Source organism: Salmo salar, chromosome ssa07 (genome assembly GCF_905237065.1).
Source record: "Salmo salar chromosome ssa07, Ssal_v3.1, whole genome shotgun sequence".
NCBI lineage: Eukaryota > Metazoa > Chordata > Actinopteri > Salmoniformes > Salmonidae > Salmo > Salmo salar.
In genome coordinates this window covers 18370517-18442605 of record NC_059448.1, presented here as the reverse complement: position 1 = coordinate 18442605, position 72089 = coordinate 18370517, and positions in this window count along the sequence as shown.

Genomic DNA, 72089 nt, shown 5'->3' with positions numbered 1-72089 from the left:
GCAAACAAATCTGTAATAAAAACTCAATTTTGGAATTTCTGCATGTCCTTGACAATTGCTAATCAATATCCAAAAAAACCACCAAAAAAATTCTGCAAACCTGCACATCATCATCTTTCTTTTGTGCTACCAATGTGAGGGTTTATGGCAGGTGTAACGGCAGTCATATAGAGGGGACCAAGGCGCGGCGTGTTGAGTGCTCATGATTATTATTTAATGAAAAAATGAAACACTTTACAAAGGAACAAAAACGACAGCAAACAGTTCCGTCAGGAAACAACCACAAAACGGAAAACAACTACCCACAAAACACCATAGAAAAACCCCAACTTAAATATGATCTCCAATTAGAGGTAATGAGGACCAGCTGCCTCCAATTGGAGATCAACCCAAAAAACAACAACATAGAAATAGAAAAACTAGAACTTAAACATAGAAATAGAAAACATAGAAAAACACAAAACACCCCCTATCACGCCCTGACCTACTCTACCATAGAAAATCACATATTACTATGGTCAGGACGTGACAGCAGGGGAAACGGTGTTGCAGTAGTCTGTGTGGTACGGGAATAATGACAAGTGAACCTGGGGATCGTTGTGTTCACATTGTCCTAAAAAAGGGAACTGAACTGCGGAATTCAAGCTAGACAAACTCGGACCACCTCTCGAGATGGTCTCAGTTCGGTTCACTTCAGGGGCTGTTTTGAAGGTTCTGAGTTCGTTTGGAGTGTTCACACTGCACCACAAATTCAGCAAACTGCACTGAGCTCACAAAAATTGTCTGAAAGGGACCAAGTGTGAAAACACAGTAAAATATCACCCATAATATTTGTTTTGGATAGAAATACTCAACATTTTTTAAATGACTTTTTCTCTCATGGCTAACTACCAGGAAGTTTTAAAAGGCAAGCTTAGTAGGCAGGGAGCTTAAATATTTGAAGATGTCCACTCAAGAGGAAGAGACCATCTCGAGAGGTGGTCTGAGTTTGGTTCGTTTGAATTCCTTGGTCCAGTTCCCTTTTGTTGCATTAAAATCATCTCAAATAAATGTGGTGATACACAAAGCAACTTAAACAACATTTAAATTGCATCAATTATGTAAAAAATGGTTTATACATTTCCCGTTTCTTGTGATGCAGTTCACACTAGCACTGATGGATGTCTTGACTTTTCAACTGCATCAGAGTTTTGAACAACCCCCCCCCCCCCTTTTTCCATGCTGCCTGAAGACCTAGATAGCCAGTAACTAGCTAACACCAGACATAGATGAAAGGGGAAACATATAAGTATATTTGCCATAGATGAATACGGTAAACTTTTAATTATAATTGCTGACACCATACAGTAACATTTTGGCACCAGTAGAGTAGCCATCTAGCTAAATAAACCACGCCCCTCTGCAAACACGCATTCTCTGATGTTGGTTACAAGGCGGTACTTATTTAAATTAGGTAATAGAATATCATGTTACCATTGGTGTATTAAAATAAGAGAGTTAGGGTGATGTCACCCTATCCCCTTAATAATCCCGCCTCCTGAATCCAATTGTTTGACACTGGGGGAGGGGACAAGTAACTTTATACATAAACTTTATCAATGTAGAAGCAACAGTCATGTTTCATACTTTGGCCATCATACTTTGATCTGGTTTCATCCAAATATGATAAAATTTCATGAAAAACAGGATTTTGACTGTTCCTGACCTTAAACACCCAAAGAATATTAAGACCTAACACATAGAGATTGGGGCCGTTCTAGGAGTCGTACAGTCCCTTGGAGTCAGTTAGCTCTGTGATGCGTATTGATCTTGTTGTGTTGAAGCAGTAAAGGTTAATGTGCTAGCTATCGATTTTAATAAAGCCTTTTACTTAACTCCACCTACACTCCTTCTGGGCACATTTGACACCTTTGGCCTGATTCAGTGTCAACCACTCCTCCTCAACGTCCATGAGCTAGCGTAAGAGAATGCTAATGCTAGCTGCAAGCTATACATTCCATTGCATTGCATGTACACACAAGGTCTCGTTTGGATAGGTCAGGAAAACATCATAAGGTACTCTCCTAAAGTAAAGTAAGCAAAATACATCTAAAAATATCAACATACTGTATGTTTGGTCATTTTCATTGTGTACCCTGCCAAATGTTGGCAGCTGTATTCAAAGCCATGGTAGATGAAGCAGAGGCAGAGCGACGTCAACAAACACATCTTATGTGTTTGCTTATTTTGGGATTTGAATTGACTCAATACTGATTCGCAAACCCAAAACAAAGACAGACTTATGCAGAATAGAGTTTGACGCACAATCAACTACAATGTACTACGTCATGTCAGGAATTTGTTTACATTTAATCTCAATTGTATTATCTTCGCTCTGCGTCCCAGGAACTTCAATGTCAACCAAATACTATTCCTACTGCTTCATCTGAAAATACACACTTACCGAAGGAGAGCAAATGTGATGCTTCACTGATAGGCAGTGGTGCTTAAAAACATCCTAATGTTTACCATTGCAGTCTGCCATTGCAGCCAACAGAAGGGAATTCATTTCCCAATGTATGTTTTATGACTCCTGCCAAAATCTGAGGTTTTATAGCAAGCAGCAGGCTCTGATCTCTGTGCTCGCTCTCATAAGGAGTTCATGGAGGGGGTTCCCGTTTTAATGTATTGTACAGTATGTGCCTGGAAAATGATTCTGCAATTGAATAAGGAATATGACTAGCTACGAATGCATGAACCTAGGGTTGCAAAATTCCTGGAACATTTCCTGTTTTTTCAGAAATCCCAGTTGGATGATTCTACAATTTAGGATGGAATAAATTAGAAATCCAGAATCCTTCAACAAGGATTTCTAGAAACCCTGAGAATTTTGCAACCCTGTATGTACCTGTACAAGAGGCTTGTGGTGGTAATGACTGTTTGAGGAGATGATTGGAGAATTTGTGTTTATTTTTTTAACTAGGCAAGTCAGTTAAGAAGAAATTCTTATTTACAGTGACGGCCTACCCCGGCCAAACCTTAACCCAGACGATGCTGGGCCAATTGTGCACCACCCTATGGGACTCCCAATCACAGCCAGTTGTGACACAGCCTGGAATCAAACCAGGGTCTGTAGTGATGCCTCTAGCACTGAGATGCATTGCCTTAATCCGCTGCGCCACTCAGGAGCCCTGGAATCCTTAGAGCAACTTGACCCATCATAAATGTAAGGAACATTTTTAAATTGTCACACGTTACAAGACTTGCGCTTCTTGATATCTGCCATTGCTGTTCTTTTTCATAATTGCCCCACACGCACTTATTGTGCAGCCCATTGGTTAGAGAGCAGACTATTCTCATTGAGGAAGGTCACATGTTTACATCCCCTGGTGGACAATCGGTGCTCAGATGACTCGTGTGCCCCTCCCAAGCCATGCGTGTTCGCTAAGCCCAGAGCGGCGGCTGCATACTGCGGTAATTACTGTGAGAAAAGGAAGGCTGTGTCCCAAATGACACCCTGTTCCCTATTGGGTGCAATTCTTTTCCCCACAAAGTAGTGTGCACTATGTAGAACATATGGTGCCATTTGGGATGCAGTTGCAGAGAGCAGAGACTATTGTACAGCTAGCTGCGTGTGAGAGTAATCTACTGGGCTCCTATTTTCACTGGGGAAAAGGAGGTGTGGCATGACAGAAAAGGATGTAGAGAGGAAAAGGCAAGGATAGATTGGGAGAAACAGTAAATGCCGAAGAAGGGAGAGAGAAGGTGAGGGATGGTATAGATGGGGAGAGTCACTAAGTAAAAGGCTGTCATCTGCTTTTGTTGCCAGTGCAGTCAGGCATTTCAAAAGGGGGAAAAAGGAAGAGAAATGTGGTGATGAAACGGAGGAAGGATTTAGAAATGGTAAAAGGAAGATGGAGGCAGTGAGAGTGAACATGAAGTTTAGTACCAAGGCAGGGAAGCTGATCTTGATCCCGCGACCCGTAGATTAACTGAGTAACCCCACTACATGGCTTTATTTGCGGTCAACCAAAACTAAATGCTGCCTTATGGTGTGAGCGGTTGAACCGGCGATGTCCTGGACAGCCCCCATAGCTACCGAGTGCAAAGACCATCTTAGAATATTCTCCTGTCCTTTGAAGCTTTGGATTCTTTCCAGCTGTTATCCCCAATGCATCTGCCTAGAGAGCCAAGGACACAATTTGAGTCCACTTATCTGTTCATATTTGAGTCTGGTTGAACCGCAAAGGACAAAAGATTATTCTTATCTGAGAGAGGGCCCATTGTGTGCAGTTGAATGGCAGGCACAGCTCAGAGAAGATGGACTGCGCTGCTGCATTTCCTTTATCATACTCTAGTCATTGTATCGCATCACTCGTAATAACTTTCCTTGGGACTAGAAATACACACACTCACTAAAGTCATCCCAGCATTTACTTCCTGCAGACTTTCTCCAGTAGCTAATTAAGTACAAACAGATCACCAAGGTGAAGGCACAGTATTTATTTTTATACAATTCTATGGTGTGAGCACATCTTGTGTGACTAGCGTCATGCATCAGAGGGCCTTTTAGTTTACACACACACACGCACACACACACACACACACACACACACACACACACACACACACACACACACACACACACACACACACACACACACACACACACACACACACACACACACACACACACACACACACACAGTTCACCTTTAATGGAAGTTTACGCCACATAGAGCCTTATGCTCAGATGAACGCCAACCCATCTCTCCACTTTCTGTGTTAGGAACAATCTGGACATTTCACCGCATCAGTTAGTTTCACACTTTCACGCTTGGTACCTCGTGACGTAAAGAAACACAAAATGATGGCAGCCATATTGTCTATGACTTAAACTGTCAAACATATTGATGTTTAAAAATGATGAACAGCCAAATGCCTTGCCAAAGAACAGGTGAATTGGGTTTTTGAAATGACAATGTAAGATATTTGAAGAGGTATTGATGATGGTGGTTGTAACAGTCTTGCAAACCAGTGCCCATGATTTTCTGTCAGGATGCTAACTGATGAGAAGTAAGCTGTTCTATACTGTCAGCTACAAATGGTTCATACTTTCAGGGTGAAATGCTTTGACTACCAAACTGCTTTACTGATTGACAAATTATTCCATTGGAGGAAATAGAGCTCTGACTGAATGGTGTGACAGGTCATTGCAAAAGTAACTGGTTCAGAATGGCCACAACTTCTTTATAGTCTTCAACTCTGCAATGACTATGATCATTTTTAGCCCAAAGTTCAGTAACTCTGTATTGAAAGCACACTGCAGCATGGGCGCAATTACCTTCTAGAATGTTAGTCCAATGGAATTGTCTGATCGAACTGTTATGGGTGGCTAAACAATTGATATGCTTGAGAACATAATCCACATGTTAACAATGGCAGATTGATATGTTTTCATTGCCACATTTAAATGGCCAAAAACCAATTACTAGTGATATGAGTTGCATATTTCAGATCAAAAGGCGTTTTATGTTTGCCAAAGGATTACCCCGACCATAGCACCAATTGACCTTGTCTGAAAAAGATATCTCGTCCAAAGGGGAGAGAAGAAAATTGGTCGCTATGCTGGCGACTGAAAAACTAAAAAGGACAGTGTGGTGGACAAAGAAAGTCATCACAGGCAACTTATTTGGCATATTCGAAAAGGTAATTTACCTTTCAGCTTTGTATGTGTGTCTGAATGGGAAAAGCAACTGGGGGTGGATTTTGGGATGAATGGATGTTAATTAACATGATATTGGGATGTTTTGACAGGATATGGTCCATGTTGATTTTTCACAAGGCTAATTTCCCATGTTGTTGCATGGAACACACTGTATGTAAAATGTGCCCCCTGGGCTTGCAGCCAGTGTGGTCTTTGGGAGTAAAGGGGTAATAGTGATACTCAACCAAATCTTACTGTTTGAGTTTTTGAGGTGCCTTTTCCAAATTTCCATGGAATCACAGTATTGTGGAAGATCAATGCATAGGAGCGTACCTGTAAGTTATCAATTTACTTAGCCTTTCACACACCCTAAATTGGGGTTGCCAACTCGGAGACCAAGCTTCTTCCAAGAGATTAGAAAAGTCTTTAAACATTGTTTAGGACACTATTAAAGGGATAGTTCACCCAAATGACAAAAATACATACGTTTCCTTACCCTGTAACTATCCCTCGAAATTGTGAACCAGCCCTTGAATTTTATCTGGTCACAAAGACAATCTCTGGCATACAGGTAACTACCAAAATAAAGGAAACCCCAACAAAAAGTGTCTTAATAGGGCATTGGGCCACAACGAGCAGCCAGAACAGCTTCAATGCACGTTGGCATAGATTCTACAAGTGTCTAGAACTCTATTGGAAGGATGTGACACCATCTTCCACAATAAAAAAAAAATGATGTATTTAACTAGGCAAGTCAGTAAGAACAAATTCTTATTTACAATGACAGCCTAGAAACCTTGGGTTAACTGCCTTGTTCAGGGGTAGAACAACAAGTTTTACCTTGTCAGCTCAGGGATTTGATCTAACAACCTTTTGGTTACTGGCCCAAACACGCTAACAACTAGGCTACCTGCCACAATAAATTCCCACACAATAACTTCCATAATTTGTTGATGGTGGGGGAAAACGCTGTCTCAGGCGCCACTCCAGAATCTCCCATAAGTGTTCCATTGGGTTGAGATCTGGTGACTGAGACGGCCATGTCATATGGCTTAAATTGTTTCACGCTCAGCAAACCATTCAGTGACCATTTGTGCCCTATTGATGGTGACATTGTTATCCTATTGGAGAATAGCCATGGTAATGGCCTGCCCAGCATTCTCATACATGTGAACTCAGAAACCACACCTGTGTGGAAGCACCTGCTTTAAATATACTTTGTATTCCTCATTTAATCAAGTGTTTACTTTTTTTTGCAGTTACTTATAGTTTCACAGCTCATTTTTAGGCCAAACCGGGAAGGTTGGCAACCCTAACCTGATTGTGTACCACAGCTAAACCTAAAGTACTGTGATCCAATGTATGAAGAGTATTCGAGGGACTCTCTCCCCATCGAAGCACAAACATGAGAGAGAACTCATGGAGATCAATGAGATTCCATTACCCTCATATCTCATTTCCCATCACTGGGTTGAAAATGGATTTGAGATGGATTGAGTCATTACCATTTGCTGCAGATCCCACGGACAGACTGTAAAGAATATTGTGTGTGTGTGTGAGAGACAGAGAGAGACACCGATATTATATGTCCTATCTGCACCCAATTCAAACGAATAGAGCTTTAGTGACAAGAAGGAAAGGTGAACACGTCCCAAGAGAGCTCAAAACCCTATATACAGAGGCAGGGCTGCCAATTCCAATGATGTCTGAAAATGTAAATTTCCTCTTTTGAACTAATGTGTCGACAAAATGTTTCAAATTTAAACCATAGGAGTGCAATTCAAATTACGGCATGTCAAATGATTGTTTCATCAAAGCAATCTGAAATGACCACAACCCCTGGCCGCCAGCATGCAGTCAAAAACAGGTACAGGACAAATATCTCTTCCACTCTGTCTAATGTCTTTAACTTACTTATTCAAACATGTTGCATTTCAATAAACCCTCCCTGCCAAATATTATACTTAACCACCTACAAGCATCCCACCGAGCAGCCGTATTAAAAAAAACTATCTTTCAAGCTCTAAGTAACAGACGGATAAGAATAGAATCCCCCTATTCACTTGGGGCTACGTTAATAATTGAGTAGGAGCCTTTTATTATTGCAGACCATACTCTATCCTTGGGAAAAGCAGTCTCTATCCTCTCTCATCCCCTTCTATGTTCCAGTAAGTGGTATCTTCTGAGGCCACCCTGTCTGACTATTAGTTAGCAGTGGTGCTGTCAATTGATCTGAAGGCTATAGTATATTTTAAAGAGTTGAAACTTACGCCACATGTACCCAACTCGGTTTCGAACCTGGGGAATTTGCATGTCTCGACTGTAGCCCACTTGAGCCCACTGAGCTTAAGCATATAAGCCTTGAAAGCTCACCAGTAATTCCCAAAACCACTGCCTTGCGATCTGAGGTTGCATGGATTCAGTTCATCCAACAACAAAGGCAGAGGCAATGCATAACTTAAGACTGCATCAAAACCCCCTTGATGGTAAACCAACATATCTAAACCCAGTCAGCTGTGTACATTGGGCAGGCAGACAATCTCCGGAGGAAGATGTCAAAACAAACACTCCCGCCTCCAATTCCACCAGGAGCTGAAGTCATGGACAACAACCCTTGCTTGTGTCACTATCCTCATCCCCACGCCTAACCCCTTCTCCACATGACAATAAGCTGGCTGGAAGTGGCTCTGACAGTTTTGGCATGGGAGTCGACACCGTCCGGACCATGGCTCTCTGTGCTTGTAACAGCAGCAGAGCCAGAGACTGAACTGGTAGCGTTTGGATGCTTTGACAGTTGGGAGGGAAAAATGCAGGCGTGATTAATTTTAGCTCTCTTTAGCAGAGCAGGCTTGTAATGTTGATGTGCTGCGTTAGCAAGCTAGCGTGTTTGAGCCAGCCGACCGTGTTAAACAGGAACGGGCTTTGAGCCTGGCCTCTGATCGTGCAGTGTGATGTGATTGATAGCTTGGTAATGTTGCTCTCACTTCCGAGAACTCCAAAGCACCAGCAAGATAAGTACATTATAGATGTTGACTACTAACAATTTGCAAAATGCTAACGTTGTAATGAAAAGCTACTCGACAACAAAGCTGCATCAGCTCCCATAAAGTGACAGGCTAGCTTTGGACAACTTGAGCAGTAGAACAAACTGATGATGTGGCCAATGCCATTGTTGGTTCCGTAAATACTTGAAGTACAGAACACTGTATAGTGAAGTACAAGACGATGCAGGTAGCCTAGTGGTTAGAGTGTTGGACTAGTAACCGAAAGGTTGCAAGATCAAATCTCTGAGCTGACAAGGTAAAAATCTGTTGTTCTGCCCCTGAACAAGGCAGTTAACCCACTGTGCCAAGGCTGTCATTGAAAATAAGATTTTTTTCTTAACTGACTTGCCTAGTAAAATAAAAACAGTCTTGACAAACTTTTCAAGAACACCTTTTTGGTTTTGAAGTGTCAGATTGAGTCTTCAGTCAAATTTGAGTGCTAATCTGTAATTTCTTTCATAGCTCCCCAAACATTTTTGGAAATCAGATTTTTTCATAGCTAGTCACTGCTCACTTGAAAATGTGTTAGGTTGGCAGAGAGATCTGGCAATTAAGCCGAATCAAGCATCATTAGACATCATTGACTCCCAGTGATTACCATCTAGCATTAGGAAGATTTAACGGCATGAGTTGAGGCTGAAATTATTCTGGGTCGGCCTAGGTGGGATGTGGCCTCATCTTATGTCAAAATCTTCATAGCGTAATGATGATGACATGCTAATTAATTGTGTATTTCATGCTAATGAGGGGGAAGGACTGACATAGTTGACCAACTTTTTGGTGGAAACTTATACATTTATTTCTAGAGCAATTTTGCTAATATGTTGGAGCAGATTTGCAAAATAACTGAATGCTCCATGTTATACTAGCCTCAGCTCAAGGCTTTGCTCACCTTGTTCTCCAAAGAACGTTGTTCTCCACGTTGTTCTCCAATATTGTTCACTTTCATACCGAAGGTGAGGTGAAAAACCTGCGCCAAAGGCTAATGTTATACTATTCCTCTGCAGCGTTGTCAACTCAATGTTGCAGCTGAGACCCGGCTTTACCTTTTTATATTAGTGTGAAGTTTGCGGAGATACAGACATATCCATCAAAAACTACTACAGTTGTAAACACACACACACACTGTCATGGCTGTCAAAAGGATCGGACCAAAATGCAGCATGGTTGTGGTTCCACATATTTATTTATTCTGTGAAACGTTGCGATACACAAATAACAAAAACAACAAACCGTGACGCAGAGAGAAATAAACACTACTCAAAAGATAATCACCTACATAACCCAGGAAGAAAAACCCTTACTTAAATATGATCTCCAATCAGAGGTAACGAGGACCAGCTGCCTCCAATTGGAGATCAACCCCCCAAAAAACAACATAGAAAATCACATCTTACTATGGTCAGGACGTGACAGTCCCCCCCCCGTCCCCCCGTCCCCCCCCCCAAAAGGTGCAGACTCCAAATGCCCCTAAAACAAAAGAAACCACAAAACAAAAGGAAGGGTGACAATTGTCTATGGCGGCTCAAATGCAGTCCACATAACCTTAACCTCCAGCATAGGAGGCGGCTCCGGTTCGGGGCTGATCCTTCTGCTTTATTACCACCTGACCGTGGATCGTCGTCAAAAGAAACGGACTGTAGATAATTGCTGGACACTCTGCGCTGCAGGCCGCCGCTGGAGACTCTGGGCTGCAGGCCGTCTCAGGAGGTTCCGGACTGCAGGCCGTCGCTGGAGGCTCCGGACTGGGGAGCGTCACTGGAGGTCTGATGCGTGGGACTGGCATAGGTGGCGCCAGACTGGTAACACGCACCTCAGGTCGAGTGCGGGGAGGAGGCACAGGACGTACTGGGCTGTGGAGGCGCACTGGAGGCCTGATGCGTGGGACCGGTATAGGTGACACCGGACTGCTGACAAGCACCTCAGGGTGAGTGCAGAGAGGAGGCACAGGACGTACTGGGCTGTGGAAGCGCACTGGAGGGAGAGTGCGAGGAGCAGGCACAGGACGTACTGGGCTGCGGAGGCGCACTGGAGGTCTGAAGCTTATGGCTGGCACAACCCGTCTTTGCTGGATGCTCAACCCAGCTTGACAACTGCAAGGCGTGGGCACAGATCGTACCGGCCTGTGAGTACGCCCTGACGACACTGCGCATCACCGCATAACACGGTGCTTGCCCCGTCACTCACTCCCCACGGTAAGCATGGGGAGTTGGCTCAGGTCTCCACCCTGACTCTAGCAAACTCCCCGTGTGCCCCCCCCCCCCCCATTTTTTTGGGGGGGTGCCTCTCGGGCTTCCGTCGTTGGGCTAGCTCCTCATAGCATCGCCGTTCCGCTTGCGCCGTTTCCACCTGCTTCCATGGCAGGGTCTTGTCCCCTGCCATCACCTCCTCCCAGGTTCAGGACGTCCTCCATTCTCTCTTCTCCCGAGCCCAGGATCCCTACTCCTCCTGGGCACGCTGCTGGATCCTTTTGTGGTGGGTGATTCTGTCATGGCTGTCAAAAGGATCGGACCAAAATGCAGCATGGTTGTAGTTCCACATATTTATTCCGTGAAACGTTGCGATACACAAATAACTAGAATAACAAAAACAACAAACCGTGACGCAGAGAGAAATAAACACTACTCAAAAGATAATCACCCACAAAACCCAGGAAGAAAAAACCCTACTTAAATATGATCTCCAATCAGAGGTAAAGAGGACCAGCTGAACTTAAACATAGAAATAGAAAACATAGAAAAACACAAAACACCCCCTGTCACGCCCTGACCTACTCTACCATAGAAAATTACATCTTACTATGGTCAGGACGTGACACCACACACACACACACACACACACACACACACACACACACACACACACACACACACACACACACACACACACACACACACACACACACACACACACACACACACACACACACACACCAGGTCAACCTAATCTGACCCCCGCCACAAAATGAGATGGCCCGGGAAAAAATCATCAGATCTGAAGGTTTTAGCAGGAAAGCCCCTGAGGGATTATGAAATAGTATTTGTGTTTTCATCATCCGTGAGGTACAGAGAAAATCTCGTTTTCCTTGTCTGCTTTGATTAAATACCAGCCACAAACCATTTTAATGGGAGGGGTGAATAACCCTTACCTGTCTGGAAAATAATTGCTCCAGTTACTTCAGGGGGATACTAAATGCAGGGGCCTCATTGTACAAGCATCAATTCTGAGATGTTTCACTGGTTGTACAGATACATGAAGACAGACATGTGCACACACACACACACACACACACACACACACACACACACACACACACACACACACACACACACACACACACACACACACACACACACACACACACAGAGGGAGTAGAGAAGAGAAGAGAAGAACAGAAAACATACAGCTGTACTGTCTGTTAGCAATGCATAGGAAGTGGAGTTTGGAAAGGAGGAGAAGAAGAAGACCAGATTAAACAAACCACCGTCAGTGGTACTTTGATGAGCGGAGCTGCCCATATTTATGATAAAAAATCGGGTGCCTCTCTTTCTGCCTAAACCCTTATCTATACTGCATACGCCTAAGTCTGATAGGGCCCTAGCCATGGGGAAAGATAACAAAAAATAATTAGTTAACATTCAGCTTTGAGCAGACAGAATTATTTTCCCGGAATATAAAAATTGGAGTAGGAAGACAGAAAGAGCTCAAATGCCTACTCACAGAAAATATTTATACATTTTAACTCCAGTACATAAAATGAAATGTGTCAGTGTGTGCATGTGTGTTCGTCTAGAAGGGCACATTTTCCCACCAGGCAAGTGCAGACTTTAGCTTTGAGATAAGTCCATATTGAAAATACACACTTTTCACCTAGCTTACTCTCAGAAGTAAATGTTCAAGGATCTCAAGGAAGGCAGGAGTCCCCACATATAAACTGAGATTAGTGATACTAGTGTTTCATCTTTCCCACCCCAATTTATGTCACATACAGCCTTTACATAATATTGAAACCAGGTTAAATGTGCACCTGTACCTTGGTGCTGTATTCTATTGACTTTTCGGTTTATGTTGACAGATAGGGACACAATTCAGGTGCCATTGGGATGTCACTCATGATAGAATACCTCACTCCTGGGGCTCTGGTCAAAAGTAGTGCTCTATGTGGGGAATAGGGTGCCTTTTAGGGTGCCCTGCTCACAATGTTCCTATCAAGTCAGTAACCTCCTGAACCAGCCACCCTTGCAAAAACATATATATATTTTTTTTATCCAATCAAACACCAGTACATTAAAAGTATAGAATATTAATGATTTTCCTGTGAAATGGCTTAACTGTCTAGCCTGGTTGTTATTATAAGCCTGTGTCAACATTGAAAATGAAATCCTCTTTGTGAAGTTGAAGAAATAAACAAGGTTGGAAATGGATGCTCAGTTATGTGCTCAATAAATTACACATTCTTGCAGCAAAAATAGTGTTGTCCTTCATTTTTTTACAATTTTCTATTGACATGTCACAGTTATGCGTCTTTTAGACATTTACCATCCGTTTCTGTCTTTCTCAAGTCTAACATCATGATGTGAGACTTGGGTGGCAGTCAGATCTGGGCACGCCTCGCAATGAGTTCTGACTCCCCCTGGCATGATTTCAGCAAATCCCAAACGTCACCGCACATTACTCCTCTTTAAGCTTTCCATCTGCGACTCCCCACGGAGCACTCCCTGAGTAAAAAAATAACAAAACTCACAGAATTCCTGTTACTTTACTTTAAAGACCCAGACTGGATTACCTCCCAACTACATTCCTGAGCTCTTATCTCTAGCTACACCTTCTCGCTGTCTGTATTCCCGGGATTCCAGACTAATTCCCTGTGCCCCCGCGTAAGGCAGGGAAACGTGCAGAGATACTGCTGGTTTGATCCTCCGTTGAATGATCTCGGGGTGGTGTCAGATGTTAGCCTGTGTTAACCTTTCCATGTGCCACCTGAGGGATCCTCTCTTCTCAGCTCAGGCTGACGTGCTGCATGACAATCACAATGACTTCTGACCTCTAGCTCTGTTATATCGATGTTACAACATTTTCAACAAATTACAACTGTTTGGAGTGCTGTTGTATGTATAGCACACATCCCTAACCCTCCGAGTTGACAAAGAGGATGGTGACATCTTGATGGTAGCCATACACTAGTCGTTCGTCTCTGTCCCCTCCCTGTTGTAAGTCGCTGAGACCAATGCTCTCTGATGGAGGATAGCCATAGAGCATGTTAGCTCAAGTCAAAAGACTATGTGGCTTTTTTACATATACACTAAACACCACCTTCTGACTTGATATCCCGGAGCTCCCTCTACTTATTTATTTGAATTGTTGTTAATTGTTGAGTTGAAACTTTCCAGGAACACCATGCTGATGATCGCTGCAGGGAATATGAGGGAAGCTTTCATTATCTGATGTTAGTCAAATAGAAACGGAAAGTTATAACCTTAGCAATGCTTTAAACATTTAATTCAGCCTGTCTGGGGTGCCAGATGGGTGGAGTTTGCACTTTTGGGAGTATTCCATTGGTTCCATTGGTAAGATGTCCCATTAAGCATCCTGATATAGTGCACCTGGTACCCTCGGAGGCTGTTGTCACTACTACCCCTGTGCCAGGACTAGATTATCTGCTTGAGTTACAGCAGCACGGAAGGTGAACGGAGGACTTCCACCATGATGAAAGCAATTAGGCAGCAGGGAGAGGCGCTGTCTATCGTATCAAGGAAAAAGGGTTGTAAATTGACAATGGATCTTTTCTGTTGACAGATGGAGTTTTGGGCTGACCAAGGGTGAAGGGCAATACAGAAAAAGGTGTAAAAAAGTTGGAGTTGAAGAAACCCTCAATTTAAACCTGTACCCCCTCACCCCAGTAAAATGAAATAACTCTCCAAGACACAGCAGGGTAATGATGTAGCATTAAATAGAGTCACAGAGAGTCAGTGATAAGACAACTCTTCATTCACTTGTGGCCCTAGTAAAGGTTCAGAGATGACATTTACTTATAATCTTTCTGTTATATATACATGTCATCTGGGGTTGTAGGTCTTTTTGCGTGATGCTGGGAAAGAAATGTTGGGTGATACTGGGAAAAACAGTTAGGCAACTGGATATTAAAATAAGTATATGGATTTATCTGATATTTGTCGAGATAATACAGGAGGATTAATGCTTTTAAATCTCCCCTCACAACCCTGATCCTTCTATCAACTTCATGACACCTGCCCTGACTGTGTACAAGACCTTGATTGACCTGAACCAAACGCAATGCTTTTTAATCTGTGCCTTTGTCAATAATGATGCCTATAAAAATGAGAGAAATGTTAATGGCATTAGTGTACATAGTATCAAACATTGACTGCAGGATTTGTTTTAAATCATTTCAACTTGTATTTCTATATTTATTTATAGGTAGACTGTCTGAACAATGACATCATCAGCCTGAAAGCCGGAATTTAATTATCTCTGAATTCAAAGACTGACCTGGAATTTGAAATTAATTAAATTAAATTTACAGTGAGAGAGATTTATCCCCAAACCTGACCTCAACAAACCGACATGTCCAACATCAGTCATAGGCCTTTACCTCTCTCTGTCCCTCTCTCTCTCTCTCTCTCTGTCCCTCTGTCCCTCTCTCTGTCCCTCTCTCTCTCTGTCCCTCTGTCCCTCTCTCTCTCTCTCTCTCTCTGTCCCTCTGTCCCTCTCTCTCTCTCTCTCTGTCCCTCTCTCTCTCTCTCTCTCTCTGTCCCTCTGTCCCTCTGTCCCTCTCTCTCTCTCTGTATCTCTCTCTCTCTCTGTATCTCTCTCTCTCTCTCTGTATCTCTCTCTCTCTCTCTGTATCTCTCTCTCTCTCTCTGTATCTCTCTCTCTCTCTCTGTATCTCTCTCTCTCTCTCTGTATCTCTCTCTCTCTCTGTATCTCTCTCTCTCTCTCTCTCTCTCTCTCTCTCTCTCTCTCTCTCTCTCTCTCTCTCTCTCCCTCCCTCCCTCCCTCCCTCCCTCCCTCCCTCTCGTAGATTTTGTCTACCCAGATAACGATCAAAAGCAATACCAAATTTTGCATTATCGCTTTGACGGGAAGAAGTCTTTCATTGGCATTATCTCAATGATCTTACAGCAAGCACCACTCACGATGATATCCTCTCACGAAGCTAGATTGAAATGATGTCTCTCAAACGCTCAGTCACATTGGAACCAATTGTCTGATGTTTTGCTTTATCCCCTCCGAGGTTATTCTCATTAAGAGGAGACTTCAGTCTTTTCTACTGTCGAAGTAAAAAGGAGGAGGAGAAGTTAATAGTATGACTGCAGAGATGATAAACAAGCCACAGAGAAAGAGTAGAGAGTTTATTCTGAACCAATCGTCTCTCATCTTTCTGCTTAGCACCAAACTAGGACAGACATATTATGTGGAAATCCGATGGGTTTGACATCCAATGGGCCAATTGCTTAGCCTCAGTACAACGGGGCCTTGACCGGTATGCTCCGTGCTTTAATAGGGTCAAGCGACAAGCCCTGGGGTTTGCCTCAGAGGCATACAGTCTGTGGCTTAACGTCCGAGGAAAGTTCCAGAGAAACTATTTCACCCAGGGCCCAAAGTGTGTGATCCAACTTGCTTTGAAGAAAAGATGAAAATGTATCCCAGGGCTTAGCTCGGTGCTAACCCGAGACTTGTGACTAGGAGGGGGGATGACTTTGCTAGATGCTATACATGACAGTTCTTATGGCAGCTTCCAACCCAAGCTGACTCGGTGTGTGCTGTTCTCGCTGTTGTGTCCTCACCTTTGTTTACATTTACAATTAGGTTAAATAGATTGCAGTACTGGAAAGTCACATTTTAAAGTACCCTTTTGAAGTGGCACTCGTCATTGTCACCTTAAGCGATCATATCTTATTCAAATATTACAAAGGATAGTCACAGAAACTTCAAAGACTCACTCAGCACTTTGAAGTGCCTTACGAACACCACAATATGTTGTTCTTCCCAGTATGGTTGGAAGCCCCTGGCAGCTGGAGCTTGGCAACTACATCTCAATAGTCTAATACAGCTTCCTCTCCGCACCTCATCTTGGCCATTTGCACTGATCTAGAAATACTGAGAAACATCTGACAAATGCCAAGAACTGCGGCGTCTGAAACCAAGACAAACCATCAAACTGTGGCTTTCCATGACAGTTTTCCAGCCATATCTTGAGCATGACTGCCTTCCCGGGTCTATTTTTGGGACAGCGGTTACAGGAACCCTTACAGGAACCTCCTGTTGAACAACATGGAGTGTGACCCTTGAGGACTCAGGCCTGTTTGTCCTCTCCAATTGAGCTCAAGCCTGTCAATTTGCATCTCTATGCCAGAAGATGTCAGCAGCACTGACAACATGATCTTATCTGACAGGCAGATTGCAGAGCACTTGCTCATATTTAGAATCCAAACTTTTTCCATTATTTGGGTGCCATATGAGTAACTAATGAGTTACAGAGAAGACGGAAAAAATGCTTGACATTCTGCCATTTTCGATTACTGTTGTGGACTCTTGGATTATACAGACGTAGCCTGAAATTGCGATTGAGGTCAATTACTAGGCATAGCAGATGATATTGTGGGAAAACTAGACAAGCTGCATGAACAGACGTAGGTATGACAAAGTTAACCTCTAAAATCTGATGCATCCACACTTGAACATTTGTCATGTAATGTTTGGCGAGTCAGATCATCCTCTCAAGGTATCATATTGGTTAGCCAACAAAATATGAAGCATAAGAACACAGACTGGCACTGACTGTTGTTAAACCAACCTCTGCGCTTGTGGAGTACATTGGGTCGAGTTTCAATGACAGTGACATTGCAAGCCCTAGTGCCCTCATTCTCTGATTTCTAGAAAAAACAAACTCTGTATATAATATGACTCATTGGAGACTGCAGACTAATTAGGATGTGATGCATGTCCTGTCTAAATTCTTCCACCACAGGACTTTTACTGAGTCTTGTACTTGAAGTTACACTGCGTTTTCTTTTTTTCAATCTTACGACAAAAAAAACGCTATTTTGTATTAAAATAATATCCATAGATTAGTGCACCCCAGGTGACATTTCTGATGCCAAGTCCAGACAAAATGCACATCCAATTGTATTAGCCATGATTCCCATAGTCACAGTTACATGTTCCACAGCGGTTGTCCAGCTTCCATAGATTGCAATCCTTTATATTTATTTTCATTTGATTTGTTCTCCCACATTTAGGAAGGAGAGGAGGGATACAAAAACAACAATATCCACATCAAAATTGATTTCAAGAGATATGACTCAAGCACAGTATGACTGTAAATTGGATTAGGAGACAAGCTACTATAGAAAGAAAGGGACGAGACGGAGTAAGGAGCTTTTGCTACTCGTTCTGTGTTGTGTGGAAGAGATGATAATGACTGATCAAGGCTGGCACGTTTTAAGTGCTGCCGATGGAAATGAATCTCTTCTAAGTAGTGGCGTTTTTTCCAATGTCGAAGCTGTTTGAAATGAATGGTGATTCCTCACCACCTCTTTCTTCCTACATGCTTTTGTCATACGAGACAGGTCTAATTGAAATATTAGCGGAATTAAAGGCTCTGAAATGTTTGTGAGCAATAATACCTAGCTTTAATTTAGGCAATTTAGCAGTACAAATAACAATTTAAATCACACATTTCTCATTATTCATAAGTTCAATTTGAATTGTAATATCTAGAGCAGGGGTAATCAACACACCCTACAGTATGGTTTTCTGTTTTACCTGATACTTAATTGCATCCACCTGGTGTCCCAGGTCTAAATCTGTCCCTGATTAGAGGGCAACAATGAAAAAAAAGGAGTGGCGCTGGCTTCAAGGTCCAGAGTTGAGTTTAAGGGATCTAGAGGGACCAAGACAAGAAAATGAAGGATGGTTAAGGCATCATCATATAGAGATTGTGTCTACACTTCCTCAAGGTCAGAAGTGTCATAATTCACATCCAGGGGGCTAAAACAATAACCCAGCAGAGGGTGTTAAGTACGGCAGGGAATACTCAGGTCCAGACTCATTAGATGACTGCCATGATACTTTCCCTCCTCTCTGGAGTGCACTTAAAAACCTTGCCTATGGTAGTATCTAGAGAGGTTCCCATTTTATATCTCTACTATGAAAATGGCCTGCAATACTTCAATGGCTCTCTGGCTAGATATTCCCCCACTCAAACAAAAATCAAATCAAAATGTAATCAAATCAAATTGTATTAATCACATGCGCCAAATACAACAGGACCTTACAGTGAAATGCTTACTTATGAGGCCCTAACTGACAGCACAGTTCCAAAGAATATGGCTAAGAATAAGAGACAAAAGTAACAAGTAATTAAAGAGGAGCAGTAAAAATAACAATATATACAGGGGGGTGCCGGTACAGAGTCAATGTGCGGGGGCACTGGTTAGTTGAGGTAGTATGTACATGTAGGTAGAGTTAATTAACGTGACTATGCATAGATGACAACAGAGAGTGGCAGTGGTGTGGAGAGGGGAGGGGGCAATATGAATAGTCTGGGTAGCTATTTGACTAGATGTTCAGGAGTCTTATGGCTTGGGGGTAGAAGCTGTTTAGAAGCCTCTTAGACCTAGACTTGGAGCTCAGGTACTGCTTGCCGTGTGGTAGCAGAGAGAACAGTCTATGACTAGGGTGGCTGGAGTCTTTGACAATTTTCAGGGCCATCTTCTGACACTGCCTGGTATAGAGGTTCTGGATGATAGGAAGCTTGGTCTCAGTGATGTACTGGGCCGTTCGCACTACCCTCTGTAGTGCCTTGCAGTCGGAGGCCGAGCAGTTGCCATAACAGGCAGTGATGCAACCAGTCAGGATGCTCTCGATGGTGCAGCTGTAGAACCTTTTGAGGATCTGAGGACCCATGACAAATCTTTTCAGTCTCCTGAGGGGGAATGGGTTTTGTTGTGCCCACTTCACGACTGGCATGGTATGCTTGGACCATGTTAGTTTGTTGGTGATGTGGACACCAAGGAACTTGAAGCTCTCAACCTGCTCCACTACAGCCCCGTCGATGAGAATGGGGGCATGCTCGGCCCTCTTTTTCCTGTAGTCCACAATCATCTTCTTTGTCTTGATCACGTTGAGGGAGAGGTTGTTGTCCTGGCACCACACGGGCAGGTCTCTGACCTCCTCCCTATAGGCTGTCTCATTGTTGTCGGTGATCAGGCCTACCACTGTTTTGTCATCGGCAAATTGAATGATGGTGTTGGAGTCGTGCTTGGCCATGCAGTCATGAGTAAACAGGGAGTACAGAGGGGGCTGAGCACGCACCCCTGAGGGGCCCCTGTGTTGAGGATCAGCGTGGCGGATGTGTTGTTACCTACCCTTACAACCTGGGGGCGGCCCGTCAGGATGTCCAGGATCCAGTTGCAGAGGGAGGTGTTTAGTCCCAGGGTCCTTAGCTTTTTGATTAGCTTCGAGGGCACTATGGTGTTGTATGCTGACCTCTAGTCAATGAGTAGCATTCTCACATAGGTGTTCCTTCTGTCCAGGTGGGAAAAGGCAGTGTGGAGTGCAATAGAGACTGCATCATCTGTGGATCTGTTGGGGCGGTATGCAAATTGGAGTGGGTCCAGGGTTTCTGGGATGATTGTGTTGATGTGACCCATGACCAGCCTTTCAAAGCACTTCATGGCTACAGACGTGAGTGCTACGGGTCGATAATCATTTAGGCAGGTTACCCTTTTATGGCTAGGGGTTCCGTTAGCGGAACGTTTCGACAACATCCGGTGAAATGGCAGAGCGCGAAATTCCCAAAAATTATTAGAAATATTTAACTTTCTTACATTCACAAGTGCAATACACCAAATTAAAGCTTAACTCTTGTTAACCTCTCTCGGGTATGTGGGACAAAATCGTCCCACCTAGTCAACAGCCAGTGGAATCGAGTGGCGCGATATTCAAAAACCTTAAAAATGCTATTACTTCAATTTCTCAAACATATGACTATTTTACACCATTTTAAAGACAAGACTCTCGTTAATCTAACCACATTGTCCGATTTCAAAAAGGCTTTACAACGAAAACAAAACATTAGATTATGTCAGGAGAGTACCCAGCCAGAAATAATCACACAACCATTTTCCAAGCTAGCATATAATGTCACAAAAACCAAAACCACAGCTAAATGCAGCACTAACCTTTGATGATCTTCATCAGATGACACTCCTAGGACATTATGTTATACAATACATGATGATCTTCATCAGATGACACTCCTAGGACATTATGTTATACAATACATGCATGTTTTGTTAAATCAAGTTCATATTTATATCAAAAAACTGCTTTTTACATTAGCATGTGACGATCAGAACTAGCAAACATACCGAAAACTTCCGGTGAATTTACTAAATTACTCACGATAAACGTTCACAAAAAACATAACAATTATTTTAAGAAGTATAGATACAGAACTCCTTTATGCAATCGCGGTGTCAGATTTTAAAATAGCTTTTCGGCAAAAGCACAGCTAATTTGACACCCACCAAGTTTAGCGTTCACTAAACTCAGAATTACTATAAGAAAAATTGGATTACCTTTGCTGTTCTTCGTCAGAATGCACTCCCAGGACTTCTACTTCATCCACAAATGTTGTTTTGGTTCAAAATAATCCATAGTTATGTTAAAATATCCTCTGTTTTGTTCTTGCATTCAAGACACTATCCGAACGGTGACGCACGGACGCATGTCGTGACAAAAAAAAATAAAAAATCCATTACCGTACTTCGAAGCATGTCAAAAGCTGTTTAAAATCAATTTTTATGCGATTTTTCTCGTAAAATAGCGATAATATTCTGACCGGGAGACGTCGTTTTCGTTCAAAGACTGAAAGAAGAAAATGGACTCTTCACATGCACGCACGCACCCGTGTCATTGTTCTCAGATCGACCACTATCCAAATGCGCTACTGTTTTTCAGCCAGGGACTGCAGAGTCATCATTCAACGTTCTGGCGCCTTCTGAGAGCCTATGGGAGCCTTAGAAAATGTCACGTTACAGCAGAGATCCTCTGTTTTCGATAAAGAGGCTATAGAAGGCCAAGAAATGGTCAGAGAGGGCACTTCCTGTACAGAATCTTCTCAGGTTTTGGCCTGCCATATGAGTTCTGTTACACTCACAGACACCATTCAAACAGTTTTAGAAACTTTAGGGTGTTTTCTATCCAAATCAAACAATTATATGCATATTCTAGTTTCTGGGCAGGAGTAATAACCAGATTAAATCGGGTACGTTTTTTATCCGGATGTGAAAATACTGCCCCCTACCCTAGAGAGGTTAATCTAGCCACCGTGTCAGATTTCAAAAAGACTTTACGGCGAAAGCAAACCATGCTATTATCTGAGGACAGCACCCCATCAAACAAACACATGACAATCATAATTCAACCCACCAGGCGTGACACAAAAGTCAGAAATAACGATATAATTCATGCCTTACCTTTGAAGATCTTCCTCTGATCGCACTCCAATATGTCCAATAAACATCATAAATGGTCCTTTTGTTCGATAAATTCCATCGTTATATGTCCAAAATGTCCATTTATTTAGCACATTTGACAAAAAAAAACACCGGTTCCAACTCGCGCAATATGACTACAAAATATCTAATAAGTTACCTGTAATCTTGATCCAAACATTTCAAACAACTTTACTAATACAACTTTAGGTATTTTTTTACGTAAATAATTGATACAATTTAAGACGGGATAAATTGTGTTCAATACAGTACGAAAACAAAGTGGAGCGAGCTTTCAGGTCGCGCGCCCCTAACAAACAGTACACCAGACTCGACCCTCGTTCTGAACAGGGCTACTTCTTCATTTCTCAATGGAAAAACATCAACCAATTTCTAAAGACTGTTGACATCCAGTGGAAGCGATAGGAACTGCAAGCAAGTGCCTTACAAATCTAGATCCCCATAGAAAACCCATTGAAAACACTGTCACCTCAAAAACAAATGATCCTGGATGGTTTGCCCTCAGGATTTTGCCTGCCAAATAAGTTCTGTTATACTCACAGACATCATTTTAACAGTTTTAGAAACTTTAGAGTGTTTTCTATCCAAATCTACCAATTAAATGCATATCCTAGCTTCTGGGCCTGAGTAGCAGGCAGTTTACTTTGGGCATACTTTTCATCCGGACGTGAAGTGTTCTAGGGCACAGGCAATATGGTGGTCTACTTAAAACATGTTGGTATTACAGACTCGGGTAGGGAGAGGTTGTAAATGTCAGCGAAGACACTTGCTAATTGGTCAGCGCAAGCTCGCAGTACACGTCCTGGTAATCCGTCTGGCCTTGCGGCCTTGTGAATGTTGACCTGTCTTTAGGTCTCACTCACATCGGCTGTGGAGAGTGTGATAACACAGTCTTCCGGTACAGCTGGTGCTCTCATGCATGTTTCAGTGTTATTTGCCTTGAATCGACTATTGAAGTAGTTTAGCTTGTCCGGTAAGCTTGTGTCACTGGGCAGCTCTCGGTTGTGCTTCCCTTTGTAGTCTGTAATGGTTTGCAGGCCCTGCCACATCCGACGAGCATCAGAGCCGGTGTAGTACGACTCGATCTTAGTCCTGTTTTGATGCTTTACCTGTTTGATGGTTCGTCGGAGGGCATAGCAGGATTTCTTATAAGCTTCCGGGTTAGAGTCCCGCTCCTTGAAAGCGGAAGCTCTAGCCTTTAGCTCAGTGCGGATGCTGCCTGTAATCCATGGTTTCTGGTTGGGGTATGTACGTATGGTCACTGTGGGGACGACGTCATCGATGCTGACTGTGGTGGTATGTAAACAGCAACAAAGAATATAGATGAGAACTCTCTCGGTAGCCACCTTATCATGAGAAACTCTACCTCAGGCGAGCAAAGGCTCGAGACATCCTTAGATATCATTCACCAGCTGTTGTTTACAATTACATAGACCTCCGCCCTTGTCTTACCAGATGCTGCTTTTCTATCATATAACCAGACAGCTTGTATGTTGATATTGTCGTTGTTCAGCCACAACTCCGTGAAGCATAGTATGTTACAGTTTTTAATGTCCCGACGGTAGTTTAATCTTCCCGATAACGCGTCCATTTTAATTTCCAAAGATTGCATGTTTGCGAGCAGAATTGAGGGGAGTGGGGGATAATTCGATCGCCACCTACTCCTCAGAAGGCAGCCCGCCCTCCGGCCTCTCTTTCTCCGACCGCCTCTTCATGCAGATCACTGGGGTCGGGGCCTGTTCCCGAGTGAGCCGTATATCCTCGGCTCATTAAAGTCGTGAAAGAAGAAAAAGGATTCTGCTACTCCGTGGTGAGTAATCGCAGTCCTGATGTCTAGAAGCTATTTTCAGTCATATGAGACGGTAGTGGCAACATTATGTACAAAAATAGTAAAAGAAAAAGTTATAAACGATCAAAAAAACACAATCGGTTGGCACATAAAACGTCTGCCTTCTGCTCCAGCGCCATTTTGCAGAGGGACCAGTCTTTTGTTCCCACATACACATATTTAGCAGATGTTATTTTGGGTGTTGCAAAATTATTGTGTTCTTAGCTCCAACAGTGCAGTAATATCTAAAAATTCAGAACAATACACACAAATCTAAAATTAAATCATGGAATTGAGAAATATATAAATATTAGGATGAGCAATGTCGGAGTGGCATTGACTAAAATACAGTAGAATAGAATACAGTATATACGTATGAAATTAGTAAAGCAGTATGTAAACATTATTAAAGTGACTAGTGTTCCATTATTAAAGAGTCCATTGATTCCATGTCTATATGTATAGGGCAGCAGCCTCTAAGGTGCAGGGTTGAGTAACCGGGTGGTAGCCGGCTAGTGATGGCTATTTAACAGTCTGTTGGCCCTGAGATAGAAGCTTTTTTTCAGTCTCTCATTCCCAGCTTTGATGCACCTGTACTGACCGCACCTTCTGGATGATAGCGGGGTGAACTGGCTGCAGTGCTGTAGGTGTCCTGGAGAGCAGGCAGTGTGCCCCCGGTGATGCGTTGGGCAGACCGCACCACCCTCTGGAGAGCCCTGAGGTTGCGGGCGGTGCAGTTGCCGTACCAGGCCGTGATACAGCCCGACAGGATGCTCTCAATTGTGCATCTGTAAAAGTTTGTCAGGGTCTTAGTGGCCAAGCCAAATTTCTTCAGCCTCCTGAGGTTGAAGAGGCGCTGTTGCACCTTCTTCACCACACTGTCTGTGTGGATGGACCCTTTCAGATCGTCCATGATGTGTATGCCGAGGAACTTGAAGCTTTCCACCTTTCCACCTTCTCCCGTCAATGTGGATAGGGTTGTACTCACTCTGCCTTTTACTGAAGTCCACAATCAGCTCCTTCATTTTGTTGACGTTGATTGAGAGGTTATTTTCCTGGCACCACTCTGCCAGGGCCCTCACCTCCTCCCTGTAGGCTGTCTCATCATTGTTGGTAATCAGGCCTACTATGGTTGTGTTGTCTGCAAACTTGATTATTGAGTTGGAGGTGTGCATGGCCACGCAGTCATAGGTGAACAGGGAGTACTGGAGGGGTTTGAGCACGCACCCTGGTAGGGCCCTTGTGTTTAGGATCAGTGAAGTGGAGGTGTTGTTTCCTACCTTCACCACTTGGGGGCGGCCCGTCAGGAAGTCCAAGACCCAGTTGCACTGGGCAGGGTTCAGACCCAGGGCCCCGAGCTTGAAGATAAGCTTGAAGATAAGGTTGAAGGCTGAGCTATAGTCAATGAGCCACATTCTTATATAGGTATTCCTCCTGTCCAGGTGGGATAGCGCAGTGTGAAGTGCAATGGCGATTGCATCGTCTGTGGATCTATTGGGGCGGTAAGCAAATTGAAGTGGGTCTAGGATGCCAGATAAGGTAGTGGTAATATGATCCTTAACTAGCCTCTCAAAGCACTTCATGATGACAGAAGAACAGAGGAGAGATCCTTGACTGAAAGACAGAGATAGGATGACGACAATGAGAAGAGTGAAGGCTTTCTTTGGGTAATTTACTTAGGCTTTTAGACGGCTTGGCACAGCTTCCCATGAACGTCTTCCAGACTTCCTCATGTTTGTTTTCTGCTGCATAGAAGTACAACATATAGAGTGTAACAATATTTAAATGATTTGATAAACCCACAGTTTGGGCACAATTGCTATATACAGTCAGTAATGTCGTGGTTAAAAAAATTGGTGGGTACACTATGATCGTCGTTCGCTGCGAAAAAGTAAATACTTCCTGTTCTTATAATGTATTCTTTCACAAAAGGTGGGTGAACTGTTCAAGTTTTCTTAGTCATATGTACGGGATACGCATGGTATACATCATCCAACGAAATGCTTACTTGTTGGTTCCTTCTCGACAATGCAAGCAACAATACGAAATAATAAAATGAGAATGCAAACAAAGTAAATGGCAGTGGAATATAGTAAACATCTTAGCATAAGTATAATACAGGAAGGCACAATTTATAGTCCAATATTTACAAGTGCATTAGGATGGGGGGATAGGGGGCAAGTGTATAATAAGAGTAGCAGCAGTTGTGATGTGTGTGTAGCATGAATGTGTGTGTCTGTGGGTGAGTGCATGAGTGAGTGCATGTGTGCTAAGGTGTGGAGAATCAGAGCAGGTGGTCAGTCCAGTTCAAGTTTTCAGCAGTCTGATGGCTTGTAGATAGAAACTGTCTCTGAGCCTGATGGTGTCAGACCTCATGCTCCGATACTGTCTCACGAGGGTAAAGGAGAGAACAGCTCGTGGCTGGGGTGTGTGGGGTCCTTGATGATGCTGCGTACCTTCCTCAGGCACCGTTTCGAGTAGATGTCCTGGATGGGAGCACTGGGCCGTCTTCACCACCCGCTGGAGGGCCTCCCAAACCAGGCCGTGATGCAACCGGTCAGGACACTCTCGATGGTGCAGTGGTAGTATTTGGAGAGGACCCGGGAAGTAGAGATGCTATTGCATCCTCTTGACAAGAGCGGTGGTGTTGTTGGTCCATTTCAAGTCCTTGTGATGTGGACGCCGAGGAACTTAACACTGCTGACTCTCTCTACTGCAGTCCCATTGATGTGGATCGAAGCATGTTCCCTCCTCTGCTTCCTGAAGTCAACAATTAACTACTTTGTTTTGCTGACATTGAGGGAGAGGCTGTGGTCATCACACAATCCAGGCTGTATCACATCTGGCTGTGATTGGGAGTTCCATAGGGCGGCGCACAATTAGCCCAGCGTCCTCCAGCTTTGGCTGGGGTAGGCCGTCATTATGAATAAGAATTTGTTCTTAACTGACTTGCCTAGTTAAATAAAGGTTAAATAAAATTGTTATTAAAATGCCAGTTCACTTATCTCCTCCCTATAGGCTGACTCATCGTTGTTGGTTATCAGGCTTACAAACGTGGTGTCGTCAGCAGACATGATGATAGAGTTGGTGTCGTGCAAGCCACGCAGTCATGGGTGAACAGGGAGTACAGCAGATGACTGAGGACACACCCCTGTTGGGCAAAAAAAGTGGAGAAACTGTGTATTCACTACTGTAAGTCGCTCTGGATAAGAGCGTCTGCTAAATGACTAAAATGTAAAATGTAAATGTTTAATTGCGTTTACTCTCCACTGCACCACTGTATACAGTATATTGACTGTATAGGACAAAACCGGTCTTATAAATATCTCTGTATGCACTGAAACATTTTACACAAATTACGTTATTATTTTCTGTAACCGTTTCGGGCACGGGACAGAGACTTCACTGAGATAAAAGCAGGAAACTGCTGTGTGATTGAGTCGTGATCGGGGATAGGATCAGTGACCATGGTGGGGACATGCTTTGTACAAACACCTCTGTTTCACCTGTCAAACTAGTCGGTATATCTGTCGTGACAAAGGGCCAGCCAGACTCTTTAATCATGTATAGTTTGTCCATTGTCAGCTGCATTGGCATTTTTAAATCACCCTTCATCTAAATACAAATAAATAGGCTTTGAACAAAATAGGAGTGAATCACTAAATGCAGGAACGATTGTGAAGAATTAACTTGGATGGCTCGCTTTTTGAATCAGAGAGAGCGTTAGTATTAGAAAATGTGCCCCAACTTTGTTATACCTACCATACATTCATTTTGGTTTTAATATGCTTGAAATTAAAGCATCTTCTGTTTCTCATTATTAGTGATGCTAAAGGTCAACTGTGACCAACCAATGGCTCTCAGCCATTAGTAGCCATTTTACATCCCAGGTCTGACAACCAATCAGAACACTAAAAGAAACATCCAGCTAATGAATGGTGTTGGATATATATTCATTTTGCCACAGTTTGTGTCAATGAAAGACATGTATTACTGTATCTCATTGCACTTAAGTGCCATAATTATTTCCATGAACATACAGAAGAGCGTAGACCAATTAGATATGCTTTTAGCGATACACCCAGACACAAATTACAAACGCTGATGACATAATTCTAAGGTCATCCAGGAATACTCAATTGTATTGATTTCCATTATCATTTTACTTCATCTTTCAGTATACCCCTGTCTAAAAGGTGATCATTACATGATGATTACTAAGACTAACTAGTTACATTTGTCAAGGCTCAGAAGACCCAGATGCAGACAGTTTTGAAGTAACAAAAGTTTATTACAAAAGCATTGGTGGGGGGGGCTCCTGAGTGGCGCAGTGGTCTAAGGCACTGCGTCGTAGTGCTAGCTATGCCACTAGAGATCCTGGTTCAAGTCCAGGCTCTGTCACAGCCGGCCGCGACCAGGAGACCCATGGGGCGGTGCACAATTGGCCCAGCGGCATCCGGGTTAGGGGTGGGTTTGGCCGGCAGGGATCTTCTTGTCCCATTGCGCACTAGCGACTCCTGTGGCGGGCCGGGCGCCTTGCACGCTGACACGGTCGCCAGGTGTATGGTGTTTCCTCCGACACATTGGTGCTTCTGGGTTAAGCGGGCATTGTGACAAGAAGCAGAGCGGCTTGGCTGGGTTGTGCTTTGGAGGATGCACGGCTCTCAACCTTCACCTCTCCCGAGTCCGCACGGGAGTTGCAGCGATAGGACAATTGTATACCATTAAATTGGGGAGAAAAAGGGGTAGAAAATTAATTAAAAACAGGGGGGCAGGCAAACGACAGGTCAAGATCAGGGAGAGGTCAGTAATCCAGAGCAGAGTCCAAAAGGTACAGAACGGCAGGCAGGCAGAGCAGTAATCCAGGGTGGGGTGATGAGGTACAGAAGGGCAGGCAGAATGGTCAAAACCTGGAAACCAGGGAACTAGACCAAGATCAAGACAGGAGCACGGGAAAAAACTGCTGGTAGGCTTAACAAAACGAACTGGCAACAAACAAACAGAACAGCTATAAATACACTGGGGATAATGGGGAAGATGGGCGACACCTGGAGGGGGGGTGGAGACAAGCACAAAGACAGGTGAAATAGATCAGGGTGTGACATCATTGTTCAATTAAGCATCACTGGAGGAATCGCAGGTTGACGTTTGTCATGAGTCTTGTCCTGGAGGCAGGACTGAGTGACTTCCCCTTAGATAGGCCAGCTGAAAAGTCAAAATTGGCTATTTTGTAAAAATTCATGAAACAAAAATGTGCTTTTCTGTTTTAATTTAAGGTTAGGGTTAGGCATTAGGGTTAGCAGTGTGGTTTAGGTTAGGCTTATGTTTAAAATCTGATTCTAAGACTTTGTGGCTGTGCTAGCTAGTGACCGCTCTGCAGAGCTACCTCCAGAAAAAGATTAATGACGAAAATAACTAGTGCAAATAACACTAGTTAACATGACCAACAGTATGCTTCATTACTGTGTAATCTTTAATTAATTAAGCACCAGATCATCAACTTCTGATTGACTTTGTGCTCCTATATTAAGTGCTAGGCAAGCTACTCCAGGGAAGTCCATTCCAGGAATGAAAAGAAGGATAGACTGACTTTAGTAAATACGTCCAGGTAAAGTTTTCTCTGGTCATTGATAAAGATGGAAGACTGATGAATGAATAGGATTAGTTTAAATACAATAAAAATGATTATGTTAGTGAACATCTCAATTCAGAGAAGTCACGCTTCAGGCTCATTTGAAGAAAAGCAAACAATGTCTCGGGGGGGGGTAAACTAAGAATTGGACATGCGACTCAGTCGAGCGCACTTTGTGTTCTCCTGATAAAACTCACGGCTTCGGGGAGCTTCTAGCGTTGTATCCCGCTATAATTAATCACATCGAAGTGCTGAGACACTGCAGCGCCCAGGCAGGCAGGCCCTGGTTGCCCCAGGCAAAAAGAACTCTCTGATAAACACCCAACTAAATCACTCGGCAGTCTCCTCTCCACCACACCACACCACTCCATCGCAAGGCACTCAGAAAAAGAAATCCCAAGCACCAAGTCCATGTCTCTCACTACAGGTGACTCATCATTCAAATCCAATTTGGCCTTAAACCCCTGTAGCCTGTATGGTACCCACATGCTCTCCATGTCTGTTTATCAACATATGAAAACACATATTGCTTTTTGCCCTGACAGAAACATGTAACGTTTTTTTTTGTTGCTAAGTGAGTGTGTGGTGGTGTGCGTGTTTTTCCATAAGCTCTTGTTTGTGGGTAGCAGGGCTATCTGTGGAAAGGATGACACTTTACCCAAGGCCAGAGAAAATACAGGCGAATATATTGATAAGTCACCTTGTCCTAGAGAGATTTACATGGTTTTCAAAACGTCACGCCAGGGTAAGCCTACACGAAACACAGCCCTTGAAGTGTTTCTAAAATCCCCTATGGGAAAAATGAATGGTGGAAGAATGATTGGAAACGTTTCCCGGTTTGACCGCTAGGTTTTATGGGTATTATGACAGCTCCACTGTGGGGCTCTATTGAGGTTGCCTCCTTTCAGTAAGGGTCCTTCACCCAGACAGAGTTTACGAGTTGAGCACACCAACAACTGTCGCAACAACCACCAGTATACATCATTGAATTTGAGTACCAACATCTTTTACTGCATAGAAGAGGACGTCCTCACCTCTGTTTTGTGTCGGTGGGATTTCGGCCACCACATGCTAATGGCCAAGCCAAGCAGCCATTTAGTCATTTATCTGTTTTCCTTTGTTACATGTAGCTGGTAATCAACACATGTGTCACGCCCTGACCAGGTGAACTCTTCTATTTTGGGTCAGGGTGTGGCATTTCTATAGTTTATTTTCTATGTTTTTGGTATAGCCTTGCTTTGGGGCGTATTTCTATGTTGGGTTCTGTCGATTCCCAATCAGAGACAGCTGTCACTAGTTGCCTCTGATTGGTGAATCATATTTAAGTTCCTTTTCCCCCCACGATGTTTGTGGGTTGTTGTCTCTTTTTGTTGGAGCAGTAGCGATACGTTTATTCTCTGTTTTGACCGTGTTATTTCAGTCTGTAATAAATAACATGAGTTCGCTCCCAGCTGCGCCTTGGTCCACTTCTTCCTTCCTGCACGACGATCGTTACAGAACAACCCACCAAACCAGGACCAAGCAGCGGGAGGAAAAGGAGCGCGAGAGATGGGCTCGCGAGGGAAAGGAGTTCTGGACCTGGGAGGAGATCATGTCGGGGAAAGGACCCTGGCGGAAGGATTCCCAGGTCGAGGAGGTGATGCCAGCCGGTGGAAGGAGTCGCAGGCGGCGGTCGAGGAGGCCCGGAAGACACCCCCAATAATTTTTGGGGGGGGGGCTAATGGGGTGGTCCGGAAGGGCAGAGGAAGAGCCCAGACCACTGCTCTCGTGGGGGGATAACGGCGAAGGAGGAGGCAGAGATGTGGCAGGTCCTGGAGGACCTGCGTAGGGACAGCGTGGAGGAAGAGCCTTGGGTGGGAGAGGTGCGCACGGTATCGCCAGTGCGCCTGCACAGCCCAGTGCGCTCTGTGCCAGCGCCCCACATTTGCCGGGCTAGGGGAGTGTTCAGCGAGGACGTGTTGTGCCGGCTCAGCGCTCCTGGCCTCCGGTGCCCCTTCTCGGTCCGATGTATCCTGCGCCGAGGACGCGCACTGTGTCTCCGGTACGGCTGCACAGCCCAGTGCGTTCTGTGCCAGCGCTCCACACTTGCCAGGCTAAGGTGGGTGTTGAGCCAGAACGGGTGATGTCAGCTGTGCACTCCAGACCTCCAGTGCGCCTCCTCGGTCCAGGATATCCGGCGCCGCTTATGCGCACTGTGTCGCCGGTGTGCGGTCACAGTCCAGTCCGGCCCGTCCCTGCTCCCCGCACCAGGTTAGTGGTGCGTGTCCCCAGTCCTGTCCGGCCCATCCCTGCTCCCCGTACCAAGCCAGTGGTGCGTGTCCCCAGTCCTGTCCGGCCCATCCCTGCTCCCCGCACCAGGTTAGTGGTGCGCGTCCGCAGTCCAGTCCGGCCCGTCCCTGCTCCCCGCACCAAGCCAGTGATGTGTGGCCCCAGTCCAGTCCGGCCCGTCCCTGCTCCCCGCACCAGGTTAGTGGTGCGTGTCCCCAGTCCTGTCCGGCCCATCCCTGCTCCCCGCACCAGGTTAGTGGTGCGCGTCCCCAGTCCAGTCCGGCCCGTCCCTGCTCCCCGCCCCAGGTTAGTGGTGCGTGTCCCCAGTCCTGTCCGGCCCATCCCTGCTCCCCGCACCAGGTTAGTGGTGCGCGTCCCCAGTCCAGTCCGGCCCGTCCCTGCTCCCCGCACCAAGCCAGTGGTGTGTGGCCCCAGTCCAGTCCGGCCCGTCCCTGCTCCCTGCACCAGGTTAGTGGTGCGTGTCCCCAGTCCTGTCCGGCCCGTCCCTGCTCCCCGCACCAGGTTAGTGGTGCGTGTACACAGTCCTGTCCGGCCCATCCCGGCTCCCCGCACCAAGCCGGTGGTGCGTGTCCCCAGTCCAGTCCGGCCCGTCCCTGCTCCCCGCACCAGGTTGGTGGTGCGTGTCCCCAGGCCAGTCCGGCCCGTCCCTGCTCCCCGCACCAGGTTGGTGGTGCGTGTCCCCGGTCCTGTCCGGCCCGTCCCTGTTCCCCGCACCAGGCCCACGGCGCGTGTCCACAGTCCGGCACGGCCTGTGTCCGGTCCACCGGTGACCAGTCCTGTTCCGGTCGGCGGCTCCGCTCCGGAGCCTGAGCATGCCGCTCCACCGTGGTCCAGTCCGGGCCAGAGGGGTAGGGCTAGGGTGGAGGCAGGGGGAGAAACACGCCCGGGGCCAGAGCCTCCACCGAGGGTGAGGAGCCCACCCGGGTCCCCCTCCCTAATAGACTTTAGGTTGGTGCGCCGGGAGTACGCACCGTTGGAGGGGGGGTACTGTCACGCCCTGACCAGGTGAACTCTTCTATTTTGGGTCAGGGTGTGGCATTTCTATAGTTTATTTTCTATGTTTTTGGTATAGCCTTGCTTTGGGGCGTATTTCTATGTTGGGTTCTGTCAATTCCCAATCAGAGACAGCTGTCACTAGTTGCCTCTGATTGGGGAATCATATTTAAGTTCCTTTTCCCCCCACGATGTTTGTGGGTTGTTGTCTCTTTTTGTTGGAGCAGTAGCGATACGTTTATTCTCTGTTTTGACCGTGTTATTTCAGTCTGTAATAAATAACATGAGTTCGCTCCCAGCTGCGCCTTGGTCCACTTCTTCCTTCCTGCACGACGATCGTTACAACATGTTCATCATTTATGCATCTTTTGTGCTGTTGCCTTTATGACAATTCTGGTATGCTTGCTACCTTATGAGCTTTATTGTTTGTTTGTTTGCCATGTGCTACGTTATGTAGCTACTGTTAGCCTGTTACAGCTTTGGCCTTCCGTGCCAATTGCTATTACACCACATTTCTGGCCATTCATTATTAACTGCTGCTATATTTATGCATAGCTTTATTCATTCATATGCTTACAGCATTTGCATATTATAATTTATTATTTCCTGTTGTTATTTGCACTTTCCGTTTCTCCCTTTTGACAAACCATACTTACCTGTTACCAATCCTACATAACCAACCAGCTGGTTACTGAGTCAAGTCACTGTTCAAGACATCAAGACTCTTCAAGATTGTAATGCAGCCCATCTGAATGACATGTTCACCTATCTCCTCTGAATAAATAGTCTTAAACTGAACTGAATCTCTGCCTCCGCCTGCTCTCTAATCTGAGTCCCACAGTAGATGGTATTGCCATAACCCTCACCTAAACCTTAATTCTATTACACCAAGGAATCACCCGACCTCAACCCAATTGAGATGATTTGGGATGAGTTGGGCCACAGAGTGAAGGAGAAGCAGCCAACAAGTGCTCAGCATATGTGGGAACTCCTTTAAGACTGTTGGAAAAGCATTCTAGGTGAAGTTGGTTGAGAGAATGCCAAGAGTGTGCAAAGCTGTCATCAAGGCAAAGGGTGGCTACTTTGAAGAATCTAAAATACTTTGTTTTGGTTACTACATGATTCCATATGTGTTATTTGATAGTTTTGATGTCTTCACTATTATCCTACAATGTAGAAAATAGTAAAAATAAAGAGGAACCATTGACTGAGTAGGTGTGTCCAAACTTTTGACTGGTACTGTATGTGTGAAATTTGTTTTGATTTAGAATTGACTATTATCATGCACCTGTATTGAAATGGGCAGGGGGAAAAAGACATGTCATCTATGCACTTAAATAACGAATGGAGGGTGCTTTTTACGGAGATCATTAGGCCAGCCAGTTAGGCTTTACTCCTGTTGTAAATATAAGAAATGTGCTTAATATTAGAAATGTTGAGAAATAAATATAGTAGACCTAGCCTATATAAAGTTGATGGGATCCTCCTCTTGTTAGTAGAGGTCATTACATATGCATTGATGTCAAAGTGATTTAAAGGAACAATAGAGTGCTGCGTACAAGGCAGTTAGCAAGTTTGGTAGGCTACAAAAGACCAGCAGCAACATCAGAGCTTGGAGAAGCCTAATTACCATAACTAAACAGTCAAGTGGAATTTTTCTGCCTTCATAACTCATGACCGCCGGTGTGGCGGTAATATGGTCACCGCAACAGCCCTAAAACCGGTGACTGATGGTAAACTCCTCAATGCCATCGGATGAATCTCGGAACATAATCATGTGCTAGCGAAACAGTCCTGTAACTTAGCATCCACTTCATTGGACCACTTTCTTATTGAGCGCGTCACTCATGTTTCTGTTTAAGCTTTTGGTTGTAAGCAAGAATCAGGAGGATACAGTCACAATCTCATTTGCCAAATGGAGAGCAAGGGAGAGCTTTGTACATGTTTCTGTTTGTTTTGTAAAGGTGGTCTAGATTTTTATCACCTCTAGTTGCACAGGTGGCATGCTGGTGAAAATGAGGTAAAATAGATTTCCTTTTCACTGCATTTTAATCACCGGCCACTAGGAGCGCCGCCTCTGGATGTGATTTTTTTGTTTGCTTATGGCCTTATACAGCTCGTTGAATGCGGTCTTAGTTCCAGCATCAGTTTGTGGTGGTAAATAGATGGCTACTAAAATAGAATGGTCGGTAGCTTATCATGAGGTATTTTAACTCAGGTGAGCAAAACCTAGAGACTTCCTTAGAGCCAGCTGTTTAACCAAGAGACAGACATCTCCACCCTTAACCTTACCCGACGCTGCCGTCCTGGTTTTTCTACCTATCCATGTCCTTAATCAGCACGACTCCAAGAAACATTGGATATTACAGTTCTTCGGGTCCTGTAGACAGGATAGTCTCGAACGGAGCTCGTCCAGTTTGTTCTCTGGTGATTGTATGTTTGCTAATAGAACAGAGGGTAGAGGTGGTTTATTTACTCGCCGACTGTCACGACTCCTGCCGAGGGTGACTCCTCTCCCTGTTCGGTTGGCGCTCGGCGGTCGTCGTCACCGGCCTACTAGCTGCCACCGATCCCTTTTTCCCTTTTCTGTTGGTTTTGTCTTGATTGTTTGCACCTGTGTATGATTAGTGTTTAGTTTAGTATTTAAGCCCGTTTCCCCACCTGTTCTGTGTGCGGGCTTACTTTCTGTTGTCGTCTGTTGTTTATGCAGTGGTACGTGTTATCGGATCCTTGTGTTTGTTGGATCAAACCCAGTTGTGTTTTCGTGGGTGTACTTTTCTTTTACGGTGCAATTCATTAAAAGCCCGTTAGCAACTACTCCTGTTTCCTGCGCCTGACTCCACACCCACTACTGCAAGCGTTACAGAAGCCCGCACCATACAAGTATGGAGTCAGCAGGAGCAGCCACCACCCCTCTCCCGTCTATGGAGGAACGGGTCCTCCACCACACCACCGTGCTCCATCGAATCGGGTCGGCGATGGACCAAATGATGGAGAGGATGGATCGATGGGAGAGGAGTGGTCTCCTCTCTCCACCCCCGACTCACCAGAGTAGTCCACCTACTCCGCTCCCTCCTACGTCAGGTTCTGGAGCATTGCGTCTTGCGCTCCCAAGGGAGTATGACGGAGGAGCAGCGGGATGCCAGGGGTTTCTGCTGCAGATTGACTTATACCTGGCTACCGTGAGACCGACTCCCTCGGGAGAGGAGAGTATCAGCCTCCTCGTCTCCTGCCTAACGGGGCGAGCGTTGGAATGGGCCAACGCGGTCTGGAACAGCCCCAACTCAGCGAGGGAGAATTACCCTGAGTTCACCCGCCGTTTCCGGGCCGTATTCGATCACCCTCCAGAAGGCCGGGCGGCGGGTGAGCGACTGTTCCATCTCAGGCAGGAGACGAGGAGCGCGCAAGACTTCGCTCTGGAGTTCCGGACCTTAGCTGCGGGGGCCGGGTGGAATGACAGGGCCCCAATGGATCATTTCCGGTGTAGTCTCCGGGAGGACGTCCGCAGGGAGCTAGCGTGTCGGGACAATACACTCTCCCTGGATGAACTGATTGACATGTCAATCCGACTGGACAATCTGCTGGCTGCCCGTGGGCGTTCAGAAGGGGTCCTGTCAGTTCCACCTCCTAGCCCTCCTGCACCCATTCCCATGGAGCTGGGAGTGGCTGTATCAAAGGGAACCGGAGGAGGGCGCTCCTCCTGCACCAATTGTGGTCGCCGAGGACACACGGTCGACCGGTGCTGGGGGGGTCCCTCTGGGAGTCGAGAAGGCAGGCAGAACACTCCTCGTTCACCCCAGGTGAGTCAGCACCAAACTCACCCAGAACCCTCTCTTGGTCATATGTTTGTTTAACCTGTTTGGGCTAGGGGGCATTATTGAGAATTTTGGAAAAAATTTGCCCATTTTTAACTGCCTCCTACACCAACTCAGAAGCTAGAATATGCATATTATTGTTCAGGTTTGGATAGAAAACACCCTAAAGTTTCTAAAACTGTTTGAATGATGTCTGTGAGTATAACAGAACTCCTATGGCAGGCAAAAACCTGACAAGGTTTCATGCAGGAAGTGGCCTGTCTGACAAGGAGTCGTGCGTCTTGCATCTGTTTATTGAAGAGTAAGGATCTTAGCTGTAACGTGACAATTCCCAGGGCTCCAATAGGCTCTCAGAACCCGGGAAAAACCTGAACGATGACGAGGCAGCCTCTGGCTGAAACAGATTATCGCCTTATCCAAGTGGCCGATCAGAGGACCATTGAATGAGGCGCGTGCACGATTCGCCCCCGTGGAGAAATTTCATTCGGCTGTTTAGCTTATTGCAGATTCCCGGTCGGAATATTATCGCTTTTCTACGAGATAAATGGCATAAAAATTGGTTTTAAACAGCGGTTGACATGCTTCGAAGTACGGTAATGGAATATTTAGACATTTTTTGTCACGCCATGCGCCATGCGCGCGACCGTTATTTACCATTCGTATAGTGTCTAGAACGCACGAACAAAACAGAGGATATTTGGATATAACGATGGATTATTTGGGACCAAACCTACATTTGTTATTGAAGTAGAAGTCCTGGGAGTGCATTCTGACGAAGAACAGGAAAGGTAAGAACATTTTTCTTATAGGAAATAGGATTTTGGTGAAGGCTAATCTTGCCGGGTGTCTAAATAGCTAGCCGTGATGGCTGGGCTATGTACTTAGAATATTGCAAAATGTGCTTCATCCGAAAAGCTATTTTAAAATCGGACATATCGAGTGCATAGAGGAGTAATGTATCTATAATTCTTAAAATAATTGTTATGCTTTTTGTGAACGTTTATCGTGAGTAATTTAGCAAACTGTTAGTAAATTCCCCGGAAGTTTGCGGGGGTATGCTTTTTCTGAACGTCACATGCTAATGTAAAAAGCTGTTTTTTGATATAAATATGAACTTGATTGAACAGACATGCATGTATTGTATAACATAATGTCCTAGGTGTGTCATCTGATGAAGATCATAAAAGGTTAGTGCTGCATTTAGCTGTGGTTTGGGTTTTTGTGACATTATATGCTAGCTTGAAAAATGGGTGTCTGATTATTTCTGGCTGGGCACTCTCCTGACATAATCTAATGTTTTGCTTTCGTTGTAAAGCCTTTTTGAAATCGGACAGTGTGGTTAGATTAAGGAGAGTCTTGTCTTTAAATAGCTGTAAAATAGTCATATGTTTGAGAAATTGAAGTAATAGTATTTCAAACGATTCAAAAATCGCGCCACTGAATTCAGGTGGCTGTTACGTAGGTGGGACGAATTCGTCCCGCCTTGCCCATAGAGGTTACATTTTTTTTCTTGATTTTTTCCCTTGTTCCCAGCATAGGGCGCTAGTCGATTCAGGTGCAGCGGGGAACTTTATGGATCGCGGACTCGCCCTTAAGCTGGGAGTTCCGTTAGTACCGTTAGATTCCCCCTTTCCCGTGCACTCCCTAGATAGCCGGTCATTAGGGTCAGGGCTGGTCAGGGAGACTACGGTGCCGCTGGACATGGTAACGCAGGGGAATCATAAGGAGCGAATTAGTTTTTTCCTTATCAATTCACCTGCGTTTCCAGTGGTGCTGGGAGTGCCTTGGCTGGCCAGTCACAATCCCAAGATTTTGTGGAAACAGGGGGTTCTCCAGGGGTGGTCAGAGGAGTGTTCAGGGAGGTGTCTGGGAGTTTCCATCGGTGCCACGTCGGTGGAGAGTCCAGACCAGGTTTCCACTGTGCGCATTCCCCCTGAGTATGCAGATTTGGCTGAGGTGGACGCGTCCGAGGCTGGGGTGGGTGCCGTGCTATCTCAGCGCTCGGGTACGCAACCGAAACTCCGCCCCTGTGCCTTCCTTTCTAGGAAGCTCAGTCCGGCGGAGCGTAACTATGATGTGGGGGACCGGGAGCTGTTGGCAGTGGTCAAGGCTTTGACCGTGTGGAGACGCTGGCTTGAGGGGGCTAGACACCCTTTTCTCATCTGGACTGACCACCGGAACCTGGAGTATATCCGGGCAGCTAGGAGACTGAACCCGCGTCAGGCACGGTGGGCCATGTTCTTCACCCGGTTCCAGTTCACTATTTCATATCGACCAGGTTCCATGAACACGAAGGCCGACGCACTGTCCCGTCTTTATGATACTGAGGATCGGCCCATCGATCCTACTCCCATCCTTCCAGCCTCTAAGCTGGTCGCACGGGTGGTATGGGAGGTGGACGTGGACATCGAGCGGGCGCTACAGCTGGAGCCTGCGCCTTCCAACTGTCCAGCAGGGCGTAAGTACGTGCCGCTTGGTGTCCGTGATCAATTGATTCGATGGGCTCATACGTTACCCTCGTCGGGTCATCCTGGGGTGGCGAGGACAGTGCTAGGCCTTAAGGGGAAGTACTGGTGGCCCACCTTGGCTAAGGACGTGAGGTTTTATGCCTCTTCCTGTTCGGTGTGCGCCCAGAGTAAGGCTCCTAGGCACCTCCCTAGAGGGAAGTTACAACCCCTCCCCGTTCCACAAAGGCCGTGGTCCCACCTGTCAGTGGACTTTCTCACCGATCTTCCCCCGTCTCAGGGGAATACCACGGTCTTGGTAGTTGTGGATCGGTTTTCTAAGTCCTGCCGTCTCCTCCCGTTGCCCGGTCTCCTTACGGCCCTACAGACTGCGGAAGCTCTCGTCACCCATGTTTTCCGGCTCTACGGGGTGCCGGAGGACATCGTTTCTGATCGGGGTCCCCAGTTCACGTCCCGTGTATGGAGGGCATTTATGGAGCGCCTGGGGGTCTCGGTCAGCTTGACCTCCGGTTATCACCCCGAGAGCAATGGGCAGGTGGAGAGAGTTAACCAGGAGGTGGGCAGGTTTTTGCAGTCGTACTGCCAGGACCGGCCAGGGGAGTGGTCCAGGTACATACCTTGGGCCGAATTGGCCCAAAACTCACTCCGCCACTCCTCCACTAACATTTCACCATTTCAGTGTTTGATGGGCTACCAGCCGGTCCTGGCACCGTGGCATCAGAGCCAGACCGAGGCTCCTGCGGTGGAGGATTGGGTGCAGCGCTCCAAGGAGACCTGGAGGGCTGTCCAGGAGGCCCTTAAAGAAGCAGGGGACGACAGAAGAGGAGCGCTGACCGCCACCGCAGTGAGGCCCCCGTATTTCAACCAGGGGACAGGGTCTGGCTCTTGACCCGAAACCTGCCCCTTCGCCTGCCCTGCCGGAAGCTGGGTCCGCAGCGTGTAGGGCCCTTCAAAGTCCTGAGGAGGATAAACGAGGTGTGTTACCGATTACAACTCCCGCCGTATTATCGTATTAACCCCTCGTTTCATGTGTCTCTCCTCAGGCCGGTGGTAGCTGGTCCCTTACAAGACGGTGAGGTGCCGGAGGTCCCCCCGCCCCCTCTGCACATCGAGGGGCCCCCGGCGTATACAGTACGTGCCATTCTGGACTCTAGATGCCGGGTGAGGGGCCTGCAGTACCTCGTGGACTGGGAGGGGTACGGTCCGGAGGAGAGGTGCTGGGTGCCGGTGGGGGACATACTGGACCCAACACTATTGAGGGATTTCCATCGCCTCCACCCGGATCGCCCTGCGCCTCGCCCTCCGGGCCGTCCCCGAGGCCGGTGTCGGCGCACTGCGGGAGCCGCGCGTCGGGGGGGGGGTACTGTCACGACTCCTGCCGAGGGTGACTCCTCTCCCTGTTCGGGTGGCGCTCGGCGGTCGTCGTCACCGGCCTACTAGCTGCCCCCGATCCCTTTTTCCCTTTTCTGTTGGTTTTGTCTTGATTGTTTGCACCTGTGTATGATTAGTGTTTAGTTTAGTATTTAAGCCCGTTTCCCCACCTGTTCTGTGTGCGGGCTTACTTTCTGTTGTCGTCTGTTGTTTATGCAGTGGTACGTGTTATCGGATCCTTGTGTTTGTTGGATCAAACCCAGTTGTGTTTTCATGGGTGTACTTTTCTTTTACGGTGCAATTCATTAAAAGCCCGTTTGCAACTACTCCTGTTTCCTGCGCCTGACTCCACACCCACTACTGCAAGCGTTACACCGACATAGTCTCATTCGGGTTGCGCTCGCTTGCCTCTCTTGCACCGTCTATTCCTCTTTCGAGTCTCGGGGATTAGGGTCTGGTCCGGATTTAGCAGTACGGTTAGTGATCGCTGTTCTGATGTCCAGAAGCTGTTTTCGGTCATAGGAAATGATGGCGGAAATATTATGTACAAAAAGAGTTTTTCCTAGCCACCGTGCTTCTACACCTGCATTGCTTGCTATTTGGGGTTTTAGGCTGGGTTTCTGTACAGCACTTTGATATATCAGCTGATGTAAGAAGGGCTATATAAATACATTTGATTTGATTTGAACTCTCAGCGCCACTTTGAGAGGTGGCTATTCAGGACAGGTTATAGAGGCCAACACATTGTCCTGTGTGGATGCCATTCATGTTTCGTCTAGCCACCTGCTCTAAGTTTACCTTGGACAAATTTATAAAATGAACAGCCTCAACAACAAAGAACAGATGAGTCAGCGGCAACGGTAGAAAAATAATGTCACCTCTGATTCCTTCCATGCCATCGCACTGTTTTTTTCAAGGCTCCTTTTCACTTGCGTCAAGAGTTCAGAGCGCTTTTTGCAGCTGTTCAGACTGCCACAAATAAATGTACGCCTTTTGATATGCACTGTTTCTGATGACGGCTACTTACTGTCATCCTCAGACTTAGCCTTTCTAACTTTGAATGTTCTTGGTTGGCCAGAAACCATTAGAAAATGTCAGACAGCATTGGTTAAACGTTAGATATACACCAGCTGGATAGAGATTATGATTTATATCGCATTTTATTGCAACCATATTGCATCATAAGACTTCCTAAACGCAAGCCATGGATCATTCTACAAGCCATTTCACAAACAATTCCACAAGCTATTATGAATGAATAAATGTCCATAAATGTATCCTGAATGCATTACAAACAGGTGGAAAGTGTAGAAATACTGTGAAGCGTTTACAAAATCAGGACTATAAGGGACCAAATTGAGTAAGCCACTTCACCACAAGGATGTATGCAGTCAGTCAAAGAAGGACTCAAAACAAGCCCCTGATGTTTGCCCTTTCAGAGCGCTCCATGGTTTCCAGTTCTTAGGTCGGTCAAGTGTTATGCCAGGCAATACTGCAAAGCTTGGTGAAAAACAACAAGATGGAGCCCTCTCTGATGAATGATTAGCTTGATGAGGAATCATGATCTAGATCAAGAGCAGGCTAATGTCAGCAGTCTGTCTTCCCCATCTGTCTCGTCATCCAAGGTGCATGTATTGCTATTGGACACGATAGAGCCTTTTTCCTTGTTGTGATGGGACCTTTTCCCTGCACCCTCCCCCCCCGCTTCCTCTTCCCAGTATGATGATTCTTTGAAACGGCATCCCTGGAGCATGAATCTCATTCGCTGCTACCCATTTGCATGAGGGAAATAGGAAGTAAGGAGAGAATGGGAGGGGGGGTGTATGGTGGAATGTACAGCAGCATCACACCGGAGAGCCTTTAAATCATTAGTAGATGAGATTGAACCACCGGCGGAGGAATTGGTGGGTGAAAAAGAGCTTGAAGGAGGATGAGAAAAAGAGAGAGAAAGGGAGAGATATTTGTACTGCCATCATTTGTACTGCCATCTCCATTCTAATACCTATATTTATACCATGCTGAGATATCTGAAAGGTACTTGTCACACCAAACAAAATGTAAAAATGTGAAGAGTAATATTGAAATGTGGTGAAATGGCTTACAAAATGAACTCTTGCACACTTGAGCTTTGCCGTTTGGGGTCCCATCCATTCACATTATTTGCGGTCTGGTTGAAGCACCTTGCGCAGCGCAATGTTCCCATGGAGTGAAAGCACTCAAAGGGCGATAATGCATTGGGAGAGACAGTGCGACAGATAAAGGCAGTGCCCTTTTTCAAAGATGGTGACATGACAAGCCTGAGAAAGGTCCCAAAGAGGCTCCACTCGTCTCGGTACAGGTTTGAGTGTTTGTTTGCTGATATGAAAGGAGAACAATGAGATATCTCTCAGAACATAAATCCTCTAGAGATGGGGAGACTGTTTCTGTAGTAATTAAACCTGGAAGTTACCTTCAGCCAACACATGACGCAGGGGCATTTGTACACACACGCTCACATGCTGCACTCACACATGCAGACATAAAATTGCAAAATGGCTAGTTTATTGACGAAGTGCATATGGGAAAAACTGGAGAAGGGGGATGGGCGGCACTACATATCCATCAGAGACTACCACAATTCACACACTTCGCTTTTCGCCTTTGAAAAATGGACTTGTCTCGCATCAGTGACTTTTCCGGCAGCTGGTGTCTGACAGCCCCTTGCCCACATCGGAAATGTCCACTCTGCCAGACTCCAGTCCCTGGCAATGAGGACTGCTGTGGTAAAATCCCCAGCTCGGCAAGGCATGGCCAGCTAATCTCACGGTCACTTTTTGACTTGGCTTGGTGCTGTGCTTGTTGTCACCAGTCCTGCTGGCCGGCGAGGGACCGACTTAATGTGCAGTTCAAGGGGAATGCCATGGGGTCAGATACTGCTGTCAAGCATGTAGCATCATAGAGGGGATGAGAAGAGCTTATTCGAATCACCAGTGTTAAAACACAAAAATCCCTCTTCCAGCTGGTATTTTTCATCTATCTCCCAGTTCGCTATAGAAAAACAAGCCAGAGACAGACCAGCATAGTGTCAAAATACTTGATAAATTCCACTTTTATTAACGGCCTTTGAAGGTCAAATACATTCAAACCCCTGGCGATCTAGATGTGGCATTTTGAACAAAATGTCCAAAAATCGAGTTGAGGCGACAGGTGTGGAAGCTCCAGAATCTTTCCGTTGGGGACTTCCATATCCACTCGCGGCCCCTGTGGGAACATTACGATTACCATGGAGCCACCAGTCAGACGGATGGCTGAACATCAGCTGTAGAAATGAAGAATTATGAGTGTCGGAGGCCAACCCAGAAGCCCCGGCACTCGGGCCATACATTATCCTGATAAATCCCGTCCACCTGTGCCAACGGACCCATTGTCAAACCATGGCCACCTAATGACAGGAAACTGATAAGCGGGCGCAAAGTGTCAGCCGAGATGTAAAACAAAAATAGATTCAATTAATAATCTAAATTGCCATCCAAGAAGAGCGAAAGATGACAGAATAGTGTCTTGCCAGGTATAAGGTGCAAATGAAGAGTAATCCATCATTGAATCGTTTGGAATTGAACAGAAGGATGTGTGATGGGCCTATAGTCTTCACTGGTGATTGTTATAGGGTAGCTTAAGACATATGCTCTGATAAATGTTGAAATGACTTGGCATTACCTCTGTTATATTACTGGTGAGATTTAATATATTTAAGATATTGGAACATTTATGTAATATGTGCCTATAACCATAATACTCACCACCCTATTCCATCTATACTCTTTTTCTTCTTCTGTGGTATTTTGTTTATTCATCAAGCTCAACATTGCATCCCTGAAACTATATGGTAACCATGGCAGTAGCATAGGGATGCTGTGCTATTAGAAATCTGAAGAGGGAAGTTTAGTCGGTTACATTGGGATGTCAGTCGTACGCCGGCTGACCCGGAACAACCTTCACCGGGGCAGTCAAGCTGCATTAAACGTGGTTAATAGATTCTGCCCTTGAATATAGGATGTGAATATATACAGCAGCATTCATATTCATAGCTCATACGCTTGTCTCGCGGCTCTGCGGCTTTGCAGGGAGGGGTCTTCTTTGTGCTCATGTATAAACACGGCCACATGTTCCAAGACACGGGAAACAGTGTTTCTCTGTGACATTTCAGGGAAGGGCCAAGTATAAGGCACCTGGATTTGATGCATTACCGTATGCGTTATTTTACGAGGAATTAAGCATTTTTACAACTAATTGGAGCTAATTTGTCATTTGGTATGACATAGCTAACTCAGTAACATACTGTATTTACCCCATACTCTGTGATGTATCCCCACTACAACCAAATATGATGCAGTGATGTATTTAGGGGTAGAACATTTCTGTTAACTTTCCCAAAATTCCCAGATTTTCTAGAAGTGGATTTCCTGCTTATTCCCTCTTGATTCCAGGAACCCTAAAATAATATAAGCCACGTTTTGATTCATACCTATCCTCACACTGGTTACAAGTGCTAATTGGATTTTAAACCAATCTCTCACCAGAGGGAATTACAGCATTGCTCCAGAGATCCATGATGTTTCTGTGAATTTTCACATTCAAATAAATGCTTGGTAAAGGTCATTTTCTTAGAAATAAAGGCTATTACACAATACTATTATGCCTATGAAATTATGAACATATAAGGTTCAAAGTGTAGTGTTACAACACAGGAAATACACTTTCGAGGGTGAGCCTTGAAGCAACTCACTTCCAAAATCACTATTTGTTTCTGTCTATTGTCCTGGCTAATGAACTGTGCAGGCAGAGAAGTTCAGTTTCTCGCCAGCTGTCACCTATACACAATCCAGAGCCTTATTAGCTAAGGCAGTACCATTTGGCAATCTAAAATAAGGTGTGTGGGGTGGGTGGGTGGGGTACTTGTGGCATAGTGTCTAGAGGTTTGACTCTCAGCAAAGATAGGTGTCAGGATTGGGATCAGTTCTGAATTGAGTGGCATATTGCTATTTAATTACAATTAAAACATTTTATTGAGTTTGAATTGGCCACACCCCACAGGAAGCAGCATTTGAATTATAATTTATTCAATGAAATGACATGAAATTCAAATGGCTTATTTATTCCACACCAGTGGCATCTATTCATGGATGCCAAGGGAAGCCAGGCTTCTGAAAAAATGTATCAAGAAAAAATTGGGGGGAAAATTGGGGGGAAAAAAACCATACAAAATAATGTAACTTTCGTCTCTCTGAGGCGAAAGAGGTGAAATTCAATACACCTCTTGCGAATTGATTTTTTTTATCTCACAGGAGAAAGCATCCAAGTGAGCGAAACAGCACCCCACTGTCTCAGTATGTAAAATCATCCCTTTCCTAAATTAGCCATGGATGGAGATAGGAATTTGGACTTGCGGTTTTACTTAATTCTCCGTACTGGCCAATGATTATAACAGTGATTCTGATCCAACCATCAATGCATACATTGTGTCCCTGGCCTGAGAGGATGGAAGTTCAAAATGTACTGTAGCTAGATGTAGTATGCTAATGTTAACTAGCTGGTCTGGTGGAAGTTAGGCTAGCAAGCAAGTATTTTAGCCAGGTAGCCTAGGACAACAAAAACTAAAAGCATGTACTGTATGACAGAGTCATTGACTGTTTAGGCAACATGAACGAGGTACAAGTAGGGTTAGTCAACATGTTTTTTTCTACTTGCACGCACACACACGCACACACACACACACACACACACACACACACACACACACACACACACACACACACACACACACACACACACACACACACATACACACACACACACACACACATACACACACACACACAAACACGCGCGCACACACCACACAAACTGACTTTTAAGGCGGTTAAGGCTCCATGTATTGATGAGAAATTGAAAAACTGTATGGTTGAAAGAGATGGGTCAAAAGGAATGGCTAACAAGTCTGGCTGCTGGCAATTATTTTAATAATTATTTCATTGGCAAAGTGGGCAAACTTAGGCAGCAAATGCCAACAACGAACAGTGAGCAAGTGTATTCATGCATAAAAAAACTAATAATGAAAGAAAATCAATGCAAGTTTGAATTTTGTAAAGTTAGTGTGGAAGAGGTGGAAAAATGATTGTTATTGATCAACAATGACAAACCTCCTGGAATTAACAACTTAGAAAGCTATCGAGGATGGTAGCAGACTCTATAGCCAATCCTATATGTCATATTTTTAATCTGAGCCTAGAGGAAAGTCTTTGTCCTCAGGCCTGGAGGGAAGCCAAAGTAATTCCGCTACCCAAGAGTGGTAAAGCGGCCTTTAGTGGTTCTAACAGCAGACCTATAAGCTTGCTGCCAGCTCTTAGCAAACTGTTGGAAAAAATGGTGTTTGACCAAATACAATGCTATTTCTCTGTAAACAAATTAACAACAGACTTTCAGCATGCTTATAGAGCAGAGCACTCAACATGTATTGTACTGACACAGATGACTGATGATTTGTTGAAAGAAATTGATAATAATAAGATTTTTGGAGCTGTACTGTTAGATTTCCAAACTGCTATAGACCTATATCTATCCTACCCTGCCTTTCTAAGGTCTTCGAAAGCCAAGTCAACAAACAGATTACCGGCCATTTCGAATCCCACCGCACCTTCTCCGCTATGCAATCTGGTTTCAGAGCTGGTCATGGGTGCACCTCAGCCACGCTCAAGGTCCTAAACGATATCGTAACCGCCATCGATAAGAAACAATACTGTACTGCCGTATTCATTGACCTGGCCAATGCTTTCGACTCTGTCAATCACCACATCCTCATCGGCAGACTCAATAGCCTTGGTTTCTCAAATGATTGCCTCGCCTGGTTCATCAACTACTTCTCTGATAGAATTCAATGTGTCAAATCGGATGGCCTGTTGTCCGGGCCTCTGGCAGTCTCTATGGGGGTGCCAGAGGGTTCAATTCTTGGGCCAACTCTTTTCTCTGTATACATCAATGATGTCGCTCTTGCTGCTGGTGAGTCTCTGATCCACCTCTACGCAGACGACACCGTTCTGTATACTTCTGGCGCTTCTTTGGACACTGTGTTAACCTGTTGGGGCTAGGGGGCAGTATTTTCACGGCTGGATAAAAAAACGTACCCGATTTAATCTGGTTACTAATCCTACCCAGTAACTAGAATATGCATATACTTATTATATATGGATAGAAAACACCCTAAAGTTTCTAAAACTGTTTGAATGGTGTCTGTGAGTATAACAGAACTCATTTGGCAGGCAAAACCCTGAGACATTTTCTGACAGGAAGTGGATACCTGATGTGTTGAATTACCTTTAAGCCTATGCCATTGAAACACACAGGGGTTGATTCATGTTTTGGCACTTCCTATTGCTTCCACTAGATGTCACCAGCCTTTACAAAGTGTTTTGAGTCTTTTACTGTGAGATCTGACCGAACAAGAGCCATGGAACGGTGATGGCCGATTAGACTCTGGCGCGCGAGTTCATGTTGGGTACCCTCGTTCCAATACGTTATAAAAGAGAATGCATTCGTCCACCTTGAATATTATTCATGTTCTGGTTAAAAAAGGCACTAATGATTTATGCTATACAACGTTTGACATGTTTGAACGAACGTAAATATATTTCTTCCCCTCGTTCATGACGAGAAGTCCGGCTGGCTTAGATCATGTGCTAACAACACGGATCTTTTTGGATATAAATGATGAGCTTTTTTGAACAAAACTACATTCGTTATGGACCTGGGATTCCTGGAAGTGACATCTGATGAAGAGAATCAAAGGTAATGGATTATTTACATAGTATTTTCGATTTTAGATCTCTCCAACATGGCCGTTTGTCTGTATAGCAAAGCATATTTTTCTGGGCGCAGTGCTCAGATTATTGCAAAGTGTGATTTCCCAGTAAGGTTATTTTTAAATCTGGCAAGTTGATTGCGTTCAAGAGATGTAAATCTATAATTCTTTAAATGACAATATAATATTTTACCAATGTTTTCTAATTTTAATTATTTAATTTGTGGTGCTGACTTGACTGCCGGTTATTGGAGGGAAACGATTTCCTCAACATCAATGCCATAGTAAAACGCTGTTTTTGGATATAAATATGAACTTGATAGAACTAAAAATGCATGCATTGTCTAACATAATGTCCTAGGAGTGTCATCTGATGGAGATTGTAAAAGGTTAGTGCATCATTTTAGCTGGTTTTATGGTTTTGGTGACCCTGTCTTTGAATTGACAAAACATTACACACAGCTATTGTCAATGTACTCTCCTAACATAATCTAACTTTATGCTTTCGCCGTAAAACCTTTTTGAAATCGGACAACGTGGTTAGATTAAGGAGATGTTTATCTTTCAAAGGGTGTAAGATAGTTGTATGTTTGAAAAATTTGAATTTTGACATTTATTTGGTTTCAAATTTGCCGCTCTTGAAATGCACCTGCTGTTGATAGGGTGCACCACGGGTGGCACGCTAGCGTCCCACATAGCCCCAAGAAGTTAACAACCCTCCAGACGAGCTTCAATGCCATACAACTCTCCTTCCGTGGCCTCCAACTGCTCTTAAATACAAGTAAAACTAAATGCATGCTCTTCAACCGATCGCTGCCTGCACCTGCCCGCCCGTCCAGCATCACTACTTTGGATGGTTCTTACTTAGAATATGTGGACAACTACAAATACCTAGGTGTCTGGTAAGACTGTAAACTCTCCTTCCAGACACACATCAAACATCTCCAATCCAAAGTTAAATCAAGAATTGTCTTCCTATTTCGCAACAAAGCATCCTTCACTCATGCTGCCAAACATACCCTCATAAAACTGACCATCCTACCGATCCTCGACTTCGGCGATGTCATTTACAAAATAGCCTCCAATACCCTACTCAATAAACTGGATGCAGTCTATCACAGTACCATCCGTTTTGTCACCAAAGCCCCATATACTACCCACCACTGCGACCTGTACTCTCTCGTTGGCTGGCCCTCGCTTCATACTTGTCGCCAAACCCACTGGCTCCAGGTCATCTACAAGACCCAGCTAGGTAAAGTCCCCCCTTATCTCAGCTCACTGGTCACCATAGCAGCACCCACCTGTAGCACGCGCTCCTGCAGGTATATCTCTCTGGTCACCCCCAAAGCCAATTCCTCCTTTGGCCGTCTCTCCTTCCAGTTCTCTGCTGCCAATGACTGGAACGAACTACAAAAATCTCTGAAACTGGAAACACTTATCTCCCTCACTAGCTTTAAGCACCAGCTGTCAGAGCAGCTCACAGATCACTGCACCTGTACATAGCCCATCTATAATTTAGCCCAAACAACTACCCCTTCCCCTACTGTATTTATTTATTTTGCTCCTTTGCACCCCATTATTTCTACTTTGCACTTTCTTCCACTACAAATCTAACATTCCAGTGTTTTACTTGCTATATTGTATTTACTTTGCCACCCTGGCCTTTTTTGCCTTTACCTCCCTTATCTCACCTCATTTGCTCACATTGTATATAGACTTATTTTTCTACTGTATTATTGACTGTATGTTTGTTTTACTCCATGTGTACCTCTGTGTTGTTGTATGTGTCGAACTGCTTTGCTTTATCTTGGCCAGGTCGCAATTGTAAATGAGAACTTGTTCTCAACTTGCCTACCTGGTTAAATAAAGGTGAAATAAAAATAAATCAAATACAAATTTCTGTGCAGCCTTTGATATTATTTACCATAACCTGTTGTTGAAAAAAACAAATGTGTTTTGGCTTTTCAACTTCTGCCATATTGTGGATTCAGAGCTATCTATCTAATAGAACTCAAAGGGTTTTCTTTAATGGAAGCTTCTCTAATGTCAAACATGTAAAATGTGGTGTACCGCAGGGCAGCTCTCTAGGCCCTCTACTCTTTTCTATTTTTGCCAATGACCTGCCACTGGCATTAAACAAAGCATGTGTGTCCATGTATACTGATGATTCAACCATATACGAATCAGCAACCACAGCTAAGGAAGTCACTGAAACCATTAACAAAGAGTTGCAGTCTGTTTTGGGATGGGTGGCCAGTAATAAACTGGTCCTGAACATATCTAAAACTAAGAGCATTGTATTTAGTACAAATCATTCCTTAAGTTCTAGACTTCAGCTGAATCTGGTAATGAATGGTGTGGCTGTTGAACAAGTTGAGGAGACTACATTTCTTGGCTTTACCTTAGATTGTAAACTGTCATGGTCAAAACATATAGATTCAATGGTTGTAAAGATGAGGAGAGGTCTGTCCGTAATAAAGAAATGCTCTGCTTTTTTGACACCACACTCCAAAAAGCAAGTTCTGCAGGCTCTAGTTTGTCTTGATTATTGTCCAGTCTTGTGGTCCAGTGCTGCAAGGAAAGCTGACACACAGCTCTGACACACACACTTATCCCACCAAACGTGTCAGCAGGGGTCTTTTCACAGTCCCCAAATCCAGAACATTTTCCAGAGAGCGTACAGTATTATATAGTGCCCTTATTGCATGGAACTTCCTTCCATCTTATATTGATCAAATAAACAGCAAACCTGATTAAAAAAAACAGATTAAGCAACACCTCATGTCACAACGCCTCTCCCCTATTTGACCTAGATAGTTTGTGTGTATCCATTGATATGTAGGCTACGTGTGCCTTTTAAAAAAATGTATGTAGTGCTGTCCTTGAGCTGTTCTTGTCTATTGATGTTCTGTATTATGTCATTCTGTATTATGTCATTCTGTATTATGTTTTGTGTGGACCCCAGGAAGAGTAGCTGCTGCTTTTGCAACAGCTAATGGGGATCCTAATAAAATACCAAAAAATACCAAAATACACAGGAATCAGTACTGTACCATTGACAGCCACATCATATTTAGCTTACGTTGATTGGACTAAATCGTTTTTGGTATATTTTAGTTGTCACTGTATTAGACTAAACATAGGAGAATAGATTATGTTGATATGTTGAAGGTGAAATAGTGCTGGAATAGTGGAGGCAGTTCCTGTTTTCTTTGCCACTAACTCTCCGTGGTTCTAAATCAATAGTTGTTTAGTAGTCTGAAAATATTACCTTGCTTGACCATACTATAGGTCATGTAACTGTTTACATGCAATATGTTTTGTGGTCTTCATGGACAGATGTGTAACGGTTGTTGCAAGGAGTAGACCAAGGCGCAGCGTGTTGAGTGAACACAAACAAAGAAACAAAAACGACAGCCAAACAGTTCTGTCAGGAACATCAACTAAACAGAAAGTAACCACCCACACCCAAAGGAAAACAGGCTGCCTAAGTATGGCTCCCAATCAGAAACAACGATATACAGCTGTCCCTGATTGAGAACCATACCCGGCCAAAACAAAGAAATACAAAACATAGAAAAAAGGACATAGAATGCCCACCCTAGTCACACCCTGGCCTAACCAAAATATAGAACAAAACCCTCTCTATGGCCAGGGCGTGACAAGATGTTGATCTCTGGTTTTGTAATGAAACAAATTGTGGTAGAATTTATTCTGCTGCTGTGTCTTCATATTGTCCCTGGCTTAGGCTTATATATCATGGTGTCAAGGCATATGAACTAACAGTTTATAGAGCAAACAATGCAATTATTAAAACACATATGTTGTAATATGGCTTTGTTTCTGAATTGCCTTCTCCTGTGATTTTACCCATGCACAGCTACTGTTCCACACATCATTATACAAATGTTTATTTTGACATCATGTACAGTATGGTTACCAATGCCATGTAGCATATGGTTGAATTTTTTTTTAAACTCTCTTAAAACCTGTTGGGGCTAGGGGGCAGTATTGAGAAATTTTGAAAAAAATATGTGCCCATTTTTAACTGCCTCCTACACCAACTCAGAAGCTAGGATATGCATATTATTAACACATTCGGATAGAAAACACTCTGAATTTTCTAAAACAGTTTGAATGGTGTCTGTAAGTATAACAAAACTCATATTGCACGCAAAAACCTGTGAAAAATAGATTTAAAAAAATGTGAATTTTGTGACTGTACTATTTAGTGTCATTGTTTTATAGATACCATAGTGAGAAAGGATTCATTTCGCAACTCCTACGGCTTCCACTAGATGTCAACGATCTTTATAAAGTTGTTTGAAGCGTCTATGATAAACAGAGAGCAAATTAGAATGCAGGGAAGTTGACATGTCGTCACTTCATTTTTTTGCGCCTGCGCATAAATCTGAGAAGAGTGAGTTTGTCATAATTGTTTATCTAGACATAGGATAGGTTGTGTGAAAATATTACTGATGTTTACTGATGTTTCACGTTAAAAATGGACCAAAAGATTCATGCTAAACAACGTTTGACATGTTTGAACGAACATAAATAGATTATTTACTAGGTTTTTTTAGCTTTTCGGGCGTGATTTTACACCCCCCCCCCACCACGTTTTGTGGGAGCATACTGAACGCTAACTACTTGGTGTTATTTGGACATAAATTATGAACTTTGTCAAAAGAAACCACATTTGTTCTGGACCTGGGATTCCTGGCAGTGCCTTCTGATGGAGATAATCAAAGGTAAGGGGATATTTACAATGTTATTATCGATATTAGATGATGCTAACTGTATAGCATAGCCTATTGTTCTTAGCATAGCACCCCGTTTATTGCAAAATGTGATTTCCCAGTAAAGTTATTTTGAGATCTGGCCATTCGGTAGCAATTACGAGATGATAATATATTATTCTTTGAATGACAATATTATAATTTACCAATGTTTTCGAATAGTAATTTTGTTATGTTCACCGGAAGCATTTCAGAGAAGAAAAAAATCTGAATTTCACGCTACTGTAAAATGCTGTTTTTGGATATAAATATGAACTTGATGGAACAAAAAATGCATGTATTGTATAACATAATGTCCTAGGAGTGTCATCTGATGGAGATTGTCAAAGGTTGGTGCATAATTTTAGCTGGTTTCTGCTTTTGGTGACGCCTGACCTTGAATTGAAACTTGATGTTTGTACTTTTGTGGCTTTGTACTGTCCTAACATAATCTAACTTTATGCTTTTGCCGTAAAGCCTCTTTGAAAATCGAACAATGTGGTTAGATTAAGGAGATGTTTATCTTTTAAATTGTGTAAAATAGTTGATTGTTTGAGAAATTGAAATTATTAGATTTTTGATGTTTTGAATTTCCAGCCTTGTTAGCAATCCCGTCTCGGGGTTCATTGCTAACCTGTAGCCCCAACAGGTTAAAAGTATTTTCATGGCCCAGTTCAGTCAAAATGTGATTTTCCTGTGTTTTATATATTTCCACACTATGGGGTTGGAATAATATTGTGAAAATGATGATAATTCCCTTTTAGTGTAAGAGCTGTTTGAAAGGACCCCCTGACATTTCTGCCTGTTTTGGTGGAATGGAGTTTTTGCCTGCCTGGTGTCATCACCAGGCGCTAAATTAGTTAATAGACCAATAAGAAAGAGAGTTCCAAACCTCTGCCAATAGAAGCTAATTGTCAATGTTCCCCTCCCCACTCAGACCACTCCCAGACAGTCCTAGCTAAATTATTGTTTGAGAAATGGCTATTTACTAAGAAGCTATTTTTGTTTCTTTTTGAACAATTTCATTTAAAAACATTCACAGTAAGGTACTTAATTCTTTGATATTGAGATAAAAACGGCTGCATTGGACCCTTAAATAATTACAGTCTTGTTGTGGTTGTCTATAATTATTCAGAATTCCCTTAATGTTTTAAATATTAGAAAGAAATTAAAAATCCCAGAATGCATTAGATCAGACCCCAACCCTGATAGTTGTGTACAGTAGGTCTATCTTACCCTCAAGCCTTTCTGTTTTATTTTCAGATTAAAAGGTGTGGTTCTTGCAGTGAGGGATTTTTTAACAAATGGTGAAGAGGTGTGCATGTGTGTGTAACTGAGTGTGTGTCTCAGAGTATATACAGGATTGAACACTCTCAGCCATAATCGATGCCCCATGAAATGTGAAATTAATATCTGTATCTTTAGGCTAGTGAGGAGAAACAGGTCTAATTGTGTTGTCCATCAAGTCATTTATTTATTTATCAGATTTACACTACCGTTCAAAAGTTTGGGGTCACTTAAAAAAGTCCTTGTTTTTGAAAGAGAAGCACATTTTTGGCCATTAAAACAACATCAAATTGATCAGAAATACAGTGTAAATATTGTTAATGTTGTAAATGACTATTGTAGCTGGAAACGGCTGATTTTGTATGGAATATCTACATAGGCATACAGAGTCCCATTATCAGCAACCATCACTCCTGTGTTCCAATGGCATGTTGTATTAGCTAATCCAAGTTTATCATTTTAAAAGGCTAATTGATCATTAAAAAACATTTGTAATTATGTTAGCACAGCTGAAAACTGTTGTGCTCATTAAAGAAGCAATAAAACTGGCCTTCTTTAGACTAGTTGAGTATCTGGAGCATCAGCATTTGTGGGTTCGATTACAGGCTCAAAATGGCCAGAAACAAAGACCTTTCTTCTGAAACTCATCAGTCTATTCTTCTTCTGAGAAATGAAGGCTATTCCATGCGAGAAATTGCCAAGAAACTGAATATCTTGTACAACGCTGTGTACTACTCCCTAACAGAACAGCGCAAACTGTCTCTAACCAGAATAGAAAGAGGAGCGGGAGGCCCCGGTGCACAACTGAGCAAGAGGACAAGTACATTAGAGTGTCTAGTTTGAGAAACAGACACCTCACAAGTCCTCAACTGGCAGCTTCATTAAATAGTACCTGCAAAACACCAGTCTCAACGTCAACAGTGAAGAGGCGACTCCTGGATGCTGACCTTCTAGGCAAAGTATCTCTGTTCAGTGTCTGTGTTCTTTTGCCTATCTTAATCTTTCCTTTTTATTGGCCAGTCTGAGATAATGCTTTTTCTTTGCAACTCTGTCTGGAAGGCCAGCATCCCGGAGTCGCCTCTTCACTGTTGACGTTGAGACGGTTGTTTTGCAGGTCATGCAATAGACACGTGGTCATGTAATAGTCATTTTACAGTCTTGTAATAGTCATGCGGTCATGGAATAATCATGTAATTGTCACGTGACAGTAATAACATAGTCATATGATAGTTCTGTAATAGTCATGCGGTCATGGAATAATCATGTAATTGTCACGTGACAGTAATAACATAATCATATGATAGTTCTGTAATAGTCATGTGGTTGTGTAATAGTCATGAGATAGTCTCGTACAGTCAACAGTCATTTAATGGTCATGTAATGGTCATATAATAGTTATGCGATAGTCATGTCACTGTGTGATAGTAATGTTATAATCATGTGATAGTATCATAATAGTCATGTGCTGTAATAGTCATGCAATAGTGATTTAATGGCCATGTACAGTTATAGTCATGTGGTCATGTAATAATCACACTACAGTCATGTCATAGTTATGTCATTGTGTGATAGTCTAGTGATAGTCATATATAGTCGTGCAACGATCATGTAATAGTCATGTAATAGTCAAGTGGTCATATAACAGTTATGTAACAGACATGTGATATTTATGTAATAGTCATGGAATAGTCACGTTTTAGTCAAGTAAGCGTTATGAAATAGTTGTGTGATTGTCATGTGATCGCATAATAGTCATAATATAGTCATGTAATAGTCAAGGAAAAGTCATGTAATAGACATGCAATAGTCGTGTAATAATCACGTGGTCATGGAATAGTCACATTACATTTGCGTAATAGTTATAAAATAGTGATGTAATGGTAATGTATAGTCATGTGGTCATGTAATACTCATGTAATAGTCATGTAATAGTCATGTAATAGTCATGTAACAGTCATGTAACAGTCATGTAATAGTCATGTAACAGTCATGTGGTCATGTAACAGCAATGTAACAGTCATGTGGCCATGTAATAGTGATGTAATAGTGATGTAATAGTGATGTAATAGTGTTGTAATAGTGTTGTAACAGTCATGTAACAGTCATGTAACAGTCATGTAACAGTGATGTAATAGTCATGTAACAGTCATATCATACTCATGTAATAGTCATGTAACAGTCATGTGGTCATGTAATAGTCATGTAACAGTCATGTAATAGTCATGTGGTCATTCATGAATGCATAAAATCAACCAATGTCAACCATTAAATGCTTTATTATCCAAATGTTTAAAGTGTGTGTGGGCGATGGAGAGAATGCATTTGACTGTTAGCGCTTTCAGGAGGAACGGAAAATTGCGTGTCAATTCATGAACCATGTGCCATCGAAAATCTCTTTCCAACTATTTTTCAATCTGTATGGCTCTCCGCAAATAATTACATTTAGAGGATTGGAGGATTCTAAATTAATATCAAGGTGCATTTTTCGTTGGGGGCAAATCTGGAAAATGACAGGCGCAAGAGAAGGTGGTAATATTTTTCCTTTTAGGCATCCAGGTTAGGATAACCAAAACATTTCTTTATTAAAGACTATCAGAAAGAATGTTGGTACTTATTTATTTTGATCCATAGCCATGAATGAGTGAGTCATTCAGCTTTATGTACTGTACAGTTGAAGTCGGAACTTTACGTACACTTAGGTTGGAGTCATTAAAACTCGTTTTTCAACTACTCCACAAATTTCTTGTTAACAAACTATAGGTTTGGCAAGTTGGTTAGGACATCTACTTTGTGCATGACACAAGTCATTTTTCCAACAACTGTTTACAAGCAGATTTTTTCACTCATAATTCACTGTATCACAATTCCAGTGGGTCAGAAGTTTACATACACTAAGTTGACTACACCTTTAAACAGCTTGAAAAATTCCAGAAAATGATGTCATGGCTTTAGAAGCTTCTGATAGGCTAATTGACATCATTTGAGTCAATTGGAGATGTACCTGTGGATGTATTTCAAGGCCTACCTTCAAACTCAGTGCTGATTTGCTTGACATCATGGGAAAATCTAAATAAATCAGCCTAGACCTCAGAAAAACAATTGTAGACCTGGTCTGGTTCATCCTTGGGAGCAATTTCCAAATGCCTGAAGGTACCACGTTCATCTGTACAAACAATAGTACGCAAGTATAAACACCATGGGACCACACATCCGTCATACCGCTCAGGAAGGAGACGCTTTCTGTCTCCTAGAGATGAACGTACTTTGGTGCGAAAAGTGCAAATCAATCTCAGAACAACAGCAAAGGACCTTGTGAAGATGCTGGAGGAAACAGGTACAAAAGTATCTATATCCACAGTAAAACGAGTCCTATATCGACATAACCTAAAAGGCCGCTCAGCAAGGAAGAAGCCACTGCTCCAAAACTGCCATAAAAAAGCAGGACTACGGTTTTCAGCTGCACATGGGGACAAAGTTCGTACTTTTTGGGAAAATGTCCCCTGGTCTGATGAAACAAAAATAGAACTGTTTAGCCATAATGATCATCATTATGTTTGGAGGAAAAATGGGGCGGCTTGCAAGCCGAAGAACCCCCTCCCAACCGTGAAGCACGGTGGTGGCAGCATCATGTTGTGGGGGTGCTTTGCTGCAGGAGGGACTGGTGCACTTCACAAAATAGATGGCTTCATGAGGAAGAAAATGATGTGGATATATTGAAGCAACATCTCAAGATATCAGTCAGGAAGTTAAAGCTTGGTCGCAAATGGGTCTTCCAAATGAAGAATGACCCCAAGTATACTTCCAAAGTTGAGGCAAAATGGCTTGAGGACAACAAAGTCAAGGTATTGGAGTGGCCATCACAAAGCCCTGACCTCAATCCTATTGAAAATGTATGGGCAGAACTGAAAAAGCGTTTGCAAGCAAGGAGGCCTACAAACCTGACTCAGTTACACCAGCTCTGTCACTAGGAATGAGCCAAAACTCACCCAACTTATTGTGGGAAGCTTGTGGAAGGCTACCCGAAACATTTGACCCAGTTAAACAATTGAAAGGCAATGCTACGAAATACTAATTGCGTGTATGTAAACTTCTGGGAATGTGATGAAAGAAATAAAAGCTGAAATAAATCATTCTCTCTACTATTATTCTGACATTTCATATTCTTAAAATTAAGTGGTGATCCTAACTGACCTAAGACAGGGAATTTTTACTCGGATTAAATGTCAGGAATGGTGAAAAACTGAGTTTAAATGTATTTGGCTAAAGTGTATGTAAACTTCCAACTTCAACTGTAGGTGCCGAGGCTATATGACTGCGCCATCAACCTGATTATTTAGCAGACATCACTTGCTTATATTCAGTCAACACATATATCTTAAGAATATCATGGAATATAATTGAACGTTTTCGTGCACAACTATCAGTTTCTATTTGATTTATAACGCCCATTCATTGTCAGATAGAGACACAGTAGGCCTTGGGACCCAAAAGCATGATCAGTGTTCTACATCCCCCTTGCGGTGGTCTGGAGCAATGAAGCAGTGACGCAGGGTAACGTACTAAACCACAAATTACCTTTAAATCCCGCAGCATAATCTCAAAACCTTTAATTGAGGAACCACTGTATGTACTAGTTGTGTGGTTATGTAATAGTCATGTAATAGTCGTGTGTTAATAATGAAATAGTTATGGAATAGTGCCGTAGTAGTCAAGTTATAGTCATAAAATAGTAATGTGTTGGTCACGTAACAGTCATTTGCTGGTCGTGTGGTTATGGGATAGTCATGTGATGGTAATGTGGTCATGTAATTGTTATGTAATACCCATGTAATAGTCAGACGGTTTGGGAAAAGTCTCATAATAGGCACATAATAATAATGATATAGTCATGTAATAGTTATGTGATAGTCATGTGGTCATGTTATAGTAATGTGGTCATGTAATAGTTATGTAATAGTCATGTAATATCCATGTAACAGTCATGTACTGGTCATTTGGTTATGTTCTATTCATGTAAGAGTCATGTTATATAATGTGGTCGTGTAATAGTCATGTAATATCCATGTAATATCCACACTGTTATGGAATATTCACATACTAGTCACATAATAGTCATGGAACAGTTATTTAATAGTCATGTAATAGTCATGTAATAGTTATTTAATAGTTATGTAATAGTTATTTAATAGTCATGTAATAGTTATTTAATAGTTATTTAATAGTCATGTAATAGTCATGTAATAGTTATGTAATAGTCATGTAATAGTTATTTAATAGTCATGTAATAGTTATTTAATAGTCATGTAATAGTTATGTAATAGTTATTTAATAGTCATGTAATAGTTATTTAATAGTCATGTAATAGTTATTTAATATTCATGTAATAGTTATTTCATATTCATGTGATAGTTATTTAATAGTCATGTAATAGTCATGTAATAGTTATTTAATAGTCACGTAATAGTCATGTAATAGTTATTTAATAGTCATGTAATAGTTATTTAATAGTCATGTAATAGTCATGTGATTGTCAGGTGACAAAATGTGTTACAAAACATATAATAGGTATTCTATTCCGTTTAGCAAATGCTTTTATCCAAAGCAGTTGAAAGAAGTGTATGCATGGAATGGGTGGCCCCAGCAGGAATTGAACCCGCAAGCTTAACGTTGCAAGCGCCATTCTCTACCAACTGAGTCACAGTTGCAAACCAAATTTGCACCTTTGAAATGAATAAATCACAAAATGTTTTACAATTTCCCAGGCGACTTTATACACTAGATGACCAAAAGTATGTGGACACTTGCTCGTCGAATATCTCATTCCAAAATCATGGGCAATAATATGGAGTTGGTTCACCCTTTGTTGCTATAACAGCCTCCACTCTTCTGGGAAGGCTTTCCACTAGATGTTGGAACATTGCTGCAGGAACTTGCATTCAGTCACAAGAGCATTAGTGAGGCTGGGCACAGATGTTGGGCGATTAGGCCTGGCTCGCAGTTGGCGTTCCAATTCATCCCAAAGGTGTTCGATGGGGTTGATGTCAAAGCTCTGTGCAGGCCAGTAAAGGTCTTCCACACCGATCTCGACAAACGATTTCTGTATGGACCTCGCTTTGTGCATGGTGGCATTGTCATGCTGAATCAAGAAAGGGCCTTCCTCAAACTGTTGCCACAAAGCTGGAAGTACAGAATCATCTAGAATGTCATTGTATGCTGTAGTGTAAGATTTCCCTTCACTGGAACTAAGGAACCTAACAATGAAAAACAGCCCCAGACCATTATTCCTCCTCCACCAAACATTACAGGTGGCACTATACATTGGGACAGGTAGCATTCTCCTGGCATAACAATATGGTTGTCTTATGCTGTCTGTCATAACCTTTGACGGCATAGTGCCTAATCAAACATATTCACTTGGAGGGTTTCAGACGTTTTCGGAAGATGGGCAGGGACTCCGTTGTCCTGACATTGGGGCAAGTTCGTTCCACCATTGGGGTGCCAGGACAGAGAATAGCTTTGACTGGGCTGAGTGGGAGCTGACCTCCCATAGGGGTGGGAGTGCCAAGAGGGTTTGAGCATACTGTATCGCCTGAAGGTAAGGAGGAGCAGTTCCCCTTGCTGCTCTGTATAAACAGGATTTGTCTTAAACCAAAACAATGTGTCTCTTGCAGCGTGTATGCCAATGCATCTTCATAGTATGATTCACATTTTCAAGTCCGTGGTTATTTGGGCTATTCAAATTTCTGAGGTACTATGCAAAGAATTCTAGCCAGCTAATATTGCCTTGCGTTCTTAATATTCTACCTTTCATTCTAACCTCGCTCAGTTATTTTTCTCCGTTTTTTTTTTCAACTCCAGCCTCTCCATTCTTCCTCCTCCTCTCCCCTCACTTTCTCTGCACCATCTCCCATCACATCTTTCTCTTTTACTCTGCTCCACCTCTTCTTCCACTATCGCCCCTCCACAGAGGAGACATTAGCAGAATGTTCTGGGTGCTAGAAAAGCGCCTGCATCTCAAGACTCACATCCAGTCAGCCAATGTGTTTTGCCCCCACAACGTTCCCAAAGTACACTTGTGACTGCTTGCTTCAGTTGTCAAATACAAATTAGTGGCCAGCGGGAGGCTTTGAGCTTCAGTGCAGTTCTAAAACCTAATTTCCAGGCCTTCATTCTGTTTGTGTGTGAAAGGACAAGTGAAAAGAAAGGGAGAAGACCTTTTAGAAGTTTTGGAGCTGAGAACACTAAGAAATGGGGGCATTTCTTAAGCAATATCCATGCGACAAAAGTAGAGGAAATTGTGCCTTAAATTGCTTATCTTTCCACTCTCCGTGACTTCAGAGTGCAAGCTGTTGTTTTGGGAAGACGGCAATAGATGTCGACTTTGGCGCTTCCATTTGCAAATGGATCATTATTCCACTCTATCTTTTCCTTCCTAAGTAATGGAGCAAAGCCAAAACGTATGGCTTACTTTAGTTTGAGATGCATTAATCATTTAAATGACACTTGACAGTGCAAATCTGCAAACACATTACTTCATAGATTCAGTGCATCCCTGTTAAAGCAACGACTTTACCAATGTTACCAAGCTGTTCAGACATTAGTGGTCATTAAAATGGTGATTGTAAATTCACTACCAAGTTGACCATAGGGATGACTTGAGGTTGTGCATTATGATATGATTGTGTTTGGATTTTCTTCATTCCATAGTATTCTGCTCTGAGGCATATGCGATGCATTTCATTCAGTGAGTGAGTACATTGTTCAATAGTATCCCATTAAAAACAGAATGTACTTGACACTGCAACGATTAAAGTGCTGCATATTGTTCATAGTATCACATGTAAGAAACATTCTCTGGTGTGCTGACCTTAGGACAAGATTCCACACAGTGAGGCAATGCATGTACTTCTCCCCAAATAACCCCAGGGTGACTTTAGGTCTCACTCTCTCACCCCTAGCCTGTCAAAAAGGGATGACTTAAAAGCCAGAAGCAGGAGTTAAGTGAATTCTGGGAGCTTTTGTTGGTATTCATCTGACTGAACAGCCAATGGAACACAAAGAAAGGAAAATGGAGTGCCTCTGGCTACCTTAGGGAGATGAAGCTAGCATGTTTTGAATAGTGTACATGTAAGTGCATTCGGGAGATTTTAATACCATAATCCTATAGCCAGGGGCACAAAGGTCTTGGGAAGTTAAAATGACAAATGGGAAGCAATGACAGGCCCGGGGCTGATGTTCACCCCATGAAGCCCAACTACTCCTCCACACTTCCTCTTCACAATAGACATGCTATGAATATATTCATTAAGTCTTAATAATGCTTAAAGTAATGCTTGTATAGTGCTTGTAGCTATAATGTCATGTGTATCATGTGCTTGCTTTAAAATTAAAAGCTAACGTAGGGGTCGTTAGGAAATGACTCTTCCGTTGAAAACTGAGGTAGAACGTGAAGCGAAACCACACAAACAGCTGTCTAAATTAGAACGACTTGGAAAACGAATAAACCCATATTTGCTTTAAACCAGGCCCTGTGCTCTGTGGGAACTGTGTCCTTGAGGAAGGAGCGCAGCAGTCAGAGATGAGTTTACTGATGGTCAACTACACTTCATTGAGCAGCATTTTTAATTAGGCTGTCGAGTCACTTACAGTCATTTAGATTAAGCACCGCAGCCATCATTCAGAGCAGGGCTGTAGTCTCTACATACTGTACAGGTTTTGCTTAACACAAATGCAGCAGTAATAATGATAATTTTACAACTAAGACGGCTGCAGATTTCGCCTGATACCATTGTCCCAGCGGGAAAACCTGATTGAAATGACCTCTTCTCAAACAGCTGGGGTATATTTTCATTTTTATCCAACATTCTGTCCTGTTGTTCTGATAGACAATTGCAGATACTATTGCAGATAGGAATGCATTTAAATGATTGCCAAATCCTTGGTTCCAAACCAGCAATCTTTCCATTTGAGACAACAGCAAATGCAAAGTGTCACTGAAATTATATTCCTTCACCAGTATGTGTTTGTATGGTTCCCGAACAGTAATTTCTCTTATATTCGTCTCTATTGTCTTCAACCTCAGAGAACTTTGTGGCACAAACAGCAGCTGAGCCCTTTTACCTTTTTTTTTTGCAAGTCTGGGCGCGAGGCCCCAGCTCCTCTCTCTCTCTCGGTGCCACCCTGTGTGGAGCGTTTGTTGTGGATAATGACCGGCCTCAGCTCCAGTATGTTCAAAACTGCTTACACATCTTCTAAATTGGTCATAGAGCAGACCGACATGTGAAAGGCGCCTTGATTATAGCGCTCTGCCTCACGCCCTCTCGCTTGTTCATTTCACAGACCGTTAATTATTATTGTGATTATTTAATTAAATAGGTTAGCTTTAAGGCTGGGGCCGTTGCCGGCTACGATGGTGTCACCGTCACCAGCAGCAACGACAGGCAGGGTTGGCAAGTCGACGAATGCCATGGGAACATCTGTAAGGAGCGAGCTGGGAGAGAGTTTCAACTAGCCTGCCTGGCAGTGGCTTCGGCGGACTTTGTACGACGGCGGTGCGCTGATGTCGACAAAGGTTCTGCTCCATTTCGCTGATGAAGTTCACCTCGGGGACATGAAGATGCCTCAACACACATTACCGGAATCCCTCTGCAGGGTAATTAGCGGGATTATCGATGTATGTCATCGCTTTAATGCCCAACACAGGTTGGGGCCCACCACCAGAGATGGTTGAACAGTGTAGGAACATGTTAATGTCTATGTGTGGGATCGGGACTGTAAAGCTTAACAGCCGTGCTAGATCTGCAGTCTATGCCGTCACACGTACCGTTGCCGTTTTTGGTCCCTTGACTGAAAGGTAAGGTGTTTTGCGTTAAAAACAGTAATAATCAATAAGGCCATAGCTGCATCCAAAATGGGACCCTATTCCATAATTTGTACAGATATTTTCAATCACAGTTGGAAGCCATACAAAAACAAGTAAAACAAGCTTATAGTTTGTGTTCTGATGTGGTTAGACAGTTGAACTAAGCTCATGAGGCATTTACAAGTTACTTGGCTATATACTTAATTTAAAAGACTGCAGAATGCCACCTTAAAGGCCCTGCATAGAGTTGCAAGAACCCTGTTCATGTTATACTGAAAAAATATATAGACGCAACATGCAACAATTTTAAAGATTTTACTGAGTTACAGTTCATAAAATGAAATCAGTCAATTTAAATAAATTCATTAGGCCCTGATCTATGGATTTCACACGACTGGGCAGGGGTGCAGCCATGGTGGGCCTTGGATCGAACATCTCTGGAGAGACCTAAAAATAGCTATGCAGCGACATTCCCCATCCAACCTGACAGAGCTGCTTCATACCCAAGAAGACCCACTGGGGAGCCAGGCCCAACCAATCACAATAAAAAAAAATCCCCACAACAGGGCTTTATTACAGACAGAAATACTCCTCAGCACGGAGGTGGCTTGTGTGTAATCTTGTCTGAGACCTGAAGACTTGTCTAATCACCCTAATGCTTTAACCTTGCAATCCAGTTGTTCATACAAGCGATAGCTTTGACCTTTGTAAAGAACAACTTTACTTGTCAAAGGTTTTGAAAAGAGACACTGTGCCTTTACTAAAGTCTTTACTAAACTATAAGCATTTAACATGCCAAATCCAGGACTCCGAGACACATCAGAACTTCTAAAACTCTGTCTGATAGCTTTAACTTTAGTCACTGTCAGTAGACGGCTACTTTATGGTTACTTGACCATGCACCTTAGAGGCTGCTGCCCTATGTACATAGTCATGGAACACTGGTCACTTGATGAAAACCTGCTACAGAGCGCTCAGAACCTCAGACTGGGGCGAAGGTTCACCTTTCAACAGGACAACGACCCTAAGCACACAGCCAAGCCCAGCTAGAGCCTGGACTTGAACCCAATCTAACATCTCTGGAGAGACCTGAATATAGCTGTGCAGCGACATTCCCCATCCAACCTGACAGAGCTGCTTCATACCCAAGAAGACTCGTGGATGTAATCGCTGTCAAAGGTTGCATCAACAAAGTACTGTGTAAAGGGTCTGAATACTTATGTAAATTATTTTATTCTAAAAACCTGTTTTTGATTTGTCGTTATGGAGTGTTGTGTGTAGATAGAAGAGGGGGGAAAAAAATAATTGAATCCATTTTAGAATAATGCTGTAACATAACAAAAATATTGTTACGTTACAGCCTTATTCTAAAATGGATTAAATTGGAAAAAGTCAAGGGGTCTGAATACTATTCCGAATGCACTGTATGTGTGTATTTATATATACCTACATACATACAAATACATAATATTTCTATATTTCTTAAATCCATTATTTACATTTTTAGATTTGTGTGTATTGTTGTGTATTGTTAGATATTACTGCACTGTTGGAGCTAGGAACACAAGTATTTCGCTACACCCGCAATAACATCTGCTAAATACGTGTATGCAACCAATAAAATCAAATTTGATTTAACTTCCAAAACTGTGTGCTTTCTCTCCTTTATCTTCCTGACTTGTCCAGCAGGTATTGACAGCCATTCAGTGAAGATGGTCCCTTCAGGTGCGTCCACTCCAATAGAGTTCCATTCCTCTCTATTAATTCGTCATCAATATGGATCCGTCTCTTTGTTGAGGCAGCTCCTCTGGTTTGCACTCGGACAGCTCTGCCTGAATAAAAATGAAGTGAGTGGCTTCCATCATGCCACTTTTAGCACCGTTTGTTTGAGTAAAACATGCCGGCCCATTATTGGAGTGTCACGCCGCTGTGTGTTTGGAACGCAACAAATCACCGGGGGCTATCGCCGGGGAGGTTTGTTGTATTACTCTCGGCAGAGGGGAACGGCAGTAATGCTGACAAACACAGGGAGAACCAGGGCCATTTACTAAACATCCATTAAAAGGGATGCCAATACACCGAGCAGCACAGCAGAGCCTTCTCAATCAACACTCGCAGGGTAATTTATCTGCATTCACCCGAATTTGTGTAAAGTAGTTGTCTTGGGTCCAGGCCAATGAGAAAGCACAAAAGTCACTTTTGGGGATTTGAATGTTGTGTGAATGTTGAAAGGAAATGGGGTGGATCTATCATGTAGCGTGATGACCTAATCCAGGGGTCAAGACCCTTAAATGTGACCAAAACCTGTGCGGGGTACAACCATAGACATTAACCATGGAGTAAAACAAATACATTAGCTTTAGGCAGGCTAAAGTAGATTTCTGTCATAACTTGATTTGAATAGCACTAGCCTGTCAAAGCACTAGCCTACATGGAGAATATAGTACTTGTGCAGATCACAGGTTTGTAGTTTACCACAGGGATTAAAGGAAGGGAAGTCCCCCCCCCACAATTTGTTCTCTCCCTCGTCAATACTGTAGCATCAATAGCATTGATCCACAGAGCAGGTCACAGGTTTGGTTGTTCTTCAAACGCTCCTGGAAGCCTTTTAATGCTGGCTTCAAACTGCTGCTTCTATTCATGACTACAAGAGAGAGAGCCCAGACTTCAAAACCTGATGAAACCCTGCCTAGGGCTCTAGTTGAAGCTCATTAAAAAGCATGATCAAAACACAAGTAATAGAATAATAACAACATGTATTGGTAATTAGCAATATTTCCCTCTGCGAGCAAGAGCCCCAACGCATAGCAATACATGTCCCATGTCCCAGGGAAATTATAAATATATGATATTGCTGCATCTTCCCAAGTAACAGCTCACTTCATTAGAATGAAGAGGAAATGTATGACTTTATACTCTTTTTTCCCCCCTTCTAATTGCTGACACCGCCTGAAGGCACTTTTCTTTGTTGGATTTTGTAATTTACGTAAATGAATGAAATAATTTTTTAGTGGGCTTTTTTTTACCCAGTCAGGTGTGGCGACGCTTTTATTTCTTCAGACAATTGGTATCACAAAACTCAGGAGGCGGGAAGTGAAATACTTGACAACTATGCTCTTGAACACCAAGATGTTATAGTATTACACTGACTAAAGGGTTTTCTCCACATAAGAAGTGACCTGTTATGAGTACTATGTGGGAGTTCTCACTACATTTGCATACTCACTAATATAACGTTCAAACAAAGTCAACAACGCAGCCACTGCTAGCTAGCCTACTTCACCAGCCAGCAGTACTGTATCATCTTCGTCATTTTAGTCAATAAATTTTTTGCAACGTAAGCTTAACTTTCTGAACATTCGAGAAGTGTAGTCCACTTGTCATTCCAATCTCCTTTGCATTAGCGTAGCCTCTTCTGTAGCCTGTCAACTATGTGTCTGTCTATCCCTGTTCTCTCCCCTCTGCACAGGCCACACAAACGCTTCACACCACGTGGCCACTGCCACTCTAACCTGGTGGTCCCAGCGAGCACGACCCACGTGGAGTTCCAGGTCTCCGGCAGCCTCTGGAACTGCCGGTCTGCGGCCAACAAGGCAGAGTTCATCTCAGCCTATGCTACCCTCCAGGACCTCGACTTCTTGGCACTGACGGAAACATGGATTACCACAGATAACACTGCTACTCCTACTGCTCTCTCCTCGTCTGCCCACGTGTTCTCGCATACCCCGAGAGCATCTGGCCAGCGGGGTGGTGGCACTGGAATCCTCATCTCTCCCAAGTGGACATTCTCTCTTTCTCCCCTGACCCATCTGTCTATCTCCTCATTTGAATTCCATGCTGTCACAGTTACCAGCACTTTCAAGCTTAACATCCTTATCATTTATCGCCCTCCATGTTCCCTTGGAGAGTTCATCAATGAGCTTGACGTCTTGATAAGTTCCTTTCCTGAGGATGGCTCACCTCTCACAGTTCTGGGTGACTTTAACCTCCCCACGTCTACCTTTGACTCATTCCTCTCTGCCTCCTTCTTTCCACTCCTCTCCTCTTTTGACCTCACCCTCTCACCTTCCCCCCCTACTCACAAGGCAGGCAATACGCTTCACCTCATCTTTACTAGATGCTGTTCGTCCACTAATCTCATTGCACTCCCCTCCAAGTCTCCGACCACTACCTTGTATCCTTTTCCCTCTCGCTCTCATCCAACACTTCTCACTCTGCCCCTACTCGGATGGTATTGCGCCGTCCCAACCTTCGCTCTCTCTCCCGCTACTCTCTCCTCTTCCATCCTATCATCTCTTCCCTCTGCTCAAACCTTCTCCAACCTATCCCCTGATTCTGCCTCCTCAACCCTCCTCTCCTCCCTTTCTGCATCCTTTGATTCTCTATGTCCCCTATCCTCCAGGCCGGCTCGGTCCTCCCCTCCTGCTCCGTGGCTCGACGACTCATTGCGAGCTCACAGAACAGGGCTCCGGGCAGCCGAGCGGAAATGGAGGAAAACTCGCCTCCCTGCGGACCAGGCGTCCTTTCACTCCCTCCTCTCTACATTTTCCTCTTCTGTCTCTGCTGCTAAAGCCATTTTCTACCACTCTAAATTCCAAGCATCTGCCTCTAACCCTAGGAAGCTCTTTGCCACCTTCTCCTCCCTCCTGAATCCTCCTCCCCCTCCCCCCCCTCCTCCCTCTCTGCGGATGACTTCGTCAACCATTTTGAAAAGAAGGTTGACGACATCCGATCCTCGTTTGCTAAGTCAAATGACACCGCTGGTCCTGCTCACACTGCCCTACCCTGTGCTTTGACCTCTTTCTCCCCTCTCTCTCCAGATGAAATCTTGCGTCTTGTGACAGCCGGCCGCCCAACAACCTGCCCGCTTGACCCTATCCCCTCCTCTCTTCTCCAGACCATTTCCGGAGACCTTCTCCCTTACCTCACCTCGCTCATCAACTCATCCTTGACCGCTGGCTACGTCCCTTCCGTCTTCAAGAGAGCGAGAGTTGCACCCCTTCTGAAAAAACCTACACTCGATCCCTCCGAAGTCAACAACTACAGACCAGTATCCCTTCTTTCTTTTCTCTCCAAAACTCTTGAGCGTGCCGTCCTTGGCCAGCTCTCCTGCTATCTCTCTCAGAATGACCTTCTTGATCCAAATCAGTCAGGTTTCAAGACTGGTCATTCAACTGAGACTGCTCTTCTCTGTGTCACGGAGGCTCTCCGCACTGCTAAAGCTAACTCTCTCTCCTCTGCTCTCATCCTCCTAGACCTATCTGCTGCCTTTGATACGGTGAACCATCAGATCCTCCTCTCCACCCTCTCCGAGTTGGGCATCTCCGGCGCGGCCCACGCTTGGATTGCATCCTACCTGACAGGTCGTTCCTACCAGGTGGCATGGCGAGAATCTGTCTCCGCACCACGTGCTCTCACCACTGGTGTCCCCCAGGGCTCTGTTCTAGGCCCTCTCCTATTCTCGCTATACACCAAGTCACTTGGCTCTGTCATATCCTCACATGGTCTCTCCTATCATTGCTATGCAGACGACACACAATTAATCTTCTCCTTTCCTACTTCTGATAACCAGGTGGCGAATCGCATCTCTGCATGTCTGTCAGACATATCAGTGTGGATGACGGATCACCACCTCAAGCTGAACCTCGGCAAGACGGAGCTGCTCTTCCTCCCGGGGAAGGACTGCCCGTTCCATGATCTCGCCATCACGGTTGACAACTCCATTGTGTCCTCCTCCCAGAGTGCTAAGAACCTTGGCGTGACCCTGGACAACACCCTGTCGTTCTCTACTAACATCAAGGCGGTGACCCGATCCTGTAGGTTCATGCTCTACAACATTCGCAGAGTACGACCCTGCCTCACACAGGAAGCGGCGCAGGTCCTAATCCAGGCACTTGTCATCTCCCGTCTGGATTACTGCAACTCGCTGTTGGCTGGGCTCCCTGCCTGTGCCATTAAACCCCTACAACTCATCCAGAACGCCGCAGCCCGTCTGGTGTTCAACCTTCCCAAGTTCTCTCACGTCACCCCGCTCCTCCGCTCTCTCCACTGGCTTCCTGTTGAAGCTCGCATCCGCTACAAGACCATGGTGCTTGCCTACGGAGCTGTGAGGGGAACGGCACCTCCGTACCTTCAGGCTCTGATCAGGCCCTACACCCAAACAAGGGCACTGCGTTCATCCACCTCTGGCCTGCTCGCCTCCCTACCTCTGAGGAAGCACAGTTCCCGCTCAGCCCAGTCAAAACTGTTCGCTGCTCTGGCACCCCAATGGTGGAACAAGCTCCCTCACGACGCCAGGACAGCGGAGTCAATCACCACCTTCCGGAGACACCTGAAACCCCACCTCTTTAAGGAATACCTAGGATAGGATAAAGTAATCCTTCTAACCCCCCCCCTTAAAAGATTTAGATGCACTATTGTAAAGTGGTTGTTCCACTGGATATCATAAGGTGAATCCACCAATTTGTAAGTCGCTCTGGATAAGAGCATCTGCTAAATGACTTAAATGTAAATGTAATGTAAATGTGTGATTCTCTCAAGATTAAATAAACATTTCATGACCCATATGAAATGTGTATTATGTGTAATGTGTATTACAATGACATTTTCCATGACATTCCCAGAGAAGGGTCTGAAAGGACAATTGAATAGACAGTTGAATCTCCTGAATATGACATAGTGGCATCTTTTGACTAACTTATCTGCCTGGTAGAGTCTTTTACAGAACACTTGACATATTACCCATCACTGCTCATTTGCACATTTCATGCATCATTTAAACATCAGTTTGGACGAGTAAGGAGAAAGTCATCTTTAAACCATATTCCAAGGACATATATAATTTTATACAGCACCAGTCAAGTTTGGACACACCTACTCATTTGTTTTTTGGGGAGTTTTTACTATTTTCTAATAGATATGTGATATGAAATATCACATATGGAATCATGTATTAACCAACAGTGTTAAAAAAATCTAAATATATTTTAGATTTGAGATTCTTCAAAGAAGCCACACTTTGCCTTGATGACAGCTTTGCACACTCTTGGCATTCTCTCAACCAGCTTCATGAGGTAGTCACCTGGAATGCATTTAAATGAATAGGTGTGCCTTGACAATAAGTTGTGTTGTAACAAGATAGATGTCCTATTTGGTAAAAGACCATGTCCATATTATGGCAAGAACAGCTCAAATAAGCAAAGAGAAAAGACAGTCCATCATTACTTTAAGACATGAAGGTCAGTCAATACGGACAATTTCAAGAACTTTGAACTTTTCTTCAACCTTTGAGAGCTACAGTGTGATGAAACTGACTCTCATGAGAACTGCCACAGGAAAGGAAGACCCAGAGTTACCTCAGAGGATACGTTCATTAGAGTTAACTGCACCTCATCTTTCAGCCCAAATAAATGCTTCACAGAGTTCAAGTAACAGACACATCTCAACATCAACTGTTCAGAGGAGACTGTGTGAATCAGTCCTTCAGGGTGGAATTGCTGTTTTTCAGCAGGACAATGACCCAACACACCTCCAGGCTGTGTAAGGGTTATTTGACCAAGAAGGAGAGTGATGGAGTGCTGCATCAGATGACCTGGCCTCCACAATCACCTGACCTCAACCCAATTGAGATGGTTTGGGATGAGTTGGACCGCAGAGTG